General features: G+C 48.0%; 1 protein-coding gene across 2 annotated transcripts; it reads left to right on the top strand.

Moving 5' to 3' along the window:
* Positions 1–27,995: 27,995 nt before the first annotated feature.
* Positions 27,996–45,707, top strand: sncga (synuclein, gamma a). 2 transcript variants are annotated; one of them, XM_078428457.1, is made up of 6 exons: positions 27,996–28,223; positions 28,656–28,969; positions 33,899–33,940; positions 34,036–34,163; positions 41,722–41,817; positions 45,244–45,707. In XM_078428457.1, exons 2-6 carry the CDS (start codon positions 28,849–28,851, stop codon positions 45,253–45,255), a joined length of 399 nt encoding a protein of 132 aa, XP_078284583.1. In that variant the 5' UTR covers positions 27,996–28,223; positions 28,656–28,848; the 3' UTR covers positions 45,256–45,707. The 2 variants fall into 2 exon arrangements, with proteins under 2 accessions (XP_078284583.1, XP_078284582.1); XM_078428456.1 differs by having other exon boundaries at positions 28,599–28,969.
* Positions 45,708–69,909: the final 24,202 nt, after the last annotated feature.

Here is a 69,909-nt window from a genome sequence, read left to right as displayed (position 1 = left end):
AGAGAGAGCTAGGTAGAGCTCTTAATGATAGCGGAGTCAGGGGGTATGGGGAGAGGGCAGGAACGGGGTACTGATTGTGGAATGATCAGCCATGACCACATTGAATGGCGGTGCTGGCTCGAAGGGCTGAATGGCCTACTCCTGCATCTATGTAAGAAAATAACTGCAGATGCTGGTACAAATCAAAGGTATTAATTCACAAAATGCTGGAGTAACTCAGCAGGTCAGGCAGCATCTCAGGAGAGAAGGAATGGGTGACATTTCGGGTCGAGACCCTTCTTCAGACTCCTGCATCTATTGTCTATTGTCTAAATTCATCCAGTGAATCGGCCTCCACTGCCTTCTATGGCAGAGAATTCCACAAATTCACAACTCTCTGGGTGAAAAGGTTTTTTCTCGCCTCAGTTTTAAATGGCATCCCCTTTATTCTTAGACTGTGGCCCCTGTGACAATAACGTTTCTTCAGTTTATTCATTCATCACTCATTCATTCCTTCATCCATCTTACAGCTGCCAGTTGCTGGCCAGATGTAACCAAGCTTCTTCTCCCTAACCCATATGTTGAAAGACTGGAGCGACTAGGCTTGTATACACTGGAATTTAGAAGGATGAGAGGAGATCTTATTGAAACGTATAAGATTATTAAGGGGTTGGACACGTTAGAGGCAGGAAACATGTTCCCAATGTTGGGGGAGTCCAGAACAAGGGGCCACAGTTTAAGAATAAGGGGTAGGCCATTTAGAACGGAGATGAGAAAAAACATTTTCAGTCAGAGAGTTGTGAATCTGTGGAGTTCTCTGCCTCAGAGGGCAGTGGAGGCCAATTCTCTGAATGCATTCAAGAGAGAGCTGGATAGAGCTCTTAAGGATAGCGGAGTCAAGGGGGTATGGGGAGAAGGCAGGAATGGGGTACTGATTGAGACTGATCAGCCATGATCACATTGAATGGCGGTGCTGGCTCGAAGGGCCGAATGGCCTCCTCCTGCACCTATTGTCTATTGTCTATTGTTTCCACACTGCCCACTCTCCACCCACTGTGCACAGTGCCACCTCTGATTTTTTTAGATTTAGAGATACAGCGCAGAAACAGGCCCTTCGGCCCACCGGGTCCGTGCCGCCCAGCGATCCCCGCACATTAACACTATCCTACACCCACTAGGGACAATTTTTACATTTTCCCAGCCAATTAACCTACATACCTGTACGTCTTTGGAGTGTGGGAGGAAACCGAAGATCTCGGAGAAAACCCACGCAGGTCACGGGGAGAACGTACAAACTCCGTACAGACGGCGCCCGTAGTCAGGATCGAACCTGAGTCTCCGGCGCTGCATTCGCCGTAAGGCAGCAACTCTACCGCTGCGCCAACGTGGCGCCTCTGCTTACCTGTGTCTTCACAGTTGGCTCCCGTGTGCCCAGGGCAGCACCTCCACTCCAGGGCAGTGACGATCATCTGCTTCACCTTGTACATGGGTTTCAGGGTCAGCTGGTACCTGCAGGGAGAGGCCGCCCGCTGTTATTCAGCAGCCCGGTGGTGGGTACAACCTCGACACTGGGCACGTGGTGCTGGCACTGGGCTCGGCCTCACCATGGGAAGGATTGCGTGAGTTTTGTTTAGAGATACAGAGCAGAACCATCGGCCCACCGTCCACACCGACCAGCGACCACCCCTCACACCAACACAGTCCTGTACACCAGGGACAATTTACAATTATACCGAAGCCAATTAACCTACAAACCTGTACGCTGTTGGTGTGTGGGTGGAAACCGGAGCACCCAGAGAAAACCCACACAGGTCACATGAAAACATGCAAACTCCGTACAGACAGCACCCACAGTCAGGATCGAGCCCGGCTCACTGGCGCTGTGAGGCAGCAACTCTACCGCTGGGCCACCGTGCTGCAAAGTCCCATGCAATTCCCATCCTGGTCCAACAGCTCCCTTTCCTCCCGGCTTCGTACTTACGCAGAGTGCTGGCAGCCGCCCATTCCATTGCCACAGGGCTCCACGGGCCTCTGGACCAAACGCTCCACTCCGCACGAAATCACAGAGGAGGACAACCTGGTCTTCACAAACGCACACCAGTTCCTGAAAGGCAGTGAGAGAACGGAGCGTCCACAGTTCAACTCTGCTGTTTAGTTTGGAGATACAACGTTGAGACTGGTCCGAGCCGACCCGTTCACTAGTTCTATCCCACACACTCGGGACAATTCACAGAAGCCAATTAACCTACAAACCTGCACGTCTTTGGAACGTGGGAGGAAACCGGAGCACCCGGAGGAAACCCACGCAGTCACACAGAGAACGTACAAACTCCGTTCAGACAGCACACGGAGTCAGGATCAAATCTGGGTCTCTGGCGCTGTAAGGCAGCAACTCTACCGCTGCACCACCGTGCCACCCCTAATGTCTCCTGACATCCTGATGCCCCTGAAGGAGGTAACACTGATGTCCTTTACTGGGTCTGACCTGGACAAGATTCCCAACTCAAAACAATTGGTGAGCCGCAGGAGAACAAGAGGGAGTTGATTGGCGTGTGATGGAGAACGTTCCGCAGGGAAACGAGCAGGCGAAGGGGATTAATGTGAGTGCTTGCATCACCTCGATGGTCTGGACGGCCTCCTCCTTTGTCATAAGAAACCAGAAAATATAACGCAAGGGCCCGGAGAATGTTAAAGATGACTCCATCTAAGCCATGCTGCCTCGGCAAGGCCAGCAGCATAACCAAGGACCAGTCTCACTCCCCTCTTCTCCCATCTCCCATCAGGCAAGAGGTACAGAAGTGTGAAAACGCACACCTCCAGATTCAGGGACAGTTTCTTCCCAGCTGTTATCAGGCAACTGAACCGTCCTCTCATCAGCTAGAGAGTGGAACTGACTGCCCATCTACCTAATTCGAGACCTTTGAACTACCTTAAATCGGACTTTATTGGACTTTATCTTGCACTAAACGTTATCCCCATTATCCTGTATCTGGACACTGTGGACGGCTCGATTGTAATCATGTTTAGTCTTTTTACTGATTGGATAGCGCGCAACAAAATAGTTTTTCACTGTACACGTGACAATGATGAACTAAGCAAAGCACACTTAAACTGGCATAGTTAAGGTCGCAGAAGCTGAAGAATTGTTCTGCATTCTCCGGTAATTGAAAAGGAATCATATTTCAAGGATCAGGAAAGCAGAGACAGACTGCTAATGAGTGTTCCTTTTATTTATAGAACCTTGTTTATCGGCTGTAGAGGTATTGTCATTACAGTCTGGTTGCCAACATTTAGATTTTTTTTTAGATTTAGAGATACAGCGCGGAAACAGGCCCTTCGGCCCAGCGAGTCCGCGCCGCCCAGCGATCCCCGCACACTAACACTATCCTACACACACTAGGGACAATTTTTACATTTACCCAGTCAATTAACCTACAAACCTGTACGTCTTTGGAGTGTGGGAGGAAACCGAAGATCTCGGAGAAAACCCACGCAGGTCACGGGGAGAATGTACAAACTCCGTACAGACGGCGCACGTAGTCAGGATCGAACCTGAGTCTCCGGCGCTGCATTCGCTGTAAGGCAGCAACTCTAACGCTGTGCTACTGTGCCGCGGTACGGCAAGGGCAGGTAAAGAGCAGGTCACAGTGGGACTTTAGACTGCAGATTTTAGACTTCAGAGATACAACGTGGGAACAGGCCCATTGAGACCAATGCCGACCCGTACACTAACACTATCCGACACATTTGGGACAATTTACAATTTGCCGTCACGGAGAGAACGTACAAACTCCGTACAGGCAACACCCGTAGTCAGGATCGAACCCGGGTCTCTGGTACTGTGTGGCAACAGCTCTACCGCTGCGCCACCGTGCCGCCCAACGTGTTCAGCCCCACTGGGGGAGTAGTCTTTCTCAGAGGCGGCCACTGGATGTGATCAGTAAGGCCTTGGGTCAGCTGGGCAGATGTGGACAGGCGATCTCTGCAGAGTTCTGCTCGCAATCTGCGCCCCTCTCTCCCCACCCCACCCCACCCCACCCAGCAACATCCAGCCCTAGAGTGGATGCTCCCTGCTTACTTTAGTTTAGAGATACAGCGTGGACACAGGCCCTTCGGCCCACCGAGTCTGTGCTGACCGACGATCACCCCTCACACTAGCACTGTGCAGCACACGAGGGACAATTTACACAAACCAATTAATAAAAGCCTGCACGTCTTTGGAATGTGGGAGGAAACCGGAGCATCTGGAGAAAACCCACGCGGTCACGGGGAGAACGTACAAACTCCACACAGGCAGCTCCCGTAGTCAGGATTGAACCCGGGTCTCTGGCGCTTTAAGGAAGAAACACCCACACTGCACCACCAGGCCGCTGCAACGTCCAAATGAAGTTAACTCCCTACTTCCTGACTCCCTACTCCCTCACACACCCCACCCCACACCCCACCCACCCTCCCACGCTCCCCCCACCCACCCTCCCACGCTCCCCCCACCCACCCTCCCGCTCCCCACCCACACCCCACCCACCCTTCCACTCACCCCCTCTCCCTCCCACTCTCCCTCCCTCCCGCTCTCCCCCCCTCCCTCCCACTCTCCCCCCTCCCACTCTCCCTCCCTCCCACTCTCCCTCCCACTGGGATGGGGAGGTGCTGGGATGGGGCGTTGCTGGGATGGGGGGGTGGTGCTGGGATGGGGGGGTGCTGGGATGGGGGGTGCTGGGATGGGGGGGTGCTGGGATGGGGGGTGCTGGGATGGGGTGGTGCTGGGATGGGGCGGTGCTGGGATGGGGCGGTGCTGGGATGGGGGGGTGCTGGGATGGGGGGGTGCTGGGATGGGGGGCGGTGCTGGGATGGGGGGGTGGTGCTGGGATGGGGGGGTGCTGGGATGGGGGGGGTGCTGGGATGGGGGGGTGGTGCTGGGATGGGGGGGTGCTGGGATGGGGGGGTGCTGGGATGGGGAGGTGCTGGGATGGGGCGTTGCTGGGATGGGGGGGTGGTGCTGGGATGGGGGGGTGCTGGGATGGGGCGGTGCTGGGATGGGGGGGTGGTGCTGGGATGGGGCGGTGCTGGGATGGGGCGGTGCTGGGATGGGGGGGTGGTGCTGGGATGGGGAGGAGCTGGGATGGGGTGGTGGTGGGATGGGGGGGTGCAGGGTGTGAGGTTTGTTCATCAGAGTGAGGGGGTGGGTCAGGTGGTTTAGAGCTGCGGGTGGGGGTCGTGTGTGTGTGTTTGTGGGGGGGGAGTGGGAGCTTAGCCTAAGCTGTAATTGAGACAGTGCAGCGTAGGTTCACGAGATTGATCCCCAGGGTGGCGGGACAGTCATATGAGGAAAGATTGAAAAGTCTAGGCTCGTATTCACTGGAGTTTAGAAGGATGAGAGGGGATCTTATAGAGACATATAAAATGATAAAAGGACTGGACAAACTAGATGCAGGAAAAATGTTCCCAATGTTGGGGGAGTCCAGAACCAGGGGCTACAGTCTTAGAATAAAGGGGCGGCCATTTAAAACTGAGGTGAGAAGGAACTTTTTCACCCAGAGAGTTGTGAATTTGTGGAATTCTCTGCCATAGAGGGCAGTGGAGGCCAAATCACTGGATGGATTTAAGAGAGAGTTAGATAGAGCTCTAGGGGCTAGTGGAATCAAGGGATATGGGGAGAAGGCAGGCACGGGTTGCTGATTGTGGACGATCAGCCGGGATCACAATGAATGGCGGTGCTGGCTCGAAGGGCCGAATGGCCTCCTGCTGCACCTATTTTCTATGTTTCTATGTGTCTATCATCTCCTTCCAGTCACTGCGTCTCTTTGCACGCACACTTTGATCTGCCCTTGTTTGCCAAACGCCTGTCCTTGCAGTAAACCCTCCCTGGCCTTCTGCTTCACCTCTGGGCTGCACGTGAACAGAGCTTTGCTGTGTGTTTGTTTCATGCCTTCTCCTTCCCCTGACGGCTTTTAGCTTAGTTGCTTCTGTTTGATAGTTCAGCTTAGTTTATTGTCATGCGTTTTTGTTGCGTGCCGACCAGTTAGCAGAAAGACAGTGCATGATTACACCCGAGCCATTTACAGTGAAAAGCTACGGGATGAAGGGAATTAGCGTTTAGAGCAAGAGAAAGCCAGTAAAGTCCGATCAAAGATAGTCCGAGGGTCTCCAACGAGGTGGACGGTGCCTCGGGGAATGGGGGCCGCGTTGAGGAAGACGTTACACTTGCCTGTTGGGTGGAGTTCTGAAAGGTCCACGTGCACTGGTGGGGAACGTGGGTCTGCGGGAGGAATGGGAGGCGGTGGTACGGATGGAGGAGAGAGGCTGTGTGGTTGCCCGCACTGTCCCGTAGCCCCAGCCTTCCACCCGGGTCTCCGCGCCTTCTCCCATCATCCCGGCCACCAGCCCGTCAGGCTCCTCCTGCCCCTCTGCCAATCCTGCCTCGTTGCTCCACACACCCTGGTCTCCGGTGTCGGCAGACGCCAGGTATTCCTTCGGCCAAACCGGAGCCAGAGACAAGGAAACAACGATGAAGTGGAGAATCATTTTCCTCTCCGTTGAAGCCCCTGTCCTGCTCCGGAGCAATGGGTTCCTGCGAATCCCCCCCCACCCCCCCCCCCCCCCCAAACCCCACACCCCCACAGCACTGAACGAACGGTAGCTGCAGAGAGACTCAGACCCCACCAGCCCTGTGTCCCTGCAAGACTCTGGCAGCTGGAACAAAGAGCATCTGACCCAGTCCACTAGCCCCAAAGGAAACGGCTTGTTGCTGGTCGCACATCCACAGCAAGGTCAACAATCTCAGCGCAGGAAGAGGAAGTCTCCACTAACAAATGAGTTGTGGGCAAAATAACAATTATTGTCCCACTCTGCTCTACGTGGGGATGGGCGGGAAGCGAGCTCACAATCCGGTCCACTGCGCTTCACCCAAGCAAGGTCCAAGTGTATTACTAGATATTGTTTGACTCCCAAGAATTTTTTTAAAAAGTGAACTGTTTTTAGACTGTGCTGACTTTGTTGTTCATTGTCCCAACAGGTGCTTCCTTCATTGTTCCTGAGTTTACTGGTAGACTGGCTATCCCCAAGGGAGTGTTACAGGGCAGCTGGTGGGGCAGTGGGGAGAAGAGGCAGGTTGTGGGGCAGTGGGAGGAGGGGGGCAGGTTGTGTGGATGAGGTTCTGGGGCAGGTGACGGGGTTGTGGTGCGGACAGAGGCTGTGGGGCGAGTGGTGATTGGGGGCCGGTGTGGACTCAGTATAGAGTCACCGAGTCTGGGTGGTCACGGTGGCACAGCGGTAGAGTTGCTGCCTTACATCGAATGCAGCGCCGGAGACCCGGGTTCGATTCCGACTACGGGTGCCGTCTGTACGGAGTTTGTACGTTCTCCCCGTGACCTGTGTGGGTTTTCTCTGAGAACTTCGGTTTCCTCCCACAGTCCAAAGACGTGCAGGTTTGTAGGTTAATTGGCTGGGTGAATGTAAAAAAATTGTCCCTAGTGAGTGTAGGATAGTGTTAGTGTGCGGGGATCGCTGGTCGGCGCGGACCCGGTGGGCCGAAAGGGCCTGTTTCCGCGCTGTATCTCCAAGCTAAATTAAACTAAACTAAAGTTGTGAGCTGTGGGCAAATTGTGGGCAGGCTGTGGGCGATGGGGTGGTCAGGGGGCAAGGGCAGGTGGGGCACTGTGGGCGATGGGGTGGTCAGGGGGCAAGGGCAGGTGGGGCACTGTGGGTAATGGGGCAGGGGGGAAGGGGTTGGGCACTGTGGGCTAAAGGGGCAGGGGGGAAGGGGAGGTGGGGCACTGTGGGCTATAGGACAGGGGGAAGGGAATGTGGGGGCACTGTGGGTTATGGGACAGGGGGAAGGGGAGGTGGGGCACTGTGGGCTATAGGACAAGGGGAAAGGGGCAGGGAGGGGCATTGGGGCAGGCGGGGGAGAAGGAGGCAGGTTGTGGGTGATGGGGCAGGGTGTGGATCTGTTGGGCACAGAGGGCATTGGAACAACAGGGAGAAGGGACAAGCTTCCTCCTCGCACAACATCAAGTACCCATCACAACCTTGTGGCAGAGGTCACCCGTGTCCTTGGCAGCCCAGAGCTGGCGTGCAGGTGCTCCAGTTTGTTGAGGCCGTGCCTTTGCCTGTATCTGTGACCAGAGGCCACGAGGGGAGCAGTGATGCGCTCTGTTGATGGGCGAGTCTACAGGTCTTCACCCTTCAGGCGCCGAGCTTCACGTTGGAAGTTGTGCGCGTGAGGTTGACAGGATACAGCAAGGAATCAGGCCCTTCGGCCCACCGAGTCCATGCCAGCCAGCCATCACCCGTTCACACTGATCCTATGTTATTCCCCTCTCTCATCCACCCACCTACACATTCGGGGGCAATTTACAGAGGCCAATTAACCCACACATCTGTATATCTGTGGGATGTGGGAGGAAACCGGAGCACCCGGAGGAAACCCACGCGGTCACAGGGAGCAAGTGCAAATTCCCAGGATTGAACCCGTGTCTCTGGCGCTGTGAGGCAGCAGCTCTACCCGCTGCACAACTGTGCCGGCCTTTGTGTCGGGAGAATTACCCGTGGAAGCTCACAGCTCTCCTGGGACCAGGGCCTAACCTACTTTATTTTAGACCCTGCACTTGGTGTCCCAGGAAATCAGTGCTGATCCTCGCTAATCCCCAGGGATAATCCGGTAAAGTCTCTGGCTGAGTTATCCACCCAGCTGCCAAATCATTCCCAAGTTGATCACCTCTCCTCACCGCTTCCCCATCCCACCCCTGCCACTCGAGTGCCTGGGAAACCTTCAAGCACCAATCTCTCTTGTTCCCTCCCTGGATCGTCCACAAGATACATCGCCGAGATGCCAAAGATTACGTGAAGCAATGAGGATAAGAGAGTTTCAATTTAGTTTACAGATACAGTGCGGAAACAGGGCCTTCGGCCCACCAAGTCCGCACCGACCAGCGATCCCCGCACATTAACACACTATCCTACACACACCAGGGACAATTTACATTCATACCAAGCCAATTAACCTACAAACCTGCACGTCTTTGGAGTGTGGGAGGAAACCAAAGATCTCGGATAAAACCCACACGGTCACGGGGAGAACGTACAAACTCCGTACAGACGGCGCCCGTAGTCGGGATCGAACCCGGGCAAGCATTGTAAGGCAGCAACTCTACCGCTGCGCCACCGTGATGCCCTGTGAGGTGTAAAAATAAAGAACCGCAGATGCTGGTTTATACCAAAGATAGACACAGTTTCTGGGGTGACTCAGAGGGTCAGGCAGTATCTCTGGAGACATCAGGTAGTAATGAGCCTTTCCCTGTGGGAAGTACCCTGGAGAGAGTGGATGTCAGAATCAGAATCAGAATCAGAATAGCCTTTATTGTCATCCAACGAAATTCCATTACCCACAGTCCAACAATAAGAGCAATAAAAATAAGCAATAACACACACAATCATAAACCAACACAAAACAAAAAAACAAAGAAACATCCATCACAGTGAGTCCCCTCCAGTCACCTCCCCACTGTGATGGAAGGCCAGAATGTCTTTCTCTTCCCCTGCCGTCTTCTCCCACGGTCAGGCTGTTGAAGTTGCCACGTCGGGGCGGTCGGGGCTCCCGACATTGAAGACCCCGCCGGGCGGAAAAAAATCCCGCGGCCTATTGCAGGCCGCGCCGGACGGTGAAAGGTCCGCGGCGGGCCGACGCAAGCCCCGCGATTCGGGGCGGGCGAAGACGCTGCTGTTGCTGGTGCTCCCGATGTCGGCCCCCATCCAGGGGCCTGCGAGCTTCCGACGTCCTCGCGGCCCACGGCCGGAGCCTCCGAAGGCGAGTCGCAGCCACTCCTGTAGCGCCACCACAGCCTCCGAAGGCAGCCAGCTCCGCCGATGGTAAGTCCGGTCCGCGGGCTCTGCGAACCAGAGCCCAGGTGGTCCCAGCTGGAGGCCGCCAGCTCCAGGTGTTTGGCCGATGGTAGGCCGCAGCGGGAACGGAGACACCACCCAGAAAGGAGAGGGTGTTACCATTAGTGGGAGAATCTAGGACCAGAGGACACAGCCTCAGAGTAAAAGGACGTACCTTTAGGAAGGAGTTGAGGAGGAATTTCTTTACCCAGACGGTGGTGAATCTGTGGAACTCATTGCCACAGAAGGCGGTGGAGGCCGTCAATGGATATCTTTAAGGCGGAGATTGACGGATACTTGATTAGTGCGGGTGTCAGGGGTTATGGGGAGAAGGCAGGAGAATGGGGTTGAGAGGGAAAGATTGATCAGCCAAGATTGAAAGGCTGTGTAGACTCGATGGGCTGAATGGCCTATGGCTGCTCCTATGACATGAACCTATGAGCAAGTAGAGAGGTAAATGTATCATTAATAGGACCGGGGTAAAGGGGAGGAGATGTGGCACTAGTTACTGGCCTACATGCGTGTGCCTGTACAGTGGAACTGCTGCCTCACAGCGCCAGCGACCCAGGTTCGATCCTGACTACGGGTGCTGTCTGTACGGAGTTTAAACGTTCTCCCTGTGTCCTGTGTGGGTTTTCTCCAACATGTCCGGTTTCCTCCCACGCTCCAAAGACGTACAGGTTGGGTTAATTGGCTTGGTAAAATTGTAAATTGTCCCTGCAACAGTCTGTTCGAACTCCTTCCATCGGGCAGACGGTGCCTTCTACGCCCGCACCTCCAGACTCAGGAACAGCTTCATCCCCAGGGCCATAGCTGCTATGAAACGGTCCTGCTGAGCCGGATGGCCACAACGCACAGTGATCAACTTGCACTTTACCCTGTCTAAAACTGTTACCATTGTTTCGTTTCGTTGGGTTGCTGTTGTCGAAATTACTTAAATTATTGCATCGTATAGGAGGCGCATTCCCAATCTCGTTGTACCCCTGGGTACAATGACAATAAAGATATATTGTATTGTATTGTATATTGTAGTGTGTGTAGGATTGTGCTAGAGTGCGGGGATCGCTGGTCGGCGCGGACTCGGTTGGCCGAAGTGCCTGTTTCCACTCTGTACCTCTAAACTAAATCAGTTCTGGCTGGAGGGGAAAGATACTGAATAAATCATGGATCCTCTCCCTAACAGGCCAGCGAACCTGTCGCCAATGGAAACCGGACGTGACAAGAATATCAATCGTGAAACTCGAGCTGAACCTATTTTTTGCCGATTCCAGTGGAGAGGATTTCTGAGGATTTTCTTTTAGGTCTCACCACCGTTTGGCTCAAACGTTTCCAAGTCTGTGGAGACACAGTGGACCATGATTAAAGATTTACTGCTGCAGTTTAATGAAGAGGTTTAAAACGAGAACACGGCAGGATAGAGACAGAGAGATGATTTTGGAACAAAGAAATGAAGGGGATTAAGGTTGGGGGGGGTTGTGAGCGGAGAGCTGGTAAATCTATCCGACGGAGGGCTGGGTTTCTGATCTGAGGCAGTGAGCAGGTCAGCGCAGCCCAGACCATCACACAAACCAACCCCCCTTCCATCGACTCCATCTGCACCTCACGCTGCCTTGGCAAGGCCAGCAGCATCATCAAGGACCAGTCGCACCCCACCCACTCACTCTTCTCCCCTCTCCCATCGGGCAAAAGGTGCAGAAGTGTGAAAAAGGCACACCTCCTGATTCAGGGTAATATTCTTCGCAGCTGTTATCAGGCAACTGAACCGTCTTACCATCAACTAGAGAGCAGTCATGAGCTACTTTTAACCTCATTGGAGACCCTCGGACTATCTTTGATCGGACTTTACTGGACTTTATGTCGCACTAAACGTTATTCACGTTATTCCCTTTATTGTGTATCTGTACACTGTGGACGGCTCATTTGTGATCATGTATTGTATTGTCTTTCCGCTGACTGGTTAGCACGCAACAAAACCTTTTTCACTGCACCTTGTTACAACGTGACAATAAACAAAACTCAAACTCAAGAGGTACAGAAGTGTTTAAAACGCACACCTCCGGATTCAGAAACGGGTTCTTCCCAGCTGTTATCAGGCAACTGAACCATCCTACTGTGCGTACTGCCTGCCAGTGGGGACAGTCACATCGAGTGCGATCCACTGCATTGCTTTGAGCCTTTACACCAGGGGGCAAGAATTGTGCGCACTTGCACAAGAGGATAGGAGCTGTGAGCCTTTACACCAGGGGGCAAGAGCAGTTACCAGGGGTCTGACCACCTCCTTCATCTTTGGTCTCAATGGTTCTCATTTGACGTTTCAATTCCATGTCCTTCCTCATATTGTTGTCAAATCCCTTGGTGACTCTGGACTGCCTCGCCTCTGGCATTTCCTCCCACACTAACACTGCTCCCGGCCCTTTCCTTCCCCTCGGCAGGGGCTGAGCCCTCAGTGCCGGCACCTTGAGGCCGACAACTCTCTCTCTCTGCAGCTCAGTGCACCAGGGAGTAGCGCAGGCTCCGACTGACAGCAGTGGCAGAGCAGAGCAGAGCAGAGCAGAGCAGAGCAGAGGGTGCTGGAGTAACATGTACATCATGGAGGTCATCAGTGGTCAGCCCTGTTAATGTCAGTTTTATTCCTTAGTTTCAGTTTAGTTTAGTCTGGTCTAGTTTAGTCTAGTTTAGTTTAGTTTAGTTTAGTCTGGTTTAGTCTAGTTTAGTTTAATCTAGTTTAGTCTAGTTTAGTCTAGTCTAGTTTAGTTTCGTTTAGTCTAGTTTAATCTAGTTTAGTCTAGTTTAGTCTAGTTTAATCTAGTTTAGTCTAGTTTAGTCTTGTCTAGTTTAGTCTAGTTTAGTCTAGTTTAGTATAGTTTAATCTAGTTTAGTCTAGTTTAGTCTAGTCTAATTTAGTCCAGTTTAGTGTAGTTTAGTCTAGTTTAGTCTAGCTTAATCTAGGTTAGTCTAGTTTAGTCTAGTTTAGTCTAGTTTAGTTTAGTTGAATCTAGTTTCGTCTAGTTTAGTTTAGTCTAATTTAGTCCAGTTTGGTGTAGTTTGGTGTAGTGTAGTTTAGTCTAGTTTAGTCTAGTTTAGCCTAGTTTAGTGTAGTTTAGTTTAGAGATACAGCCCATCAACCCACTGAGTCCGCTCCGACCAGCAATCCCCTCCACCACCACTATCCTACACGCACTCGGGACAATTTACAATTTTTAGTGAAGCCAATTAACCTGCAAACCTGTACGTCTTTGGAACTTGGGAGGAAACCAGAGAAAACACATGCAGTCACGGGGAGAATATACAAACTCCGGACAGACAGCACCCACAGTCGGGATGGAACCTGGATCTCTGGCGCTGTGAGGCAGCAGGTCTGCCGCTGTGCCGCTGTGCCACCGTGCTGCCCCGGTGCATAATAATTTACATTTTAGAGAATCATAGACTTGGCATGGAAAGTAGGCCTTCAGCTCACCATCTCCACACTGACCATCAAGCACCTGTTCACCCAAACCGTGAGCTCCTTCCAGTTATTTCTCCCCACATTCCCATCGACTACCTCTCCCATTCCCCGCCTATAGACTGACAATTTATAGCAGCCAATTTAGTTTTAGTTTTTTTTAAGGTACAGAGTAGAAATAGGCCTTCAGCGAGTCCACGCTGACCATTGATTACGCGTACACTACACACCAATTCACCTACAAACCTGCACGCCTTTGGGATATGGGTGGAGGCAGGAGCACCCGAAGGAAACCCACACAGTTTCAGGGAGAACATGCAAACTCCGTACAGACAGCACCTGTGGTCAGGATTTAAACTGGGTCTCTGGCGCTGTGAGGCAGCAAGTCTACCGCCAGGCCACTGTGCAGCCCTCTGTTAACGGACACATCTTTGGGATGTGGGGGGGGGGGGGGGGGGAACCCACAAAGTCACAGTGAGATCACGCAAACTCCACACTGACAGCACCGGAGATCAGGATCAACCCTGGGTCTCAAAATGCTGAAACCGAAGATATACACAGCATTTTTGTGTCTCTCTCGGTGTTACATTGCAGTAAACCAGAGCTAGGATGTGAAACTCCCAGCTAACTGATGTTTCCTGAGCTTCTGTTTTTACTTCTGACCCTGAGTCACTGTCCACACTCGTATGTCATGTGCGTCCACTTCAGGGACACTGACACAGGGCACAGGGTGCTGGAGTAACTTAGCGGGTCAGGCAGCATCTCCGGAGAACATGGATAGGTGACGTTTTTGTTCAGGGCACCTTCTTCAAACATTGTAATAGGGGGAAGAAAGCTGGAAGAGAGGAGGGGCTGGACAAGGTAATAAGCTGATACAGGTAAGGGAGGGAGATGGGGGAGGGGGGGGGGGCTGATAGGTAGAAAGTGGCAAAGGCCAGAGAGAGGAAATGACAGAAAAAGAAAAGTTAAAACTGTACCGGCAACTTTTGAAATTTTATCAGCGCCAGAACCATGGCGTCTTGTTGTGAATTGCCCAGGTGAAGCCTGCTGTGTGATTTTACCAGATTGTATGCAAGACTTTCACTGTCCCTGGGTACATGCGACAATAAAGAATCATTGTCAGAAGGTGCGAGACAAAAGGACTGAAGAATTGCAAATTGTGAAGCTGGAGGAGGGGATGCAGGTGGAAGTGGTGGGGGTGGGGGGTGAAATAGGCATGAGTCTAGGTGGGGCACAGGGGAGAGGGGGAAGGTGGAGGGGAGAGGGGTTAGGGGGAAAAAGGGATAGTGGAAGGTTTTTGGAGTTACATAAAATTGGAGAATTTAGTGTTTGTACCATTGGGTTGGAAGCTCCAGCTTTGTTTGTCCGCAGTTTAATGCTGCAACACTAGAGGGGGCTGGAGGCCAGGGAAGTGGGAGTGGGTTTCTTGATCTTCCAAGTGCAGATAGATACAAAGTGCTGGAGTAACTCAGCAGGTCGGGCAGCATCTCTGGAGAGAAGGAATGGGTGACGTTTCGGGTCGAGACCCTTCTTCAGACACAGTTTAAACATTCTTCCCTTCCTTTCATCAATCTCTCCACCAATAATTCTGGAGGAGGCCAACTATGCACATGGACCCCACCCCCACCCCCACCCCCTCTCATTTCTCCCACTCCTCTATCTCTGTTGGATTTGACCAAGTCACCTCCAATGCATTGACTCATAATGTCACACAGCGTGGAAACAGGCCCTTAGGGCCAACTTGCCCACGCTGACCAACATGCCCCATCTACACCAGTCCCACTCGCCCGCGTTTGGCCCACATCCTCCCAAACCTGCCCTATCCATGTGCCATGTCTGAAGAAGGGTCTCGACCCGAAACGTCACCCATTCCTTCTCTCCAGAGATGCTGCCTGTCCCGCTGAGTTGCTCCAGCATTTTGTACCTACCTTCGATTTAAACCAGCATCTGAAGTTCTTTCCTACACACTATCCTTGCACCTGTGTGATTGTCGTACCTTCCCACAGCACTATCCCAAGCGAGTTCAGTGTCTGGGGTTTAGGCGCCATTTTGTACCCTTCAAATTCCAATTTTTTTTTTAGTGTGAAGGTCTTAACTTGGCCATAAAGGCCCGTTGTCGTGGCGACGGCACTGGGTCGCAGTTGCAGGAGTCAGTCTGGCCTGGCGATGTCTCGGGAGGGGGGAAGGAGCGGGGTGTGGTAGGGGAGGGAGGGGGGGGGGAGGGGGGGGGAGGTGGGGGAGGGGGAGGGAGCAGCGTTAGGGTTGCTAAGACATTGGCCCGACCCTGTGTGATTGTACTTTCCACTGAACTGTCATGTTAGTCCCAATCCAGAACCTCCTCTATCCGTGTTCTGAAGAGATGCTGCCTGACCTGCTGAGTTACTCCGGCACTTTGTGTCTTCTTTTGTAAACTAGCATCTGCGGTTTCTTGTTTCTACTGGACAACTACTTAGTTTAGAGATACAGCATGGAAACAGGATCTGTGGACTGCCGAGCGCACGCCAGCCATCGATCACACTAGGTCCACGTTATCCCACTTTCTCATCCACTCCCTGTACACTCAGGGCAATTTACAATTAACCTACAAACCTGCACGACTTTGGGATATGGGAGGAAACTGGAGGGAACCCACAAAGTCACAGGGAGAACGTGCCAACTCCACACAGACAGCGCCCGAGGTCGGGATGGAACCCGGGTCTCCAGCGCTGTGAGGCAGCGGCTCTACCCGCCGCTCCACTGTGCCGCCGAGATGTAAGAGAGACTCTGGTCTGTCTCTGGTCGGTATCTTGGACTGCGATCATCTGTTTGTGAACCAAATGGCTGCAGTCACACAGTGGGCCTTGTAAACCAGCTTCCCTGTCCATACACTCCCATCAACAGCCTCACAAGGTGAGCAAGGAGGTTAATCACCTCCTACAGCCCAGGATGGGCTGTGGGTGAAAACTCATTTACGGGTTGGCTGGAAGAGCATGATTGTCAGTCATACAAGAGGTCGTGGGGTGGCTGAGATCGCCGGCCATTGACTGCGGTAGGTGTTTAGTTTAGTTTAGATTAGTTTATTATTGTCACGTGCGCTGAGGTACAGTGAAATGTTTTCGTTTTCTTGCTATCCAGTCAAGGAAAAGACCATGCGCGAACACAATCAGATAGCCACAAAATCCTGGAGTAACTCAGCGGGTCAGGCAGCATCTCTGGAGAAAAGGAATAGGTGACCTTTCGGGTCAGAACCATTCTTCAGAGCACAGATAAAGGATAAAGGGTACAACATCCAATTAAAGATAGTTCAAAGGTCTCGAATGGGATAGATGGGTGGTCAGGACCACACTAGTAGAACCGTTCAGTTTCCTGATAACAGCTGGGAAGAAACTGTCCCCGAATCTGGTAGTGCACATTTTCAAACTTCTGTGCCTCTTGCCTGATGGGAGAGGGGAGAAGAGGGAGTGACCGGGGTGAGATGATGATGCTGCTGGCCTTGCCAAGGCAGCGTGAGGTGTAGATGGAGTCAATAGAAGGGAGGTTGGTTTGTGTGATGGTCTGGTCCACAACTCTCTGCAATTTCTTGCGGTCTTGGATGGAGCTGTTCCCAAACCATGCTGTGGTGCATCCCAATAAAATGCTTTCTACGGTACAGGGGTAGAAGTTGGTGGGAATTGCTAGGGATATACCGAACTACCTAATGCCTTCGAAGGAAGTAGAGGCGTTGGTGTGCTTTCTTGGCCATTGCTTCACCAGGATGCATCGGTTCTCTGGCAGTCTCCCATTGTGAATTATTGAGATGTAATGGGGAGACCGGTGCTCTTCCGTGCTGGTTAAATCAATGCCTTGCAAATGGGGTTATAAATATTTATAGTTTATTGGTTTCCTGTCAAAGAGAGAGAGAGAGAGAGAGGAGAGAAAGAGAGAGAGAGAGAGAGAGAGAGAGAGAGAGAGAGAGAGAGAGAGAGAGAGAGAGAGAGAGAGAGAGAGAGAGAGAGAGAGAAGAGAGAGAGAGAGAGAGAGAGAGAAAGAAAGAGAGAAAGAGAGAGAGAAAGAAAGAGAGAAAGAGAGAGAGAAAGAAAGAGAGAAAGAGAGAGAGAAAGAAAGAGAGAAAGAGAGAGAGAAAGAGAGAAAGGGAGAGAGAGAGAGAGAGGAGAGAGAGAGAGAGAGAGAGAGAGAGAGAGAGAGAGAGAGAGAGAGAGAGAGAGAGAGAGAGAGAGAGAGAGAAAGAGAAAGAGAGAGAGAGAGAGAGAGAGAGAGAGAGAGAGAGAGAGAGAGAGAGAGAGAGAGAGAGAGAGAGAGAGAGAGAGAGAGAGAGAGAGAGAGAGAGAGAGAGAGAGAGAGAGAGAGAGAGAGAGAGAAAGAGAAAACCTAACAAACCTACACTTGCCAGGCTTTGCCCCACCCCCAACTATTCCACCATTGTCCACTCTACCACATTCAGAAGAAGGGTCCCTACCCATTTTCTGTCCATTCCACACATGCCTGCCTCTGAAATGGCCAGTTACAAATGCCGCACCCTGTGAGTGTGACCAGGTGCATTGCTCCTTGTTTTGGTTTATGCCATCTATATAGTTGAGGGGAGCACAATTACACAATCATCCAAAACGTCACCTGTCCTTGTTCTCCAGAGATGCTGCCTGAACCGCTGAGTTACCGTGGAAACCACTGAGGGCCTGTTTCCGTGTTGTATCTCTAAAACAAATATAGGGCCAGTTGTTTAGTGACACTGATATGTGGGCAACATAGAGAAGGATTCAATCAACCAGAGGTTGTGAGTTCAAGCCCACCCAGGTCCCAGGTAAGCTGCAGCTGGTAACCATACCCTACACATTAGTGCCCCTGTAAAAGCAAGGAACTGCAGATGCTGGTTTACCAAACAAAAGACAGATGATAAACGGACAGCAGCAGTAGAGTTGCTGCCTCACAGCGCCATAGACCCGGGTTCGATCCTGACTACAGGTGCTGTCTGTACGGAGTTTGTACGTTCTCCCTGTGACCACGTGGGTTTTCTCCAGGTTCACCGGTTACCTCCCACACTCCAAAGACGTACAGGCTTGTAGGTTAATTGGCTTGGTAAAATTGTCGAGACCCATCTTCAAACTATTCCCTTTCTTCAGAGATGCTGTCCGACCCACTGAGTTCCTCCAGCTTTTTCTGTCCATCTCTGTTTTTAACCAGCGTCTGCAGTTCCTTCCCACACATTGATACAGACTGAGACCCAGGACAGGATGGCCCTGCGGAGAGTAGTGCGTTCGGCCGAACGCACCATGGGAACTACACTCGCCCCCATGCAGGACCTACACATCAGGAGGTGCAGATCCAGAGCAAGCAAGATCATGAGGGACCCCTACCACCCCAGTAACAGACTGTTCCAGATGCTACGGTCAGGCAAACGCCTCCGCTGTCACGCTGTGAAAACGGAGAGGATGAGACGGAGTTTCTTCCCACAGGCCATCAGGACTGTCAACTTTTATAACTCCAGGGACCAAATGTTGTCTACACTATATTAACTTTATTAACTTTATTTATATGCTGTAACTGTAATTCTTTTTTGTGCACAATCCGCAGGCATTGCCAGTATCATTTCACTGCACATCGTGTATGTGTATGTGACAAATAAACTAAACTTGAACTTGAAACTTGAAAAGACAGCTTGAGCAGACTCATCCACCTCCAAAAAACAAATCACACGCAGAATAAATGACAACGTTTGACATCGAGCGCCACTTGTGGCAGCGTGGGAGGATCGCTCGCTCCATGGTGTTGGCACAGGTCAAGGCAGGATAGTCCTGGCTGATGTAGTGCCGGCTGGTGTGGGTGATGAGCAGGGAGACTGCAGGGATAGTTAGGGTGTGGGATGGGGGGGTGGGGATGGAGTGAACAGGGCAAGGAGTTTAGGCGACAAGTCTGTCAGGGAAGAGGAGGCTTCTTTGGATTTTTAGACTTCAGAGATAAAGCATGGAGCCAGGCCCTTCGGCCCACCGAGTCCGTGCCGACCAGCGATTCCCTTACACTAACTCTATCCAACACACACTAAGGACAGTTTACAATTTTACCAAGCCAATTAACCTACAAACCTGTGCGTCTTTGGAGTGTGGGAGGAAACCAGAGACTTGGGCAGGTTGTGTGAGTGGGCGGATGCATGGCAGATGCAGTTTAATGTGGATAAGTGTAAGGTTATCCACTTTGGTGGTAAGAATAGGAAGGCAGATTATTATCTGAATGGTGTCAAGTTAGGAAAAGGGGACGTACAACGAGATCTGGGTGTCCTAGTGCATCAGTCACTGAAAGGAAGCATGTAGGTACAGCAGGCAGTGAAGAAAGCCAATGGAATGTTGGTTTTCATAACAAGAGGAGTTGAGTATAGGAGCAAAGAGGTCCTTCTGCAGTTGTACAGGGCCCTAGTGAAACCGCACCTGGAGTACTGTGTGCAGTTTTGGTCTCCAAATTTGAGGAAGGATATTCTTGCTATTGAGGGCATGCAGCGTAGGTTTACTAGGTTAATTCCCGGATTGGCGGGACTGTCATATGTTGAAAGACTGGAGCGACTAGGCTTGTATACACTGGAATTTAGAAGTATGAGAGGGGTTCTTATTGAAACATATAAGATTATTAAGGGGTTGGACACGTTAGAGGCAGGAAACATGTTCCCAATGTTGGGGGATTCCAGAACCAGGGGCCACAGTTTAAGAATAAGGGGTTGGCCATTTAGAACGGAGATGGGGAAAACCTTTTTCAGTCAGAGAGTTGTAAATCTGTGGAATTCTCTGCCTCAGAAGGCAGTGGAGGCCAATTCTCTGAATGCATTCAAGAGAGAGCTAGATAGAGCTCTTAAGGATTGCGGAGTCAGGGGGTATGGGGAGAAGGCAGGAATGGGGTACTGATTGAGAATGATCAGCCATGATCATATTGAATGGTGGTGCTGGTTCGAAGGGCCGAATGGCCTACTCCTGCACCTATGGTCTATTATCTATTGTCTATCCCCACACAAGTGATGGGGAGAATGAACAAACTCCGTACAGACAGAACCCATCGTCGTGGCTGTCCCTCGAGGTCGAGGATGATAGTCTACGTTCTGATGTCAGAACGAAGACGCCTGTGCGTGTGTATGTTTACCGTGCACTTGATGTTGCAGTCCAAGAAGCACACGGTCCTTCACAAACCAATCAACTAATTCCAATGGCAAGGAAACCAAGACGATTGGAGCTGATAGATCTGTTGCAGCCTTCATTCGCCTTCACAGCCGTTGAGTTCAAGATAACTTCGTCCGCCTGGTCGGCCGTTGAGGTCTTGTAGGTTGGACCGTTCTTAGTCTGGACCTTCACCCTCGACCATACCGCCATGGGTGGCCCCACCAGAAGCTAGTGCTTCCCACAGCATCGCTCTCTGAATCATGGGGGCACACAGGCCTCTTCACCACAACAAGGTGAACTATCCGAAGAGGAGACTGCACCCATAGTTAGGATTGAACCCGGGTCTCTGGCGCTGTAAAGCAGCAACTCTACCGCTGTGCCACCGTGCTTCCCATTCACTACAATACCATTGAGACGTGGCTACCGTACCAAGTGGGGTTTTTTTAATGCATTTTACGACTTATGGACAAAATCGACTTAAGGTCTGCGAAGAAGAGGACCATTTGTTACTCATGGATGGACTGAGTGCATCATCTATTGCAAGGGCTGCCTCCTGTAGGCACGAGAGCTTCACTGAATCTGCAGTAATCTTCCTCCTTTAAAAAAAAATTGGCCCTGTTTCAAAGATCTGCACTGTACAAAGGGAATCTGGATGCTCACGATACCTGAGTAACGAAAGTGTGAAATGGCATTTGAATGGGCTTTCAATGATCGCAGTGTGGAGAAACTGAAGATTCATTGATACTTTGATTAGCCCACACACATTGCTGCACTGGTAACTGACAGCTGCTGCTATTTATTGGGGTTTCTTTAAAAGGAGAACCATTAAATGGCCAGGAGATGCTGAGCCAGCACTTTCCAAGTTTGGAGAATCAATACCAGACTTGATAAATCACGTGAACACAGGCACAGCGAACTCAGCAGAGAATTCGTTGCTCACTACAGCAGATCCTGGCCAATTCATCACAGAGATTGAGAACTTCCTTCCCTGTGTCCATGGCAACGCCAGAAGCTGGCCATTTGGCCCTTTTAGTTCGGCCACCCATTGAATGCAATCGTGGCAGATGATCCCAGCCTGTGATTCCCAACACCACTTCATTCCTGTGGAAACGAGGAACTGCGGATGCTGGTTTACACAAAAGGACATGAAGTCCTGGATTCAGCGGGTCAGGCAGCATCTCTGGAGACCATGGATATGTTCGATTTTTGTCACTTTGTCACATGAAATATGCGCTGGACTAAATCCAGCATCTCCTGCCTGAGGGAGCTGTGGGGAAGCCTTTGCCAAAACTGCAGTGACCAAAGGAGGTGACGCATGAACACCTCCATCTCAAGGGTCGTGTGGGATAGGCGACAAATGCTGGCCTGACCAACAGTGGAAACATTCTGAAAATTGAATTAAAATCCTCTGGTTGTAGGCCTGTCACTGGGTGCTCTGTTTCACAGCCTCTGTTCACTCTCATGTTGTGGGAGTTGTGGGAAGAAACATAGAAACAGAGAAAATAGGTGCAGGAGTAGGCCATTCGGCCCTTCGAGCCAGCACATGGCTGATCATCCAGAATCAGTACCCCGTTCTTGCTTTCCCCCCATATCCCTTGATTCTGTTAGCCCTGAGAGCTAAATTAATTCTCTCTTGAATATTGAGCTGTTCTTCCATTTTGTCTTAAACATGGGTAGCCCTTTGTTCTGTGCGAACTGAACTCTCCTCCAGTGAAGTTGCCCGTCTGCGCTAAGCTGAACCTGTCAGATCCAAGCTGCCCACAAACTCAACAACTTCATCACCTGAGATAGACACAAAATGCTGGAGTAACTCAGATTCAGGCAGCATCGCTGGAGTAACTCAGCAGGTCAGGCAGCATCTCGGGAGAGAAGGAATGGGTGACGTTTCGGGTCGAGACCCTTCTTCAGTCTGAGAAGGGTCTCGGTGCCGAGTTACTCCTGCCTTTTGTGTCTACCTTCGATTTTACCCAGCATCTGCAGTTTTTTTCCTGCACATCTCTGGAGAGAAGGAATATGTGACGTTTCAGGTCTTAACCTGAGTTATTCCATTTCTCCAGAGATGCTGCCTGACCCGCTGAGTTACTCCAGCATTTTGCGTCTATCTTACAGAATGCCGGAACACAATTGTAACAAGTCTGAGTGGCACGGTGTTGCAGCGGTAGAGTTGCTGCCTAACAGCGCCAGAGGCCCAGGTTTGATCCTGACCTCGGGTGCTGTCTGTGTTGAGTTTGCACGGTTTCCCTGTGACGGCGTGGGTTTTCTCCGGGTGCTCCGGTTTCCTCCCACACTCCAAAGACGTGGAGCTTTGTAGGTTATTTGGCTTCTGTAAGTTGTAAACTGTTCCTGGTGTGTAGGATAGGGTGTGGATTCAGTCGGCTGAAGGGCGTGATTCCACACTGTCAGGTCGAAAGTCTAAGGACTTACATTTATGCGCTCAAAACTGATATAAAAATGCTGCAAACTTCGAGCCCGCAGAGTAACTTGATTAAAGACAGGCATTAAATGCTGGAGTAACTCAGCGGGTCAGGCAGCATCTCTGGAGAAAAGGAATGGGTGACATTTGGGGTCGAGACGCTTCTTCTGATTGAAAATATTCTTCTCTCCAGAGACGCTGCCTGACCCGCTGAGTTACTCCAGCATTTTGTGTCTATCTTCGGTGTAAACCAGCATCTGCAGCTCCTTCCTGCACGTTGATTGACTGTTCGCTTTGTCTGGCGGGTTATTTCTTGCTTCTTGCGAATAAAAAGTGGAGATTTAATGTCGCCCATGTGTAGCGTTGTTATTCCGACAGTCGCTGGTGCGGCTGTCAGTGTCTGCGAGGTGGGACCATGACTATCTCAGCCAGGTTAATCTGGAGGACAACCTTGCACCCACACATGCCAGACCACCCTGAGGGGAAGGGGAGCTGTGAGCTACCTGGTTCTCCAGAGTGACGCTGCATTTATGATTCATGTTCTTAGTATCCTGCAGCTACTAATCCCTTTCGCTTGCAAGTGTTGCCATTGATTTACTATCATGTTCTGTTCAGTAGCTGTCAAGTCAGCCAGCAGGGCCATGCCATGTTTATGGGGGGAGGGGGGAGGGGGAGGGGGAGGGGGAGGGGATGGGGGAGGGGGAGGGGTGGGGGGAGGAGGGAGGAGGAAGGGGGAAGGGGGAGGGGGTAGGGGGGATGGGGGAGGGGAGGGGGGAGGAGGGAGGGGGGAGGGCTTCCAATGGACGTGTTAGAGTCTGTAGACGTTCTACGTTTCTGTCCCATGCATCCGGACAAAACGCAGGAGGTGTCAGGACTTTGAGAGCGATCAGCTCTGGTCTGGGGCTATAAAGCTAGCATTTAGAAACATAGAAACATAGAAAATAGGTGCAGGAATAGGTCGTTCGGCCCTTCGAGCCTGCACCGCCATTCAATATGATGATGGCTGGTCATCCAAAATCCTGCTTTCTCCCCATATCCCTTGATTCCATTAGCCCTAACAGTTAAAATTAACTCTCTCTTGAAAACATCCAGTGAATTGGCCTCCACTGCCTTCTGTGGCAGAGAATTCCACTGATTCCACAGATATTTCTTTCGGATAAATTGACATTGGTTTATTACTGTCACGGGTATGCAGTGAAAAGGTTTTGTTTAACAATAGACAATAGACAATAGGTTCAGGAGGAGGCCATTCGGCCCTTCGAGCCAGCACCACCATTCAACGTGATCATGGCTGATCATTCTCAATCAGTACCCCGTTCCTGCCTTCTCCCCATACCCCCTGACTCCGCTATCCTTAAGAGCTCTATCTAGCCTAGTCGCTCCAGTCTTTCAACATGTGACAGTCCCGCCATTCCGGGAATTAACCAAGTAAACCTACGCTGCACGCCCTCAATAGCAAGAATATCCTTCCTCAAATTTGGAGACCAAAACTGCACACAGTACTCCATGTGCGGTCTCACTAGGGCCCTGTACAACTGCAGAAGGACCTCTTTGCTCCTATACTCAACTCCTCTTGTTATGAAGGCCAACATTCCATTGGCTTTCTTCACTGCCTGCTGTACCTGCATGCTTCATTTCAGTGACTGATGCACTAGGACACCCAGATCTCGTTGTACGTCCCCTTTTCCTAACTTGACATCATTCAGATAATACTCTGCCTTGCTATTCTTACCATCAAAGTGGATAACCTCACACTTATCCACATTAAACTGCATCTGCCATTCATCCGCCCACTCACCCAACCTGTCCAAGTCACCCTGCAACCTCATAGCATCTTCCTCACAGTTCACACTACCACCCAGCTTTGTATCATCTGCAAATTTGCTAATGGTATTTTTAATCCCTTCATCCAATTCATTAATGTATATTGTAAATAGCTGCGGTCCCAGCACCGAGCCTTGCGGTACCCCACTAGTTACTGCCTGCCATTCTGAAAGGGACCCATTTATTCCCACTCTTTGCTTTCTGTCTGTCAACCAATTTTCTATCCATGTCAGTACCCTATCTCCAATACCATGTGCTCTAATTTTGCCCACTAATCTCCTATTAGGCTCAAAGGCTTTCTGAAAGACGAGGTACACCACATCCACCGGCTCTCCCCAGTCAATTTTCCTAGTTACATCCTCAAAGAATTCCAGAAGATTAGTCAAGCATGATTTCCCCTTCGTAAATCCATGCTGACTCGGAACAATCCTGTTACTACTATCCAAATGCTCCGCAATTTCGTCTTTTATAATTGACTCCAGCATCTTCCCCACCACTGATGTCAGACTAACTGGTCTATAATTTCCCGTTTTCTCTCTCCCTCCTTTCTTAAAAAGTGCACTATCCGATCAAATCAGATAATACTATATGCAGTTTGGGGTGGTGCAGCGGTAGAGTTGCTGCCTTACAGCGCCAGAGACTCCGGTTCGATCCTGAATACGGGTGGTCTTGGTACAAAGTTTGTACGTTCTCCCTGTGACCACGTGGGTTTTCTCCAGGTGCTCCGGTTTCCTCCCACACTCCAAAGGCGTACAGGTTTGTAGCTTAATTGGCTTCGGTAAAAATTGTACATTATCCGCTGTGTGTGTAGGACAGCCAGCGATGTTCCATGACGTCTCACCAACATTGGCCCTGCTCTCAGCTCCACTTCTCCCAGGATGACACGGGTGGCTGAAGGTCCCAGGAGGCTACTGCTCTTGCCCGGTGGATCGTGGCTTCAGGAGGGGCCCGCCTAGCCGTTCCCTGCTGGCCCTCCCGAAGACCAGAGGGCGGGAGGGAGGATGGAGCCGGGGATGGCGAGGAGCGAGGCCGGCGGGAGACGAGAGGGAACAATGACTGGGGGGGGGGGGGGGGGGGGTTGCCCAGTCGTTTTCATTTCAGTCTTGTAGAATTGATGTGAATTTATGGTTTTAGAGTTTAGGGATACAGCATGGAAACAGGCCATTTGGCCCAGCAAGTCCATGCCAACCTTCAATCACCCATGAACACCAGTTCTATGCTATCCCACTGCTACACATTAGGGGCATTTTTCTTTGATACAGAAGCCAATTAACCTACAAACCCACATGTCTTTGGCATTAGTCCAGAGATACAGCGTTGAAACAGCCCCTTCGGCCCATCGAGTCGGCGCCGACCAACGATCACCCCTACACTAGTTCTATCCCACACACTGGGGACAATTTACAGAAGCCAATTAACCTACAAACCTGCATGTCTTTGAGATGTGGGAGGAAACCGGAGCACCCGTAGCAAACCCACGCGGTCAGGGGGAGAACGTACAAACTCCGTACAGACAGCACCCGTAGTCAGGATTGAACCCGGGTCTCTGGCGCTGTAAGACAGCAACTCTACCGCTGAGCCACCTTATACCTGGTCTGTGTGGGAGCCATGGATGTGGGATGTCTTTGTGAATCTACGTGTCCGTGACGCTGCGGCGAGTAAGATTATCATTGTACCTGTACCTCACCGTGCGTGCATGTGACAATGAACTTGACTGGTCCCAAACATGGGGTGTAGAGAGAGGCTAAACCTCCATTGGGGCATGTAAAGAGTCAGAATGACTCCTCTCTGCACAATATGTTCTCCCATCATCATTCAACACCCAGGAAGCTGCTTCCATGCTCCAGAGACATGCTTCTTTATCAATCTGCACTATGTTTGGACTCTCTTGTATCTGCCACATCCGCTGCATGTTATGTGCAGAATTATGTGCAGGCATCAGCTTCTTGATTAGGAAGAGCATCAAAGGTCACAGGGGGAAGGCAGGAGAATGGGGTTGAGGGGGACGTACAAAAGTAACACCTCCATTGCCAAAGTGCTTGTTGGGATACTTGGCACAAAAGAGCTATAAATCTGTTAAAAACTTGCCAACTTGCTTACTTTTCTGTATATATATATATATACATATATATAGTGCGGATATATATATACATATACATATATATATATATACATCCACACTGTTTGATTATTGGCAATATCATTTATTCTGACCCGTCACACAAACCAACCTCCGTTCCATTGACTCATTTACACCTCACGCCTTAACTCTCATCTCAGCAAGGCCAGCGTAATACACGATCATGGACGAGCTGCATCCCACTCTTCCCCCCTCTCCCAGCACACCTCCAGATTCAGGGACAGTTTTTTCCCAGTTGTGATCAGGCAACTGAACCATCCTACCACCGACTTGATGCCAGTGCTAAACTACCATCTACCTCACCTGAGACGCTCGGACTATCTTTGCTCAGACTTTACTGGCTTAGTCTTGCACTAAACGTTATTCACGTTATTCCTTTTGTCGTGTATCTGTACACTGTGGACTCCAGCATTTTGTGCCCAATGTGGATAGCTTGATTAGTTTAGTTTAGTTTAGAGATACCGGGGGGCAGAGTTGGGGAATATGCATTGGGTTTTGGTCATGGCTTTCCATCTCCAACCCTCCCTGCCGATAGATACAGTGTGGCGTGGGTAGAGTGGATGTGGAGAGGATGTTTCCACTAGTGGGAGAGTCTAGGACCAGAGGGCACAGCCTCAGAACCAAAGGACGTTCCTTTAGAATGGAGATGAGGAGGAATTTCTTTAGTCAGAGGACGGTGAATCTGTGGAATTCATTGCCACAGAAGGCTGTGGAGGAAAATCAATGGGTATTTGTAAGGCAGAGATTGATAGAATCTTGATTAGTGAGGGTGTCAGAGGTTATGGGGAGAAGGCAGGAGAATGGGGTTAAGAGGGAGAGATAGATCAGCCGTGATTGAATGGCAGTGGATTGGATGGGCCGAATGGCCTGATTCTGCGTCTATCACTAATGACCTTATGTTGATGGAGCACGATGAGAAGGGGGGTGCAAAAGTAACGGAGGGGGTTGCAATGATCGAGCCGGGTCAGACCCAACCCGACCCGGGTGCTGATGTTGCAGAATAAAGCCACACAGAGTGAAAACCTCCACCTGCAATCTCAGTTCAGGGAGTCAAAGGCTTTATTACTGTGATGGGATTACAACAAGAAACAATATTCTTAAACCGGCCACCCTCAATCTGTCGGTGGACACAAAACGCTGGAGTGTCTCAGCGGCTCAGGCAGCATCTTTGGAGAAAAGGAATAGGTGCCTTCAGTCTGCAGGAGGGTCTCGGACCCGAAACGTCACCCATTCCTTCTCCCCCGCCTGTCCCGCTGAGTTACTCCAGCATGGTGTGTCTATCCTCGGTGTAAACCAGCGTCTGCAGTCGCATCCTCTCCCTGTAGCTGAGTCACCGTCTCCATCTTGTTTTAGCACAGAATCCTTAATCTGATCGACCAGCTTCTCAACTCAGTTATATAAGAAGATAACTGCAGATACTGGTACAAATCGAAGGTATTTATTCACAAAATGCTGGAGTAACTCAGCGGGTCGGGCAGCATCTCGGGAGAGAAGGAATGGGTGGCAAGGTTAGACCGGCAAGGTGCATCTTAAACCTGTGGTCTAATGTTGGTGTGGGTGGGGGTGGGGTGGGGGTAGGGGTGGGGGTAGGGGTGGGGGTGGGGGTGGGGTGGGGTGGGGGTGGGGTGGGGTGGGGGTGGGGTGGGGGTGGGAGGTGGAGGTGGGGGTGGGGATGGGGGGGGGATGGGGGGGATTAGAAGCCCCCATCCCTCGCAGAGAGCGAGAGGAGCGGCGGCAGACCAGGTCTATTTGTTGGTGGGCTGCGGCGCTTCCAACCTCCTGTGTTCTTCCTTCCTGGAAACGGTCCAGCGGAGACATCCAGTCCTATCGCTCTCCCTCCCCCGATCGATGTCATTAATATTGCAGCGGCCACGCCATAAATACCGGGTGCGAGGCGGCGGAGTCACATTGCTCGCTGCTGAAAGCGCGTCGGTGGTGTCGGACATTCGCTGGGAGACCTTCACGGGGAAAGGCGCTCGGAGCTCACACTCTCACTACTCGCACTACTCGTACTCGCACCTCCCAACACTCGCACCTCCCAACACTCGCACCTCCAGACATGGACGCCCTGAAAAAAGGCTTCTCGTTCGCCAAGGAAGGAGTGGTGGCGGCGGCGGAGAAAACCAAGCAGGGCGTGCAAGATGCAGCGGAGAGGACGAAAGAAGGGGTCATGTATGTAGGTGAGGACTTGCATTTAAGCAGGGGTTGGGGGGGGGGAGGGGAGGGGAGGGGAGGGGAGGGGGGAGGGGGGAGGGGGGGAGGGGTGGGGAGAGGGGGATAGGAGAGGGGGGTAGGGGGGGATAGGAGAGGGGGGTAGGGGGGGATAGCAGGAGGGGCAGGAAGACGGGGGGATTGGAGGGGGGATAGGGGGGATAGGAGGGGAAGGGGGTATTCGGGGGATAGGAGGGGAGGGGGATGGGGGGATTGGAGGGGAGGGTGCATTTCCAGAGGAAGGGGAATGGGGGGGAGATGAGGCAAATCCTTTCTCTTGCGCCCCCCCCCCCCCCTTGGGAAGTGACTTTGCGGGTACCAGCGGGTCTAACCGGACCCACCGCCCGCTCCCCATTCATTACAATATTAGGGCTGTTTCCTTCCCATCTGCTGTGAACCAATCTGTTGCCCCCTCGGGTTTAATTTCACTCCCCCCCCAATCATCACCCTCCCCCCAATCCCCCCAAAGATGACCCTCAGTGGCCAGACCCCGGAATACCCCCCCCCCCACCCCCGTGTCCCGGCCGTGGGGCAGCGCTGTATTGGTGCAGTGGGCGGGTGGAGCCGCGCCTCGCTCGCCTCAGGAGTGACCTTGGAGGCTGCGAGCGCCGCTCCGGCCCCGGGCTTGTCCTGAGAAACCATCCACCTCCACAATCCCCTCGGAAGATCTACCTGCCGGGGGTCCCGGGGCTGGAGGGGATGGTGGGGGGTGGGGGGTAACAATCCCTGGGCGGCGCCTCCAGTTGTCAGAAGCCCACTGCCAATATTCACCGAGACGATGAAGGGACCTTTATCGTCTTCACCAGAGATGCTGCCTCTGAACCGCAGAGTCATTCCAGCACCTTGTAGCAAAGAACAGCGGCCGCGGTGCCCTTGGGCTGAACACGGGGGGGAACTCAGCGGGCCAGGCAGCATCTGTGGAGGGGGATGGACCTCTGTTGGGGACCCCAGTCTGCAGAAGGGTCCCGACCCCAAAGCCCACCTGTCCATTTCCCTCCACACAGGGTGTAGGATAGTGTTAATGTACGGGGATCGTTGGGCGGCACTGACTTGGTGGGCCGAAAAGGCCTGTTTCCTGCTGTATATATATGATATGATATGATATGACTACGGGCGCTGTTTGTACCTTCTCCCCGTGACCCGCGTGGCTTTTCTCCGGGTGCTCCCGTCTCCTCCCACACTCCAAACACGTACAGGTTTACAGGTTAATTGGCTTTTGCTTTTTTTTTTAAATGCCCCCAATGTGTGTGGGGAAAGTGTTAATGCGCTGGTCGACACAGACTCGGTGGGCCGAAGGGCCAGTTTCCACGGGGTATCTCTAAGCTAAAGATGTTGCCTGGCCCGCTGAGTTCCTCCAGCACTTTGCGTTTTGCTCTGGATGTCGGCATCTGCAGTTGCTTGTGCTGGATGTTCTTGGCCAAGCTCGGAGCGCCGGCACTTGGATCAGCGTGGCATTGATTGGGGAATGCAAGGACATTATCTTTGGCGCTCGCTTGGGCAGACACCGGCACCGACCCCGACCCCACCCTCCCCTGGTCATCGTTTGGGCTGTACCCCTCCTCCCCCCCCCCCCCCCCCCTCCCCATCTCACATCCTGCAGCGAGCGCTCACAAATGCGCATCAGCTCCAAGCTTGGTCGCCATCCGCCCGCATCGCTCCCTCCACCTCAACACTGGCTACGAGACTCTGTACTCCTGTCTCAATCCTTCAGTCTGAACAAGGGTCTCGGCCCCAGAAACGTCACCCATTCCTTCTCTCCAGAGATGCTGCCTGACCCGCTGAGTTACTCCAGCATTTTCGTGTCTATCTCCAGTGTAAACCAGCATCTGCAGTTCTTTCCTGCACGTGTTTGGGATCTCTGCCGGTGCCACACGATAGTCAATAATCAATAGTCAATAGTCAATAGTCAATTTTATTTGTCACATACACATAAACGTGCAGTGAAATTAAAGATTACCCGCAGTCCAACAATAAGACCAATAGAAATAAGCAATAAAAATAAGCAATAACACACACAATCACAAACCAACACAAAACAAAAAGAAACATCCATCCCAGTGAGTCTCCTCCAGTCACCTCCTCACTGTGATGGACGGCCACAATGTATTTTCTCTTCCCCTGCCGTCTTCTCCGGCGGTCAGGCTGTTGGAGTTGCCACGTCGGGGCGGTCGTGGTTCATCCGTCCCTCTCTCCGGCTTCAAACGGAATCACATTCCTGGCGATATTCCCGAAGCCCCCTCTCCCTCTCCCCCTCCCGACGGCCCCGTGGACACAGTCCCCGGGTTGAATTGGAGCTGCCCCCCGGTAGGAAGGGGGGCAAGCCGGGTTAGACAGAGAGACAGAGAGAGGGAGGGGGCAGAGAGAGAGAGGGGGAGGGAGAGAGAGAGAGAGAGGGGGGCAGAGAGAGGACGGGGGAGAGAAGGGGGGAATGGGATGAGGGGAGGGTGGGGATGGAGAGGGGAAGAACAAGCTGGATGTGAACCAGGAGCCGGAATGAGCCGCTGTTATCAGCGACCGATGGGATGGGTGTGATCAAACCCACCATTCAATCAATCTAGGACCAGAGGTCACAGCCTTAGAATTAAAGGACGTTCCTTTCGGAAGGAGATGAGGAGGAATTTCTTCAGTCAGAGTGTGGTGAATCTGTGGAATTCTTTGTCACAGAAGGCTGTGGAGGCCAAGGCAGTGGATATTTTTAAGGCAGAGATAGACAGATTCTTGATTAGTAGGCGGGTGTCGGGGGTTGTGGGGAGAAGGCAGGGGAAAGGGGTTGGGGGGGGAGATAGACCAGCCATGATTGAATGGTGGGGAGGACTTGATGGGCCGAATGGCCTAATTCTAAGGCTAGGACCTCCGGTCCTAGACTTTACCACTAGTGGAAACATCCTCTCCACATCCAACATTTATAGGATCAAGCAGCAAATCAAATCAGCAGCACTTCACATCAAAACACAGTAAAGAAATATTCGGCATCGTGTAATTCTATCTGGCCTCTGCACCTTGCTCACGTAAACCTGCTTTATTGCATCCCATTTTACTAAAAGTCCATTTGACTTAAAATCTGTCTTCTGCCCCTCTTCTGCATTCCAAAGTCCAATCAAGAATTGGGAATAATTAATTAATTAAGAAGTGACCCTTGATTGCCTGCAACCCGGCTGCTCAAACCAGCAGGATAGAGGCGTGTGGGATATCAGAACCACAGCCCATTCGGCCGTGTGGTTTGGAGTGCAGAGTCATCGGTTCAATGCTGCTTTTATTGTCACCTGTGTGGAGTGCAAACGCACAGAGAAAGTATTTTCTTTACAAACTGCTTGTGGAAGAGAGGTGACCACAAGGTGAAACACTGGTCGGGCCTCTGATACTGTGTCCAATTGCCCACTGCCGATGGACTGTGTGTGTGGCATAGCCGGCCGCTAATTCCTCCTCCAATGACTACCACAGCAGGGATTAGACTTTAGAGATACAGCATGAAAACAGGCCCTTCGGCCCACTGAGTCTGCGCCGACCAGCGATCACCTACCTGTACATTAACACTATCCTACACACACTCGGGACAATTTACAATTTACACGTCAATTGACCTCCTAACCCGCACCTCTTTGGAGTGTGGGAGGAAACCGGAGCACCCGGGGAAAACCCGCGGGGTCATAGGGAGAACGTGTAAAACTCAATGGTTCAATGGTGCGTTATTATCACGTGAATTTTCTTTTCTCATAGACCACACAGTCTTAAAGACAGCGCCCGTAGGTCAGGGTCAAGCAGAGGTCTCTGCTGTTGTAAGACAGCAGCTCTACCGCTGCGCCACTGTGCTGATGTGAGGAATGTACTGTTAAAGCTGAGGGTACACCTTAGAGAAGGCTGGAGTTTGCCTGGTCCAGTGGTTCAAAGGGTAGCTCACCAACCATCAAGACACCCATCAGAAAAGCGACTGGATGTTGGGGTATCGTGAAGGCGCTGGAGGCAATAACCCGGTTCCTTACCGGTCCACTCCTCGTGTCCGCAGTTGCCAGCGGCTCCCTCATCCTCGACTCCAGTCTGTGGAGAGAGATGATCACAGGATCGAGCGGAACATTGGCTGGGCTTCGGATAACTTGTTCCAAGTGCCCACTGTGAGTTTGACTACGCGGGGGTCGAACTCCTGGTAAAATGACCGCACAAACACGACAAGTAGGTTAAATAATAACACTAGAATATTTGCAGGTCCAATCACAACATTTTAAAAATCCTTTGGACAGATATGGATAGGATAGGTTTAGCGGGATATGGGCCAAACGCAGGCAGGTTGGACTAGTGTTGATGGGACATGTTGGTCGGCTTGGGAAAGTTGGGCCAAAGGGCCTGTCTCCACGCCGTGTGACCCCGTGACTCTACAAGAGTATTTCAAGATATTCAAGATAAAACCGTGTGGGTTTTCTCCGGGTGCTCCGGTTTCCTCCCACACTCCAAAGACGTGCAGGTTTGTAGGTTAATTGGCTTCGTTACAAATTGTAAACGATCCCTGGTGTGTTGGATGATGTTGGTGTACAGTAAGATCGCTTGTTGGCGCGGACTCGATGGGCCGATCCATGTTGTGTCTCTGAAGCTAAACTAAAGCGTGGTGAGCTCTCACTATCGTCTCTGTCTCTGAAGTAGCTGAGCCGCTCTAGCATAACTTCTATTTATTCACAAAATGCTGGAGTAACTCAGCAGGTCAGGCAGCATCTCAGGAGAGAAGGAATGGGTCAGTCTGAAGAAGGGTCTCGACCCGAAAGGTCGCCCATTCCTTCTCTCCCGAGATGCTGCCTGACCTGCTGAGTTACTCCAGCATTTTGTGAATAAATACCTTCGATTTGTACCAGCATCTGCAGTTATTTTCTTATACGAGCATAACTTCTATATTCTTTGTTTCCTCAAAACAGGCACCAAAACAAGGGAGGGTGTTGTACAAAGCGTGAACACAGGTAATCGATAACGCGGTAACGAGCACCAAATGCCCTCCTCCCCCCGGCTCTCTTGGGGCCTGTGTTTTGAGACGTGTTTCTTGTTTGGTTGGCAGTGGCTGAGAAGACCAAGGAGCAAGCCAACATGGTTGGAGGGGCGGTGGTGGCCGGGGTCAACACGGTAGCCAACAAGACGGTGGAAGGAGCGGAGAATGTGGCAATGGCTTCTGGGGTGGTGAAACTGGTGAGCCCCCTCTTTCAAAACCCAGATCCAAACCTATTGCTCTTAATCCCAGGCTTGGCTGAGACTCATAGAGTCATGCAGCGTGGAAAAAGGCCCTTCAGCCCAACTTGCCCACACCAACCAACATGCCCCATCTACACTTGTCCCACCTGCCTGCGTTTGGCCCACATCCTTCTAAAATAGAGTCATGGTAATTTTGTGTCTCACACATTGATGATCCCTTTTTTTTAATTGCAAAAGCAGCCAAAACCATAACAAATAATTCTTGTGGTGGAGGCACCATGAATGATCTGGGATATAATGTTCACTGCTAGTTAGCCCATGCAATTGATGGTTGGGATAGTCATGAAGTGCTGGAGTAACTCAGTGGGACAGGCAGCATCTCTGGAGAAAAGGAGTGGGTGATGTTTCAGGTTGGAACCCTGCCTCCTTCCTACACATTGATCACATCCACACAACTCACGACGTTAGGAGCAGGAGGTGTTCCACTTGGTTTGGACTTCTCTCGAATTGCAACTTTGATTACATCGCAGCTTTTCAGACACAATTACACAGATACTGGAGTCCCACAGAGGTCAGGGTCAGGTAGGAGCAATCAATCCCCTCCCTGGACATTTGCCAACCCAACATTTTAATAATTTCATGGGTCCTTTATTGCTGGAAGACCTTTTATTAATTTCTAGACCATTCATCAATTCTCAAAGCATCGTGGGATTTTAACGCCTGGTTTTTAGGCAATTTGGCCCAGTCATATAAAGACTAAAGACTAAAAAACTAAAAGACTAAAGACTAAAGACTAAAGATTAAAGCAGCTGTCCCCAATAATCACATTGATACGCGTACAACTGCAACCGTGTAACGAGCAGAGACACTATAAACCAACATTACTAGAACAATATTAAAATACTATAACAACATCTAAAGGACATTTGGACAGGGACAGTTTAGGAAGGGTTTAGAGGCATATGGGCCAAACATGGGCAGATGGGACTAGTGTAGATGTTGTATCTTGTTCGGAATGGCTAAGTTGGGCCGAAGGGCCTGTTCTCATGCTGCCTGACTATGACATGGTACTCTGAAGCACCCTTGTGCTATATTGTGGAGTTAAGGATCTCCCTATAAGGTCACTGAGTTCACAGTTTCAGGGATACTGTTGTGAATAGTTTGTGGGCGCAGCAGTAGAGTTTCTGCCTTACAACGCCAGAGACTCGGTTTGTTCTCTGAGTGCTTTTCTCTGTTTCCTCTCACACTCCAAAGCCGTACGGGTTTGTAGGTTAATTGGTTGCAGCAAGTTGTTCAATTGTCCCTAGTGCACATTCTGCATCTTGCAATGAGCTGGTGAGATTATTGGCAGAAGGCTCTTCGATCTCATTGAAACAAAGAAAAAAAACACAACTGGTCATTCTCAATCCTGCTGCCCACTTTACACGGCCTTATTAGACAAAGTGCCACCTCTTCACCGAGGTGCCCACCTTAAATCTAATTCCCTGAGTGGCAATGAAAGTCCATTTACTCGTGCTGTTGGAGAATCATTGCAGTAGAGTTTCCGCAGTGCAAACAGTGTGGGAGGCAAGTCTGGGTCACATCCACACAACTCACGTGAGGAGCAGGAGGTGTTCCACTTAGTTTAGTTTAGAGATGCAGCGCAGAAACAGGCCCTTCGGCCCATCAAGTCCGCGCCGACCAGCGATCCCCATACACTAGCACTATCCCATACACTTCTTCTTTCGTGTCCATCATCCATGTTTCAAATGTTACATGGCTGTCATCGCCCTCGAAAAGGGCGCAAGCTTCCGGGGACAATCAGCGGGAGCCATCACTTGTACAATAGATGGTGGTGGTAGCAGAATTAGCTCAGGACACTTCCAGTTTCCTGCCCCAATGGGGCCATCCTACACACTAGGGACAATTTACAATCTATACCAAAGCCCATCTACCTACAAACCTGTACATTTTTGGCGTGTGGGGAGGAAACTGGAGCACCCGGAGAAAACCCACGCGGTCAAGGGGGAGAACGAGCACACTCAGTACAGACAGCACCCGTAGTCAGGATCGAACCTGGGTCTGTGGCGCTGTGAGGCAGCAACTCTACCGCTGCGCCACCGTGCCACTCTGGTTGAACTCTGACCATATCAGAGGGACCCATACCAGGCTGAAAATGACCAGGGAGAAAGGGATGGATACAAATTGCTGGAGTAACTCAGCGGGCCAGGCAGCGTCTCTGTAGAGAAGGAATGGGTGACGTTTTGGGTCGAGACCCTTCTTCAGAAAGTGATATTGGTCTTAGGCAACAATGAATCAGGTGCCCATTTCACATTCCAACCACTGACATGAATGGAGCAGAAGCCTGGCTCTTCACAGCAGAGCCAGCTGGATCCATCTCTCTCATGAAAAGGAAACGCAGATGCTGGTTTATACCAATGATAGACACAAAGTGCTGGAGTAACTCAACGGGTCAGGCAGCATCTCTGGGAAAAAATGGGTAGGTGACACTTCAGGTCGGGACCCTTCAGAAGAGTTAGTCTGAAGAAGGGTCCTGACCCGAAATGTCATGTATCCATTTTCTCCAGCGATGCTGACTGACCCACTGAGTTACTCCAGCACTTTGTGTCTATCTTTGGATCTTTCACTGGTTCTGCGGCCCAAGCCCATTCTTATCCCTAAGAGAGAGCAGCTGTGTGTAAATCTGCAGGGTTTGGAGAAGGGTGGCACAGTGGCTTAGCTGGTAGAGTTGCTGCCTCGCAGCGCCAGAGACCCAGGTTCAATCCTGGCCTTGTAAGTTTTCCCCGGGTGCTCCAGTTTCCTCCCACATCCCGAAGATATGTTTATAGGTTAATTGGCCTCTGTATAATTGCCCCTCGTGTGCAGAACTAGGGTGATCAATGGTCCAACGCGGACAAGGTGGGCCGAAGGGCCTGTTTCCATGCTGTATCTCTGAACTAAGGGGTTGGGAATCATCTGGTGAGGCTGGAGACGAGTGTGGACTCTGCTCCAGACGTGAGATGGTTAAGGGAACAAATGAGAAGGGCATTTCTGCCAAAGCTTAATAGGTCAGAGCAGAGGAACATAATAAGCAGAGGAATGGAGGAAGAAATGTGGCCAACTTTATACACATAGAGTTGCCAGGCATTGGCATCTCCAACAACAAACAGGAAGGCAGCAGAAGGCAATGTCACTTTTTAAAAAGGGCATTGATGAAAACGAAAAAATGTGGGGAGGACGCAATGAAATTGGGCGAGCTGGTAGAGCTGCTGCCTCAAAGCGCCACAGACCCGGGTTCAATCCTGACGTCGAGTGCTATGTGTGTGTGTGTGTGTGTGTGTGTGGAGTTTGCACATTCTCCCAGTGACCCTGTGGGGTTCCTCCAGGTGCTCCGGTTTCCTCCCACATCACAAAGACTTGTGGGTTTTTTTTAGGTTAATTGGCATTTGCAAACTGCCCCTGCCTTGAAGAAAGTGGATGCCAAAGTCGGATCAGGTAGCACTGGTGATGAATGGGGTTGGCGTGGACTCGGTGGGCTAAAGATCCTGTTTGCGTGGTGTACCATTCAATCAAATTAATCAAAGTGGGTCTTGCTTTGAGACATTAGATCCACAATGAGCCACACGCTGTGAAGTTTAGTTAAGTTACAAAGAACCAGCGGTTGGAGTTGCTGCCTTACACCAGGGACCCGGGTTCAATCCTGACGATAGGTGCTGTCTGTGCCGAGTTTACACATTCTCCCAGTGACCACGTGGGTTTTCTCCGGGTGCCCTGGTTTCCTCCCACATTTTAAAGACATACAGGTTCAGGATTCAGGATATCTTTATTTGTCTCGTCCAAAAAAAGTTGTTTTTTTGGACGAGATTTCGTCACCCACAGTCCAACAATAAGAGCAATCAAATAAGCAAATTGCACAACCCCAACCAACACAAAACACACAAAAAAAAAAGAAACATCCATCACACAGTGAGGTTAATTGGCTTCTGTAAATTGTCCCGTGTGTGTGTAGGATAGAACCAGTGATCAGCACGGACAAGGTGGGCCAAATGGCCTGTTTCCACTCTGTATCTCTAAACTAAAGACTATTTAGTTTAGAGATACAGACTCTGGTCCCCGGCCCTCTTGACATGTGGCAGTGTGGTCTGTTGCATTTGGTGAAAGACTGGCAGAGTAAGCTGAGTTACTCCAGCATTTTGTGTCGAGCTTAGAGTAATGTCAGCTCTGGTCCCAGGCAGTGGTGTTTTTTCCCTGTGCAGATGTTTCCTGGCGGTGTGTTGTGTGGGGCAGCAGGTCCAGCTGCTGTCTAAGGCACCCGGCTGCCTCCTCTCCTCCAGCCGCCCTTGACGCTGCATTATTTAACACGCCTCCCATTCTGCTGCATGGCTCAGGGAGGAGTGCACTGCAATGCAGACGCAGTGGTGCTGTGGGAGGAGTGGCACCAGTCGTCCCACCCCCCCTCCCCTCCCCCCCGATTAACCCCTTCAGTGCTGGCAAGAGGTGTCAGGTTTGCAGCTTCCCTCAGGGCATCTTGCGACCAGCAATCTGCTGCCCCAACATCAGCAGCTGGGACAGTGAACCCTAACTGGTGCATTCACTTCTTGAAACAGTGCAGGCTGCAAGCTGAACTCCAGTGTTTAGTGTAAGAAGATAACTGCAGATGCTGGTACAAATCGAAGGCATTTATTCACAAAATGCTGGAGTAACTCAGCAGGTCAGGCAGCATCTCGGGAGAGAAGGAATGGGTGACGTTTCATCAGTCTGAAGAAGGGTCTCGACCCGAAACGTCACCCATTCCTACTCTCCCGAGATGCTGCCTGTCCCGCTGAGTTACTCCAGCATTTTGTGAATAAATACCTGCAGTGTTTAGTGCCGGCTCTCGACTCTGGGCTTTGAATTCGTTTTAATTCCGAGCTATCAGCAAATCGACGCAAAATGCTGGAGCATTGAGCAGCAGTTCAATAAAAATGATTTCAACTCAGCCTAGTCATAGAATTATACAGCGTGGAAACAGGCCATTCGGCCCAACTTGCCCACACTGGCCAACATGTCCCATCTACACTAGTCCCACCTGCCTGCATTTGGCCCATATCCCTCCAAACCTGTTCTATCCATGTACCTGTGCGTAGGAAGACATTGCAGATGCTGGTTTAAAGCATAGATAAACACCTAAAACTGGAGTAACTCAGAGGGTCAGGCAGCATCTCTGGAGAAAAGGAACAGGTGACGTTAGGGTCTTGACCCGCTGAGTTACTCCAGCCTTTTGTGCCTATCTTCTATTAATGTACCTGTCTGACTGTTTCTTAAACATTGCGATAGTCCCTGCCTCCTCTGGCAGCTCGTTCCATACACCCACCACCTTTTGTGTGAAAAAGGTACCCCTCAGATTCCTATTAAATCTTTTCCCCTTCACATTAAACCCATGTCCCCAGCTTTGATCTGGATGTAAACTTATCCAGTTGAGACATCTGTCTGGTGAATGGTGTGTCTCCTTCATCACAGCACTAGTGCATCTATTGACCATCTATAACACTCTAAGATGCCCCTGGTTTTCAGCAGACACGGTTTCTTCAACATTGATTCTATAGACAGGTACTTGGATAGGAAAAGCATAGTGGGTTGTCAATGGGTCGGACAGCATCTCTGGAGAAAAGGAATAGGTGACGTTTCAGGTCAAGACCCTTCTTCAGACTCGACCCTGAAACGTCACCTATTCCTTTTTTCCAGAGTTGCTGTCTGACCCGCTGAGCTACTCCAGTATTCTGTGTCTATCTTTGATTTAAACCAGGATCTGCGGTTCCTTCCTACACATTGAGGGATAAGTGCCTGATGCAGGCAAATGGGATCGGCATCCATTTTATCGTCTTCACGAACAGAATGGAAGAGGTTGTTCTAAGGGTGCATTTCTGCGTTATATGATTATTATCACACAGATGAAAGACTGAGAGGCTCTGAACGAGTTTTTTCCACTTGCGAAATCATGCCACGTTTCTTGACAAATTTCCCCCCCCCCCCCCCAAAACGCTGACATTTTGCACCAGAATTATAGGTAGGAATATTGGGGAAACTTCTTCAAACCTGGTGATGCTATAGAATGCCTAGGAAGGAACTGCAGATGCTGGTTTATACAGAAGACAGACACAAAAAGCTGGTGTAACTCAGCGGGTCAGGCAGCATCTCTGGAGAAAAGGAATAGGTGACGTTTTGAGTTGGAACCGAATAATTAGAATAATTCTTCAGGCTTTAGAATAATGGATATAGATAGGGCAGTGAAGGCATTAGGGAGGAATTACGAATTACAGAGAAAGAGAGTAGGACGGAACTGCAGATGCTGGTTTACACTGAAGATAGACACAAAATGCTGGAGTAACTTAACCCAGTCTGAAGAAGGGTCTTGAGTCGAAACGTCACCCATTCCTTCTCTCCAGACATGCTGCTTGTTAGTCCAGCATTTTGCATCTATTTACTGAAAGAGTATCTAATTAGGAGAGAGAGTGACATAAAAGAAAAAGGAACATAAGAATGAAAACATTAAAAAGCTCAAGAGAAGGTTTTAGTGGTTGCAGAAATGAGAAACCTATTATTGCCTCTGATCCTGAAAGTCTTTTGTTCCGCAAGATCATAAATCTCATAATTGAAATGGTGTTTGTGTCATTATGTTCCAGTGAATGGCGTCTGAAAAGGTGTGTGGTGGGAGGGTTCTCTCTTGATAATGAACAACATTTTATCTGTCACTGAGCAGATATTAACTGGTTATCACCAGCTCTTTGCTCCAGTGAATACAACACTCATTTGTGGTGCAGATTAATTTGTGAAAATATTCAGGGACACAGACATGCTGAGATCTTCTACTTATGTGGGGCGCATGGCAAGTGAGCCGTGCCGATTTGTTATATCTGATCTCATGTCATATCTGATATGAAGACAGACACAAAAAGCTGGAGTAACTCAGCGGGTCAGGCAGGGTTCTCTGTTTGGGTTGCCAACTGTCCCGTATTAGCCGGGACATCCCGTATATTGGGCTAAATTGGTTTGTCCCATAAGGGACTGCCCTTGTCCCATGTTAGGCCCGCGGGTCACTGTGGGCCCGGACAGTATAGGCCCCGAGGCCCGGGCGCCGCCTAATGGAGGTTGCATAGCAACCCGCCTCCCGGCCCGGGCGGCTGCCATTGGTGGAGCGGGAGCATGTCGCCACTGGCTGGGTGAGGTCTCGTGGGGCACTGGGCGGTGACGTCACCTTTTGTCCCTTATTTGGGAGTGAGAAAGTTGGCAATCCTCGTCTCTGGAGAAAAGGAATAGGCAACGTTTCAGGTCGAGACTCTTCCTCAGGAGTCCAGTGAAGGCAAGAGAATGGGGTTGAGTTGGAACGACAGACCAGTCATGATTGAACGGTGGAGTAAACCTGGACAAATGGCTTAATTCTCCTCCTGGATTTTATAAACCTATGAGAACGTATAAACTTTATAAAGAGCATAGTGGAGAGGCATGGATCTCATCATCTTGGAAAGACCCCTGCTGAGGGATTTTCTTCCTCTACACACCAAGGGCTGACCAAATATCTCTGTTTTTTTTGTTCTAGGATGAACATGGCAGAGAAGTCCCAGCTGACCAGGTGACTGGGCAAGTACGGTCCTTTGAGGAACCCCTGGTGGAAGCTACAGAGGCAACTGAAGAGGTAAGGGTTGGCCCATGAGGACCTCTTCTCTACCCATCTCTTCCTTCATCCCGAAACATTCCCTTCCCTCTCAGTTCAACCATAATTCTTTAAAGCTCAACTCTTTCTCTTTGGCCATAACCAGTCTGATAATTCAGCTCATTGATAGAGGGCACGGTATGATACTGATTAATCCATATGGACACTTGATATTATATTTTTATGTCAGGAGGGTGTGACAAGGTTTAGGAGCTTTGACAATAGCATAATCCATATAAGTGAAACTGAATGAATCATTTAACATTGCTAAACTCTAGAAAGAGCAAATTATTCTGCTAAAACATGATATTAGTGGTCCTAAGAAACCGAGGGTTATAGAAAAACATGTTCTAAAATTAATTACTCAACGGGGGAAAGAGGGTTAGGGGCTAGAGGTTCAGACTCGTGATAACAACATTTTTTTCCTGCAGGATTTTCAAAAATAATAGTTGTATGTTCATTTTTGTTACTGCTCGCTAATAGTACTAAAGGCTGCATGTTACATTGTTTAGTAGAATAATGTTGCACAACTATCAATAGGAGTCATTCTTGTCAATTTCCATAGCTCCTGTGGTGAAACTGATCACTGTGAGCAGGTTACTTGAAACAGCTTTTTTCCTCCGGACTGTTTGTGCCAAGACAGCTTTCTTTCTGCTTGTCAATTTCCAAAGGAACTTTTAACTGGTTCTCTAGTTGCCAATCAAAATTACACTATAACCAATTTGGTTATACAAATATTAGAATACAAATAGCATTCCCTGATTCATAGATCACATTATATCTAATTAATTTAGTTCAGTTTATTATTGACATGTGTAACAATGTGTAACATAGGTACAGTGAAAAGCTTTTTGTTGCATGTTACCCACTCAGTGACAAGACTGTAATAAAGATTGTAATATGATTACAATCAAGCCATCCACATTGGCCATGGATAAAGGGAATAATGTTTAGTGCAAGATAAAGTCCGGTAAAGTCCAAAAAAAGATATTTCGAAGGACTCCAAACAGGTAAATGGTATGTATATGTTTATGCTCATGTATATGTGACGATAATGTTTCATTTCATTAATTAATTAATTAATTAATTGCTTGATTAATTAATTCGGTCATTCATTCATTCATTCATTCATTCATTCATTCATTCATTCATTCATTCATTCATTTATTCAGTCATTCATTCATTTATTCATGTAATAACATTAAGTAATTAAGTAATGACAGGGGGTGTTATCAGTAGTTAACTGACAGTACTTTGGAATTTGCTGAACTGTTGAACCAGCCTTCATGCAACAATGTACCTGTGGTAGAGTCCAGATTGCCACCCATGTTGTGGGCCAAGGTTTAGTCTGGCCAAGCTGCCTTGGTGAAGCTGTGGACCAGAGCTTTCTGGTGCTGCTCGGATAGCTGCCGAGGATGGTCCCAGCTCCCTTTTACAAGCAACCCAGTCCTCTCTGCGATCCCGATACGACCTTATTTGATAGAAGCAGGTGAACGGAGATGGCTGCAGAACTGGACTTCAAAGAGGCTGGATCTCTGCTGAGGTTCCTGGTTAATTGCTAATCCAGTGCCATGTTTCGTCCAACCCGTTGATGGTGGGTGTGTCTCCCTGCCCCCTTTGCAGGCTGTGTACCTCATGTTTTGTAGGTGAATCGCACCACCAGCCTTTGGCTGCCATCAAGTGGGTACAAGGTGGCACTGTGGCACAACGGGCTAGTTGCTGCCTTACAGTGCCAGAGACCCGAGTATGATCTGTGGTGGACGGGTGCTGTCTGTGCGGAGTTTGTACGTTCTCCCTGTAACTGCATAGGTTTTCTCCGGGTGCTCCGGTTTCCTCCCACACTACAAAGACGTACAGGTTTGTAAGTTAATTAGCTTCAGTAAAATTATACATCGTCACTAGTGTGTAGGGTAGTGCTAGTATGCGGGGTGCTCTCTGGTCGGCGCGGACTCAGTGGGCCGAAGGGCCTGTTTCCCCGCTGTATCCACTAATCTAAACTAAACTAAGTACGGATGACATCTGCCTGAGCAGATGAAATACATTTAAATGAAAGCAGGTTAGAGTTTGTAAAATATGAACGTAACCTTGATTGAAACGGCACAGCTAGTAGAGTGACTACCCACAATGCCAGAGACCTGGGTTCAACTCTGACCTTGGGTGCTGTCTGTGTGGCGTTTGCACGTTTTCCCTTTGACCGCAAGGGGTTTCCTCCGGATGCTCCGGTTTCCTCCCATATCCCAAAGAAATGCGGGTTTGCTGGTTAATTGGCCCTCTGTAAATTACCCCTAGTGTTCGGGGAGTGGATGAGAAAGTGGGATAACATAGAACTAGTGTGAACGGGTGATTGATGGTCGGCGTGGACTTGGTGGGCCGAAGGGCCTGTTTCCACGCTGTATCTTGACACTAAACTGAAACTGCTTTCAGAATTATTTATTGAATGTTGGAGATATGTAGGTTAATTGGCTGGGTAAATGTAAAAATTGTCCCTAGTGGGTGTAGGATAGTGTTAATGTGCGGGAATCGCTGGGCGGCATGGACTTGGTGGGCCGAAAAGGTCTGTTTCCGGCTGTATATATATGATATGATATGATATGATACATTGATAATAAACCGGATAACATATTATCATTCTGCCTTCCTTCCTTTTATTTTTCTATTGAATTATTTCCAACCAAATCTTTTTGATGAATAGGATGGTGACTTTATCTTTAACTTAAGGGCAGTTTTCGCACATGTGCAAGCAAGCCTGTCTCTGAACAATGTAGGAAGGAACTGCAGGTGCAGGTTTAAACTGCAGATAGACACAAAATGCTGGAGTAACTCAGCGGGACAGGCAGCATCTCTGGAAATAAGGAATAGGTGACATTTTGGGTCGAGTCTGAAGAAGGGTCTTGACCCTTAATGTCACCTATTCCTTTTCTCCAGAGATGCTGCCTGACCCGCTGAGTTACTCCAGCTTTTTGTGTCTACCACAATGTACAAATGCAGGAATACAAAGGGTACAATATTTAGTGCAAGGTAGAGTCCGATTAAAGATAGTTCAAAGGTCTCCAATGAGGTAGACGGGAAGTCAGGACCGCACTCTAGCTGATGGGAGGACATTTGAGTTGCCTGATAACAGCCGGGACGAAACTGTCCCTGAATCTGGAGGTGTGTGTTCTCACACTTCTGTTCCTCTTTCCTGATGGGAGAGGGGAGAAGAGGGAATGACCGGGGTGAGACTGGTCCTTGATTATGCTGGCGGTCTTGCCGAGGCAGCGTGAAGTATTGGATTTCTGCCCTCGGCTTTTAATTTAGACATTAAATGGTGTTTGAGCTTACAGACAGACCTGTTGTGGTGTGTGTTCCAGTAACTGTGACTCAGGCTGGCTGGTACTAATGAGTTATTTCTTTTCCTGTTCCCTGCAGACTGGAAAATGAGCAGCTGCTGGTTTATTGGAAGATTCTGGGTGTGCCCGCCCCTTGCCCTACACCTCCACGCCAGTGTTGCCACAAAGAATCAAGGACCAGAGGGTTCACCATGTGTTGTAGCTGAAGATATAGTCGTAAAACTGCTCCAAGTCGTTGCATTTGCAATCACGCCTTCACCCTCATCCTGTAAGTCTCCCCCAGTGGCCCGTGTGGCAGTGGCTCGCTCCTCCATTGCTGGCCGCTGGATCCTGCGCCACGATCTCCTTGTAGCTACCTGTCTCTCCAACCACGGCCCTTCATCGAAACACGCCCAAGCCTGCTTCTCGTCACCCGGTTACACCAACGTTGCAACTCGTGATGGTGCTGTGCATGTTCTCCTCCCCTGCTTCCTGCATCGCATTTAACTGTCACGAGCACTTGGGAGATTTTATAATAAAATCAAGATTAACATGAACTTGCAATCATTGATCCTCCTTATTGTCCTGTGAATGTCAACTCTATGCCAGGTGGCACGGCGGTAGAGTTTCTGCCTCACAGCGCCAGAGGCCCAGGTTCGATCCCCACCAGGGGTGCTGGCGGTACGGAGTTTGTACGTTCTCCCTGTGATTTTCTCCTGGATCTCCAGTTTCCTCCCACACTCCAAAGAAGTACAGGTTTGTAGGTTATTTGGCTTGGTAAAATTGTCCCCAGTGTGTGTAGGATAGTGTTAGTGTGCGGGGATCGCTGGTCGGCGTGGACTCGGTGGGCTGAAGGGCCTGTTTCCACGCTGAATCTCTAAAACTAAAACTAAAAACAATAAGAGGCTCTGAATTCATCTGTTAATAATGCTCGCGCAAATTTATTTTGTTTCATGAACAATTCAGAGCAATGAACATAGAATAGTACAGCACAGGAAGAGGCCCTTCGGCCCACAATGTCTGTGCCCAACATGCGGCCAAGAACAATGGTATCTGCCTGCAGAGCTATTCCCAAACCAGATTGTGATGTTCCTGGACAAGATGCTTTCTACAGCCCCAGAGTAGAAGCACTGAAGGATCCTCCGAGAGACTCTAAAATTCCTCAGCTGTCTGAGGTGGTAAAGGCGCTGCCTTGCCTTACCCACCAGTGAGGCAATGTGTGTTGACCATGTCAGATCCTCTGTGATGTGGACTCCCAGCTATTTAAAGCTGCTCACCCTATCCACAGTAGACCCATTTAACTCCAGTGGCGTGTACATCCTCGGATGTTGAGCCCTTCTAAAGTCTACAATCAGCTCCTCAGTTTTTGTGACATTCAAGAGGATGCTGTTGTCCTGACACCAGAGTGCCAGATCAGCCACCTCCTCCCGGTAGGCCTTCTCATTGTTATCAGAGATCAGGCCCACCACCACAGTGTCATCAGCAAACTTGATGATGGAGTTGGAGCTGAACCTGGCCACACAGTCATGTGTGTACAGGGAGTACAGTAGGGGGCTAAGGACGCAGCCCTGGGGGGATCCTGTGTTCAGGGTGAGGGGGTTAGAAGTATGTCTCCCCATCTTGACCACTTGGGGCCTGGCGGAACAAGACTGGAATATTGTTTTTCTTTCTGTTCAGGGATGCTATGGACATATCCCTCAACATTGTCCTATCCACACGCTCAATACAGATAGGGTTCAGGATGAAGTGGACAACTCTGGATGCCCAAAGAGAGACACAAGATGCTGGAGTGACTCAGCGGAAGGAATGGGTGACCTTTCAGGTCGAGACCCTCTCGACCCAAAACGTCACCGATTCGTTTTCTCCAGAGATGCAGCCTGTCCCGCTGAGTTACTCCAGCATCTTGTGTCTGTCTCTCTTTGGTGTAAACCAGCATCTGCAGTTCCTCCCTGCAGACTCATATCCAGCAAGAATCAAGTAACAATTTGGAATGACACTTTCCCAAAACAATTGCTGTATCTCCATCTACAGAGAAGAGCCCAAATTAAGTTAGTCGTTTGTATTATTGTATTGAGAGATGTATTTATTTCATCCAAGAGACAGGGAGTAAACATACAACATAAGACAGAAACTGCACTTGACAGTACATAGAACATAATGCAGTATAGCACAGGAAGTACTTTGGCCCACAATGTCTGAGCTGAACATGATGCCAAGTTAAATTGATCTCCTCTGCTTATTTGTGATCAATATCCCCCCATTCCCTATAAATTCATGTGCCTATCTAAAATCTACACTCATCATCAGGAACCAGTGTGTGGGGGGGGGGGGGGGGGGGGGAGGGGGAGGGGGGCAAGAGCTGTGAACTGACAATAAGAACAGAAAGTGCTGGGAATACACAAGGGGTTAAGCAACGTCCATGGGGCAAGTAGCAGAGCGAACCTTTGAACAGAACCAAGATGTTAGGAAATAGACAGGGGAGGAGTGAATTAGTATGAGTGCTAGGCCTCCACGTCATGGTGGGCCCGGAATTCTGAGGTGGGGGGAGCAGGGGAACAAAGGTAAGGCCTCTACTGAGGATCAACCATTCAATAGCATAGATGCGACGGGTATTATAAAAATGCAAACAAATTAGCAAACAGAATGACAGTAAGTGACTTAAAAATGGAAAGATCAACGTGTGAATGTTTACAGCTGAGCAGTAGGTTCATTTAAAGAAGTATTTTATTCATTTAAAGGGACAAATTTGTTTCCAAACATGACAGTTCCGGATAAACTGTAACGACAAACATTGTTTCATTACATGCCCGGAATATTTACATTTTTCATTACTTCAGCCCCTTTCGTTTTCAAAACGGCTGCACCCTGGTCAACAACTGAAAAGAAAAAAGTTCATTTGATGAAATCAGTGCACTTGTTTTGCTGTCCACTATCACTATTGAACTTGAGCTGGAGCTGCCTGCCTCAGCCTAGATTAGGGGTGCCAACCTCCTCACTCCCAAGGTGACGTCACCGCCCCGCGCCCCGCGCCCCACGTACCCTCGCCATCAGCCAGCGTCCACTTGCTCTCCTCCAACAATGGCGGCCGCCCGGGCCGGGATGTGGGTTGCTGTGCAACCTCGGTTAGGCGGCACCCGGACCTACACTGTCCGGGACTACAGCGGCCCCTGGGCTGCAGAAACTGGGCCTACAGTGTCCAGGTCTACAGTGTCCAGGCCTACAGCGTCTGGGCCAACAGTGTCCTGGCCTACAGTGTCCAGGTCTACAGTGTCCAGGCCTACAGTGTCCAGGCCTACAGTGTCCAGGCCTACAGTGTCCAGGCCTACAGTGTCCAGGCCTACAGTGTCCAGGCCTACAGTGTCCGGGCCTACAGTGTCCGGGCCTACAGTGTCCGGGCCTACAGTGTCCGGGCCTACAGCGTCTGGGCCAACAGTGCCCAGGCCTACAGTGTCCAGGCCTGCAGTGTCCAGGCCTACAGTGTCCAGGCCTACAGTGTCCAGGCCTACAGCGTCTGGGCCTACAGCATCTGGGCCAACAGCGCCCCCCGGACTTAATACAGGACAAGGGCAGTTCCGTACGGGACAAACCAACTTAGCCTAAAATACGGGATGTCCCGGCTAATACGGGACAGTTGGCAACCCCAGACTCGCATGGCTGCATTACATTGCTCCAAACCAAGATATCCTATCAACCACAGTTCCAGTTTAGGGGATTTCAGGGATGGTCTGAAGAAGGGTCTCAACCCGAAATGTCACCTAATCTTTTCCACCAGAGATGCTGCCTGGCCCGCTAAGTTACTCCAGCTTATTGTGTTTAGGTAGGGGATTTTAAATCCCAGGGTCGACATATCTGAGAACCCCTGGACTGTCTGAGTCCCTGGGGTGGGCTGTCTCAGTCTTCATCTCCCTGGGCAGGGGGAAAGCCCTCGGGTGGTGTTACAACAAAGTGCCAGTTGCCACTCACTGAGGACTCTACATAATTGGGGAGATGTAGAAGATGTAGAGTATGGAAACAGGCTCTTTGGCCCAAGTTGTCCATATCAACCGAGATGCCCATCAACACCAGTCCATTCACCCACTTTAGGCCCACATCCCTCTAAACCTTTCCTAGGGTCACAGAGTCATAGTTTATTTTGGTTTAGAGATACAGCACGGAAACAAACCCTTCGGCCCACAGAGTCCGCACCCACCAGCGATCCCCGCACATTAACGCTATCCTACATACTCTAGGGACAATTTTACATTTATACCCAGCCAATTAACCTACAAACCTGTGTGTCTTTGGAGTGTGGGAGTAAACCGAAGATCTCGGAGGAATGCCACGTGGTCACGGGGAGAACCTACAAACTCCGTACAGACAGCGCCCATAGTCGGGATCAAACATGGGTCTACTGTAAGGCAGCAACTCTACTGCTGCATCACCATGCCACCCTAGAGTCTTTTGAGGATGTAACTAGGAAAATTGACAGGGGAGAGCCGGTGGATGTGGTGTACCTTGATTTTCAGAAAGCCTTCGACAAGGTCCCACATAGGAGATTAGTGGGCAAAATTAGGGCACATGGTATTGGAAGTAGGGTACCGACATAGATAGAAAGTTGATTGGCAGACAGAAAGCAAAGACTGGGGATAAATGGGTCCCTTTCAGAATGGCAGGCAGTGACTAGTGGGGTACCGCAAGGCTCGGTGCTGGGACCGCAGCTACATACAATATACATTAATGACTTGGATGAAGGGATTAAAAGTACCATTAGCAAATTTGCAGATGATACAAAGCTGGGTGGCAGTGTGAACTGTGAGGAAGATGCTATGAGGTTGCAGGGTGACTTGGACAGGTTGTGTGAGTGGGCGGATGCATGGCAGATGCAGTTTAATGTGGATAGGTGTAAGGTTATCCACTTTGGTGGTAAGAATAGGAAGGCAGATTATTATCTGAATGGTGTCAAGTTAGGAAAAGGGGACGTACAACGAGATCTGGGTGTCCTAGTGCATCAGTCACTGAAAGGAAGCATGCAGGTACAGCAGGCAGTGAAGAAAGCCAATGGAATGTTGGCCTTCATAACAAGAGGAGTTGAGTATAGGAGCAAAGAGGTCCTTCCTGCAGTTGTACAGGGCCCTAGTGAGACCGCACCTGGAGTACCGTGTGCAGTTTTCGTCTCCAAATTCGAGGAAGGATATTCTTGCTATTGAGGGCGTGCAGCTTAGGTTTTGGTCCAAGTAATACAATATCTATCTTGTCGTCATTGAGTTTAAGAAAGTTAGCATTCATCCATTTTTAATGGAAAATAGGCAGGAGGTCAAAGAACTGAAGGCATTTGCATTGGGTTTGACAGAGACGTATAACTGAGTGTCATCGGCATAACTTAGAAAATTCACATTGTCCTGTCTGATAACTCCTCCTGGGGGCGGCATATGTAAGGAAAAGTGTAACGGGCCAAGGCAGCTACCTTGTGCTACATCGAAGAGCACATCATGTAGCCGTGGTACATAGTTCCCAAGGCTAACAATGCACTTCCTTCCACTTATATATGACTGGAACCAACTTAGTACGTGACCTGTCGAGCCGACCCAGTTTTCTAGGCGAGGTGGTGCAGCGGTAGAGTTGCTGCCTTACAGCGAATGCAGCGCCGGAGACTCAGGTTCGATCCTGACTACGGGCGCTGTCTGTACGGAGTTTGTACGTTCTCCCCGTGACCTGCGTGGGTTTTCTCTGAGATCTTCGGTTTCCTCCCACCCTCCAAAGACGTACAGGTATGTAGGTTAATTGGCTTGGTAAATGTAAAAAATTGTCCCTAGTGGGTGTAGGATAGTGTTAGTGTGCGGGGATCGCTGGGCGGCGCGGACCTGGTGGGCCGAAGGGCCTGTTTCTGCGCTGTATCTCTAAATCTAAACCTAAAAATCTAAAATCTAAATCTAAATAAAAATCTATAAGAATACTGTAGACACAAAATGCTGGAGTAACTCAGCGGGTCAGGCAGCATCTCAGGAGAGAAGGAATGGGTGACGTTTCGGGTTCAAAACTTTTATCGTTTCGTCAACAGAATCTCCCTGGGTGAGAGGAACGAATGTACTGACAAGCTCAGAAAATAGGAGTTCTGCTGCTGGATATAAAAAGCACCTTTTACATGTCGACTCCAGGGGGCGCCTAAACAACTTTAAAAACACATCAAAAAATACACAGTAATGGTCAGAAACAGTAAAATCAGACGCCAGGATGTTATCAATTTTTAACCCTTGGGATATCACCAGGTCCAGTGTATTTCCATGTTTGTGAGTGGCCTCGTTTACATGTTTAGTAAAGTCGAGGGTAAGCTCAGAAACTCTGTCACATTGAGGTCTGTCCTGTTGTTTACATGAATGTTGAATTCTTCATTTAAAATCACTCTGTCGTATCTCATTATTGCCAATGAGGTCAATTCAGAGAATTCATATGGAATAAGGATAGTTGACTGGGTGGCCTGTACATAGAAAGATAGGAAATAGGTGCAGGAGGAGGCCATTTGGCCCTTCGAGCCAGCACCGCCATTCATTGTGATCATGGCTGATCATCCACAATCAGTAACCCATGACTGCCTTCTCACCATATCCCTTGATTCCACTAGCCGCTAGAGCTCTATCTAACTCTCTTTTAAATTCATCCAGTGAATTTGCCTCCACTGCCCTCTGTGGCAGAGAATTCCACAAATTCACAACTATCTGGGTGATAAAGTTTCTTCTCACCTCAGTTTTAAACGGCCTCCCCTTTATTCTCAGAGTGTGTCCCCTGGTTCTGGACTCCCCCAACATTGGGAACATTTTTCCTGCATCTAGCTTGTCTAGTCCTTTTATGATTTTATACCTCTCTATAAGATCCCCTCTCATCCTTCTAAAAGAGTGTGCAGTGTACTTACTGTACAGTGTTAGAGTGAGCACAGTTTCATCTGTTTTAAGGTTAACAGCAAGATATTCAAAAGAGCAGTATCTCCCAAGGTCAACCTCTGTGCACATAAAATCTTTTGTAAAAATTACATCTACACCCCTATCCCTTCCACTTTTCCTGACAGATTGGAGAAAATTATAGTTAGGTGGGCAAACTTCATTAAGTGTTGGCACTCCATCAATGTACAGCCATGTATCCACCAAAAACATAACAACAGACCCATTTTATTTTGTGCATGCATATGATTTCAGATTGTGCAGAAGAAGTTCTCATAGTTGATTTTTTTAACTGGCACTAGATTTAAACTGCCCACAGTGTGCAGAGATCTATTTAAAACTCGACCAAGTGGACCCGTTGGACTCAAACCTCTCCTGCATTGGTGCAGCACCCTCTCCTCCCCCCTTCCCCTCTCCCCCCCACCCCTCCCCCCTCCCCCTTCCCCTCCCTCCCTTCCCCTCCCCCCCACTCCACCCCCCTCAACCCACCTTATCCTCCCTCCTCCCCCCTCCACCCCCTCCCTCCTTCCCTCCCTCCCTAGGAGAGAGATTTAAACTTTAAAATGTGAAGAACTTTAAAAATATAACAACGATTTCAATGAAACTTCTTCCATTAGCACCAAAGGGACGATGGTGAGTAAGGTGGGCCTAAAATTGTCGCGCTATCGTGTACCGTTTTGGCTGTAGTTCAGGAACAAACAAACAAACAAACAAACAAACGTTTTAGTATATAGATGGATCTCGGTGTAATCGTCACGGCGATAGTGAGCAGTTGTCTAGAGGGTTTATGTAAAATTGAGGAAGAGTTTTTATCTGAAAAATGAATGGGCTGGGCAGAGATTTTCTGCCGGAGCAGAGGGGGAGGGAATGTTTGTGGGAGATGGACTGTGGCCGTAGGTATGTCCAGATCATCTCCAGCGTGAGGGGACAAATTAATTAGTCAGCCACGTGGGGTCGTATGCATCGCGTGTAACAGGTTATTAGACAACTTTCGTGAACCAAGGCTGTTGGGTGCATGCCGTCTTTCATAAAAAGCGCTGGATTTCCCCAGAAAAGATTTAAATTGTCGACAAAATGAAAGCTGCTTGAGCGTGAAGGAGTCAAGACGGATGAAGTCGTGCCGACGGTTGGAAATAAAAAGGTCCAGAGAGGGTAGGAAGAAAGAGCAGATACTGGTTTACACCGAAGATAGACACAAAATGCCGGAGTAAATCAGTCGCTGAAAGGAAGCATGCAGGTACAGCAGGCAGTGAAGAAAGCCAATGGAATGTTGGCCTTCATAACAAGAGGAGTTGAGAATAGGAGCAAAGAGGTCCTTCTGCAGTTGTACAGGGCCCTGGTGAGACTGCACCTGGAGTACTGTGTGCAGTTTTGGTCTCCAAATTTGAGGAAGGATATTCTTGCTATTGAGGGCGTGCAGCGTAGGTTTACTAGGTTAATTCCCGGAATGGCGGGACTGTCATATGTTGAAAGACTGGAGCGACTAGGCTTGTATACACTGGAATTTAGAAGGATGAGAGGGGATCTTATCGAAACATATAAGATTATTATTATTTTTTAATTTTTTTTATTTTATTTAAGTTTTAACAGAACTCATACATGTTACATTTCATAGTAAGCAATAATAACTACATTATAAATTCGATTATACACGTATTGTTCTGTATTATCTCCCCTCCCACACCCCCCCTTCCCCCCCACCCCCCAGTTAAAAAGAAGGAAAAAGAAAAAGAAAAAGAAAAAGAAAGAGAGGAAGAAAGAAACCTGGAGTCCAGAAGGAGACACTTCCGGGTAATTTCTTATTAAATTCTTATTAAAGGTATCAAAACAATCCTGAATTTAAATATTTCCAATTCTTAATCCTAGCTTTAAAATGAATGGGTTCCACACCTTCAAGAAGAAGTCATATCCATTTCTCAGATTATACGTTGCTTTTTCTAATGGGATACAACTACGCATTTCTGCATACCATCTTTCAAATCTTATTTCATTTTGATCTTTCCAAGTGACCGCTACACATTTTTTTGCTACTGCTATTGCTATTTTGAGAAATCTTTCCTGATGTTTATCTAAAATTAGCTTTGGTAATATTCCTTTTGTATCTCCCAATAAAAACAACCTTGAATCCAATGGTATGATCTTATTCATCAATTGTTCCAATTTTTTTTTTACATCTTTCCAAAAAGGAGTTACCTTCTGACATGCCCATGTAGAGTGTAAAAAAGTACCCACGTCTTGGTTGCATCTAAAACAAATTTCAGATGAGTTTGGTTTTAAATTGTTTAATTTTTTCGGGGTTAAATATAGTTGATGTAAAAACTTATATTGTACTAAACTATATCTCACATTAATAGTATTTTTCATACTATCTAAACACAGTCTTTCCCAACTTGGTTCATCAATGATAATATTAAGATCTGTTTCCCATCTTTGTCTTGATTTTTGAATTCCTATCTTTGGACTAGATTTTTGTAATAATTTATACATTGATGATATAATTTTTTTTATTCCCTTGCCCTGAATCAAGGATTCAATTCCTTTAATCTGAAATAGAGACATTGAATTACCTAACTTTTCCCTTAAAAAAGATTGTAATTGATAATAGAAAAAAATACTATTCCCTGGAATTTGATATTTATTTCTCAATTGAGAAAATGTCAAAAAGTTATTTCCTTCATAGCAATCTCCTATATTTTTAATACCCTTCTGTTCCCAGACTTGTAGTATTTGAATATTCCAAGCAAACGGCAATAATCTATTTTTTACTAATGGAGTTTTAGCTGTTAAAAAAAATCTTTACTGTTTTCAACAATGTATTAATTAAATGTTTTAGCAAAGGTGACTCTTTATCCTTAACTAATAGCTTCGCTTCCCATTTATATATAAATTCTTCTGGACATAACTCTTTTATTTTATCCATTTCAATTTTAACCCATGCTGTTTTTCCACCCTCTTGATAAAAGGATGAAATAAAACTCATTTGTGCTGCCAGATAATAATTTTTAAAATTTGGTAATTGCAATCCACCTAATTCAAATTTCCATGTTAATTTTTCCAGAGACATTCTTGCCATTTTAGAAAATTCCTCACAATTTTGTTCAATTCTTGAAAAAGATTATTTGACAAAGGTATAGGCAGTGTTGAAAATAAATACTGTATCCTCGGAAAAATATTCATCTTAATACAGTTCACTCTCCCTATCAATGTAATTGGAAGATTCATCATTTCTTCAGGTCCTCATCTATTTTTTTTATTAGTGGTTTATAATTTAATTTATACAAATTATTTAACTTATTATCTACTTTAACTCCTAAGTACTTAATGCCTTCTTTTTGCCATTTAAACTGACTTTCTCTTTTACATTGATCATAATTGCCTTCAAAAAGAGGCATTATTTCAGTTTTATCTTTATTAATTTTATATCCTGATACTTTCCCGTATTCTTCCAATCTGAAATATAATTTTCTTAAGGATTCCAATGGTCTAGTAAGACAAATTAAGACATCATCTGCAAATAAAGTAATTTTGTGATCTTCCTGATTAACTTTAAATCCTTTAATGTCTGAATCTGATCTTATTAGTTCTGCCAGAGGTTCAATAGCCAGTACAAATAGAACTGGTGACAAGGGACATCCCTGTCTGCTAGATCTTTCCAAATTAAATGGTTGAGAAGATTGGCCATTTGTCACCACTTTGGCTTTAGGTTGTTTATAAAGAGCTTTTACCCAGTTAATGAAACCATTCCCCAATCCATACTTCTCTAATACTTTAAATAAAAAATCCCATTCTAACCTGTCAAACGCCTTTTCAGCATCTAAAGCAACTGCTACGCTTAATTCCTTTCTGTTCTGTGCTAAATGTAAAATACTTATAAATCTTGCTACATTATCAGATATTCTCCTTTTTTTGACAAATCCAGATTGATCCTCTTTAACCAACTTAGGTAAAAATTTTGCCAGTCTCTTTGCCAAAAGCTTGGCAACTATTTTATAATCTGCATTCAACAGTGATATTGGTCTATACGTCTATACGACGATGCTTTTGAAGGGTCTTTCCCTTTTTTTTGAATTACAGTTATAATTGCCATTGAAAAGGATTCCGGTAATGTAGAAGTTTTTTCCGCTTGTTGTATCACTTCCATAAATACTGGTAACAACAAATCTTTAAATTTTTTATAGAACTCTGGCGGGAAGCCATCTTCCCCTGGTGATTTATTACTTGGTAAAGAATGTAGTACTTCCTCCACTTCTCTCAAAGTAAAGGAGGCATTTAGTCCCATCTGCTCCTCATTAGAAATTGTTGGTAATTGTATCTTAGATAAGAAATTATTTATCTTAATTTCATCCTTTTCAGATTCAGAATGATACAGGTTAGTGTAAAATTGCTTAAATACCTCATTAATTTCTCTAGGTTTATAAGTAATAGTATTTTGATCTGTTCTAATTGAATTTATTGTTCTTAATATTTGTTCTTCTTTCAGTTGCCATGCCAATACCTTATTCGCTCTTTCTCCTAATTCATAATACCTTTGTTTAGTTCGTAATATTAATTTTTCTGTTCTATAAGTATGTAAAGTATTGTACTGACATTTTTTATTTCCAAGTTGTATTTTTTTTGTATCTGAAGAAGCATTCTGTAAGTCTTTTTCTAATATGGTGATTTCTTTTTCTAATCTTTCAGATTCCTTCCTATAATCTTTCTTTATCTTAGATGAGTAGCTTATAATTTGGCCTCTCAAGTATGCCTTCATTGCATCCCATATAATGAATTTATCATTAACTGAATTTAAATTTGTTTCCAAAAATAATCGAATTTGTCCTCGAATAAAATTGCAAAAGTCTTGCCTTTTCAATAGTAAAGGGTTGAGTCTCCATCTATATACTGACTGTTCTTTATCTGGCATCTTAATTTTCATTAATAATGGTGAATGATCCGATAGCAATCTAGCCTTGTAATCTATTTGTATTATTCTTCCCCTTAATTGAGCTGAAATCAAAAATAGATCTATTCTAGAATATGTCTCATGTCTATTGGAATAGAAGGAGTAGTCTTTTTCCCTAGGATGGCTTTTCCTCCAAATATCTATTAAATTTAAATTTTCCATTAAGTTCAATGTTATCTTCGCTGCTCTTGTCCTTGTCATTGTTCTTGATGATCTATCCATTTCTGGATCTAAACAAAAGTTAAAATCTCCCCCTACCAATATATTTTCATGTGCTTCCGCTAGATTTAGAAAAGTATCCTGCACAAACTTCTCATCATCTGTATTTGGTGCATATATATTCATTAAAGTCCACAATTCTGAGAAAATTTGACAATGTACGATTATAAATCTACCTACTGGGTCACTTACAATATTTTGTATCTTAATTGGTAGCGTTTTCTTAAATAGGATAGCAACCCCTCTTGCTTTTGAATTAAAAGAATATGCTACCATACTTCCTACCCAGTCTCTCTTTAACTTTTGATGTTCTTTTTCCGTTAGATGTGTTTCTTGTAAGAAAGCTATATCCACTTCCAATTTTTTCATCTGTGTTAAAATTCTCTTCCTTTTTATCGGTCCATTTAACCCATTCACATTATAACTTAGAAAATTTAATTTATTATCCATTCATTCTTTTTTTTTCTTTTTTTTCCCCTTCTTCCTTACCTTGATACCTCTTCCAATATTTACATTGTGCCATATTTCAGTGTACTCCCTTCCATCATCCAGGTACAAAAACAGAAAAGAAAAAAGAAAGATAGAAAAGTAAACCCTCCCTCTAATGTTGTTAATAGATAGATTAACAACATTACCCCCTCTATTATACGAGGTGTGGTCCATACCACACTTGTGCCCATGATTATGGTAGAGCATGCATATTCTCCAACCCCCCGATATTTCAAGTATCAAGGAATTTAGAAGGATGAGAGGGGATCTTATTGAAACATATAACATTATTAAGGGGTTGGACAGGTTAGAGGCAGGAAACATGTTCCCAATGTTGGGGGAGTCCAGAACAAGGGGCCACAGTTTAAGAATAAGGGGTAGGCCATTTAGAACGGAGATGAGGATAAACTTTTTCAGTCAGAGAGTTGTGAATCTGTGGAATTCTCTGCCTCAGAAGGCAGTGGAGGCCAATTCTATAAATGCATTCAAGAGAGAGCTAGATAGAGCTCTTAAGGATAGCGGAGTCATGGGGTATGGGGAGAAGGCAGGAACGGGTACTGATTGAGAATGATCAGCCATGATCACATTAAATGGCGGTGCTGGCTCGAAGGGCCGAATGGCCTCCTCCTGCACCTATTGTCTATTGTCTATTGTCTATTGTAATTCTGCGGGACAGGCAGCATCTCTGGAGAGAAGGAATGGGTGACGTTTCGGGTCGAGACCCTTCTTCAGACTGAGCGTCAGGGGAGAGGGAGGGACACGAGAGACAAGGAATGGTAAGGTGTGAAAATGAGAGATCAAAGGAGAGATCAAATGAGAGATCGATGATGAAGGAAAATGTAGAATAGATCAGTGTTAGCTCGGGGAAGTTGACAACGAGGCATACAAAGTAAAATTTAATCCGGAGACAGTCAAACTCGTTGGAGAACTAGGGTGGGGAAGAGAGAGAGAGAGAGAGAGAGAGAGAGAGAGAGAGAGAGAGAGAGAGAGAGAGAGAGAGGAGAGAGGAGAGAGGAGAGAGGAGAGAGAGAGAGAGAGAGAGAGAGAGAGAGAGAGAGAGAGAGAGAGAGAGAGAGAGAGAGAGAGAGATATTTCTTAGAGTTAGAGTAGTCAATATTCATACCACTGGTAGACACAAAATGCTGGAGTAACTCAGCAGGACAGCCCAAATCCCTCTAAACCTTTCCTATCCATGCACCCATCCAAATGTCTTTTAAATGTCCATTATAGTACCCGACACAACTACCTCCTCCGGCAGCTCATTCCATATACCCAGCTACCTCTGTCTGGAAATATTGCCCCTCGGGTTCCTATTAAATCTTTCCCTTCTCGCCTTAAATATAAAGGTGTGTCCTCTGGTTTTTGATTCCTCTACTCTGGTTAAAAGACAATGCATTCACCCTATCTATTCCCCTCATGATCTTACACACCTCTATAAGATCACCCCTCAGCCTCCTGTGCTCCAAGGAGTAGCGTCCTAGCCTGAAGGTTCCGGCTACAATGAACAAAGAAGGAATAATGGCCTCAGTCTGCATCAATATGGAGTGGGTAGACACAAAATTCTGGAGTAACTCAGCAGGTCAGGTAGCATCTCTGAAGAAAAAGAATGGGTGACATTTTGGGTCGAGACCATTCTTCATACCACTGGGGTGTAAGTTGCCCAAGCAAAATATGAGGTGTCGTTCCTCCAGTTTGCTTTGGGCCTCACTCTGACAGTGGAGGAGGCCCAGGACAGAAAGGTCAGTGTGGGAATGGGAGGGTGAGTAGAAGACCAGCAGGGGGAGTCCAAGAGGAGAGAGGGGGGGGATGGGAGAAAGGGAAACAGACACAATGTCAAGACTTTCACCAAAACAAGCACCGCCATTGAGGGGAGGAGAGGTTTGCCCGTACCCTGGTCAACGACCTTCTCCACCTGTCCTTTTGGGGCTGCTGCTTCTTTCTTCCCTGGTTTCGCTGGAAGGAGAAACCGACACTCAGCAATTTAGGCAGTCACCGCCCCCCCCCCCCCCCCCCCCCCAGCCAGACCCTCCACCCTCGTCACTTACATTCATAACTCTTCGCTACGAGCAGCCCTCATAATCCACACCCTTCTCCAACCCACCCTTCACACTGATATCTAATCGACAGCACGTTCTCTTCTATAACACTCCAATACGCCCCGACCCTCCTCTAACACTCTCTAATACAGCCCAAGCCCTTCTCCCTGTCACATTCCAGTCACGCCCCACAGCCTCCCCTTTAACACACTCCAATATACACCACACCCTTCTCTCTAACCGGTTCTTCTAAACTCTAAAGAATACAGACGAAGGATCTCAACCCGAAACCTCACCTATTCCTTTTCTCCAGCCTGTCCCCGCTGAGTTACTCCAGCTTTTTGTGCCTATCTTCGGTTTAAATCAGCATCTGCAGTTCCCTCCCACACAAGACTTCGATCCCTCTGTACTTCACTCATTTGCTGTCTTTCTCCATTTAGATGGTAGTATGCCTTTAGATTCCTCTTTGAATGAGTCCACACTTTCTTACATTAAACAACTTTCTTACATGAAACAACATCAGTCTGAAAAAGGGTTTCGACCCAAAACGCCACCCATTCCTTCTCTCCTGAGATGCTGCCTGTCCCGCTGAGTTACTCCAGCTTTCTGTGATACCTTAAACTACGTTTGCCTCATTTTTGCCAGCTCACTCAACACATCAATATTCTAATGCAAAGTCAAATATCCCCACTGCAAGATTCCCTCCCTCCCTCCCTATTTTCATTCTTAACGCACCAATATATTGGTGTAATATATGTTTCGGTTACTTGATTTATAGATAAATAACAAATTGTTTGTATTGTCCCTTGAACAGAATACCATGTACCTTTCAACATTGGATTTGATTAAACATCTTTGCAGAAATTAGCAGTGGCATAGTACCATATTACCATAAAAACACTATAAGAGTTCAAACTTAAAAAGATGCAATAATCAGTAAGCTTTTAATTCTTCTTAAGTTTTCTGTATCAACCCATTGTTTAAAAAAAAGCAAAAGAGTCATAGAGTGATCCAGTGTGGAAACAGGCCCTTTGGCCCAACTCGCCCACACTGGCCAACAATGTCCCAGCTACACTTGTCCTACTTGCCTGCACTTGGTCCATATCCCTCCAAACCTGTCCTATCCATGTACCTGTTTCTTAAACGATGGGACAGTCCCAGCCTCAACTACCTCCTCTGGCAGCTTGTTCCATACACCCACCATCCTTTGTGTGAAAATGTTACCCCTCAGATTCCTATTAAATCTTTTCCCCTTCACCTTGAACCTATGTCCTCTGGTCCTCGATTCCCCTACACTGGGCAAAAGACTGCATCTACCTGATCTATTCCTCTCATGATTTTGTATACCTCTATAAGATCTCCCCTCATTCTCCTGCGCTCCATGGAATAGAGACCCAGCCTACTCAACCTCTCCCGTTAGCTCACAGCCTCTAGTCCTGGCAACATCCTCGTAATCTTTTCTGAACCCTTTCAAGCTTGACAATATCTTTCCTATAACATGGTGCCCAGAACTGAACACAATATTCTAAATGTGGTCTCACCAATGTCTTATACAACTGCAAAGTGACCTCCCAACCTCTATACTTAATACTCTGACTGATGAAGGCCAAAGTGCCAAAAGCCTTTTTTGACTACCTTATCTACCTGTGACTCGACCTTCAAAGAACCATGCACCTGTACTCCTAGATCCCTCTGCTCTACAACACTACCCAGAGGCCTACCATTTACTGTGCAGATCCTGCCTTTGTTCGATGTCCCAAAATGCCAACCTCACACTTCTCTTTATTAAATTCCATCAATCATTCCTCTACCCACCTGGCCAATTGATCCAGATCCTGCTGCAATCGTTCACAACCAACTTCACTATCTGCAAAACCACTAACTTTGTATCATCAGCAAACTTGCTAATCTTGCCCCCGTATGTTCTCATCCAAATCATTCATGTAGATGACAAACAGTAATGGGCCCAGCACCGAACCCTGAGGCACACCACTAGACACAGGCCTCCAGTCTGAGAAGCAACCTTCAACCATTATCCTCACCATTACCATCTCCTGTGATTCCACACAGATGTGTGCTTTGATTCCTGAGGGGTTCCACTCTCTCTTCAGTTACCCTTTTCCCCCTTATGTATTTATAAAATCTTTTGGAATTGTCCTTAATGCTACCCCCCCCCCCCCCCCCCCCCCCCGCAGAGCTATCTCCTGGCCCCTTTTTGCCCTTCTGAACTCCTTTTTTAGTTTATTCCTTAGCTCCCGAAACTCCTCCAGGGATGCATTTGATCCCGGCTGCCTTTACCTGTCCCATGCATCCTTCCTGTTTTTGGCTAATCTCAATTTCGCTCGTCAGCCAAGATCCTTACGTTTGCCTGCTTTGCCCGTCACTCTAACGAAACGTACATATCCTGAGCTTTCTTCAGTACACTTTTAAAAACATCCCACTTGGCCGATGTTTCTTTCCCCTCTAATAACCTGCTGCAGTCAACTTGAGCGAGACCTTCTCCCATATCCTCTCCGTCCCTATCCATAACTATCTTAAACCTAATCAAACTGTGGTCACCGGTCCCAAAAGGCTCCTCCACAAACACTTCATTAACTTGCCCTTCCCAATTTCCCAATATTAGATCCAGCGTTGCCCTCTCACATGTCGGGGCCTCCACATACTGCTTAAGAAAACTCTCCTGAACACATTTGAGGAATTGCACCCCATCTAAACCCTTCAGGCTAGGATTTTCCCAGTCTATATTGGGAAAGTTAAAAGTTACAACTTTATTTGACCAGCAGCTGTCTGCAATCGCCCGGCACATTTGTTCTTCTAACTCCTGTTGACTATTCGGGGGTCTGTAATACACCTCCAATAAAGTGATCACCCCTTTCTTGTTCCCCAGCTCCATCCTTTATAGCCTCACCGGACAAACAATCCATAATGTCACCTCTGAACACAGCTGTGTCATCCTCCTTATCCAACATTGCAACCCCCCTCCTCTTTTTCCCCTCACCCCTGCCTCTCCTGAAGTTCCTGTTCTTACTTTACATCAAGATCAGGCGTAAGGGTTCGCAGGTGAGTAAATTCAAAGTACAGAACAGCCAAACTCTCGTGCCTCTGCAGATTATTTACCCTTTGCCTCAGTTTTCCCACCGGCACCGGATAGCATACGGGTGACGTTCCCCATTTCTGCAACACCAGGATGTCGTTGAGGAAAGCAAACAGAAGCGATGGTCACAGCCACAGAAGGAACCGAGTTAGCTGCACTGGGATTGTGTGCTGCACTTTAAAGCAACTGCATGCTCCACCCATGGGCGTCCGTGATGTGTTTGGATTTGTGCGTGTTGGCTGGGAGCCAAATGGTTGGTAACGAGAGTTGCTTGCACACACAGAGGAGGATCTAAAATTGATGACAAGATATTTAAACAAATTGTTCCCTCGGGCTACCGAGGCAGCAAAACAAAGGACGCACATTCTGGAGACACGAGGAACTGCAGGTGTTGGAATCATCAGCAAAACACAAAGTGCTGGAGGAACACAGCAGCCCAGGCAACATTCAGACTGAAGAAGTCACCCATTGTTTTATTCACAAAATGCTGGAGTAACTCAGCAGGTCAGGCAGCATCTCGGGAGAGAAGGAATGGGTGACGTTTCGGGTCGAGACCCTTCTTCAGAAGGGTCTCGACCCGAAACGTCACCCATTCCTTCTCTCCCCAGATGCTGCCTGACCTGCTGAGTTACTCCAGCATTTTGTGAATAAATCGATTTGTACCAGCATCTGCAGTTATTTTCTTATACACCCATCATTTTTCTCCAGCGATGCCGCCTGACCCGCTGAGTTACTCCAGCACTTTGTGTCTGTCTTTGGCATAAACCAGCATCTGCAGTTCTTTGTTTCAACCACCTGTGGAGGGAGTGGGTAGGTGACATTTGGGTGGGGACCCTTTTTCAGACTGATTGGAATGGAGTGGAGGGAGGGGAGGGGAGGGGAGGAAACTGGAAAAGAGAGGTGGGAGCGAGACAAAGCCTGCCAAGTTATAAGCGGATACAGGTGAGGGAGGTGTGGATTGGCACATGGGTGGAGTGAGTGCCAAAGGCGAGGGATGAAAAGCAGGCAAATCTTAGCTTGTCCAAGTGTTTAATCAAAAAGGGAGGAAAACGTGAGAAAATGCTGGTGTTTAATTAATAAAAGGTGGCAGTAAGTCTCACTTCTTGAGCTGCAGCAACTGTTCACTGTAGCTATTCCCCCAGCCCTGTTGGATCAGACGTTCCAGGTTTATGGAGTCACAGGCCCTTTGGCCCAACTTGCCCATGCCGACCAAGATACCCCACCGTCATCAGTCCCACCTGCTCACATTTGGCCCAAATCCCTCTAAACCTTTCCTATCCATGCACCCATCCAAATGTCTTTTAAATGTCCATTATAGTACCCGACACAACTACCTCCTCCGGCAGCTCATTCCATATACCCAGCTACCTCTGTCTGGAAATATTGCCCCTCGGGTTCCTATTAAATCTTTCCCTTCTCGCCTTAAATATAAAGGTGTGTCCTCTGGTTTTTGATTCCTCTACTCTGGTTAAAAGACAATGCATTCACCCTATCTATTCCCCTCATGATCTTACACACCTCTATAAGATCACCCCTCAGCCTCCTGCGCTCCAAGGAGTAGCGTCCTAGCCTGAAGGTTCCGGCTACAATGAACAAAGAAGGAATAATGGCCTCAGTCTGCATCAATATGGAGTGGGTAGACACAAAATTCTGGAGTAACTCAGCAGGTCAGGTAGCATCTCTGGAGAGAAGGAATGGGTGACGTTTTGGGTCGAGACCGAAGAAGGGTCTCGACCTGAAATGTCATCCATTCCTTCTCTCCAAAGATAATGTCTGTCCCGTTGAGTTACTCCAGCATTTCATGTCTACCTTCGATTAAAACCAGCATCTGCAGTTTTCTTTCCTACTCAATATGGAGTGGACTTGGATGGAAACTTGGTCAGAATAAGCCATTGTTGCTGCTGGCAATAGACATCAGAGGCACTGTGGAAAAACTTTGCCAATGCATCTTGCAATAAACCCCTTGAATGAGTTGCAATCAAACTGCTCACTATTCTCCAGTCAAACCTCCGTCCTCGTCCTACGGATGTAGTTTGTGAGCACACAGACCAACATTACTGAATCCCCCTTCTCCGGATGAAGACACAAGGAACTGCAGAAGCTGGTTTACACAAAAGGACACAAAGTGCTGGAGTAACAGCGTGCCAGGCAGCATCTCCGAAGAACATGGACAGGTGACATTTCAAGTCCAGACTTTTCATCAGAAGTGTCTGAATTGAAAACAGCCTGAAGAAGCAGGGTCCCAACCCGCAACATCACTGATCCATGTTCTCTAGAGATGCTGCCTGACCCGCTGAGTTACTCCAGCACTCTGTGTCCTTTTCTCTCACTCCAGGATCTTCTCCAGCCCAGGTGAGGTGTCCCTTGACACATTAGCCAGTTCCTCATTTGCAGCCAGTTTAAATGTCCAGTGGCCACCGGTGGTTGTGGACTCAATGATGGGTACTTAGATGAATCAGTAACTCAACACGTGTGAAAGAGGAAGATAAGGAATCAAGTGAGGACTGGATCAAGGAACATGAAGAGACTGACTGATATTTAGTTTAGTTTTGTGTGGAGATGCAGCATAGAAACATGCCATTCGGCCCACTGAGTCCGTGCTGACCGTGTTGACTCCTGTTCTATGTTATCCCACTTTCCCATCCGCTCCCTACACACTTGGGGCAATTTACCGAGGCCAACTGTGAAAGTGTTTGGGATGTGGGCGGAAGCTGGAGCACCCGGAGGAAACCCACACGGTCACAGGGAGATCCTGCAGACTCCACACAGACAGCACTCTTATTCAGCATCGAACCCGGGCCTCTGGCACTGTGAGGCGGCAACTCTACTGGCTGTGCCACCGTGCCGCCCCAAATGTGAATGTAAATTGACAGATGGAGGAGTCTGAGCAAGGAGAGTGGTGGAGAAATCGTGTTGAAGGTGAGGGTAGCCATCCTACAGTGACAGACAGGAGAAGGTCAACAATAAACAATCGCCCAAGGCTGGTAACATTGGAGTGAAACTCCATCATTCATTTGTTTTACTGCAGATTAATTGTTGGAGGCTGATCAATAAAGAGTTCAGGGGTACAGCGTGGAAACTGGCCCTTCGGCCCATCGAGTCCGCACCGACCATGATCACCCGCACACTAGTTCTATTCTACACACAAGGGACACTTTACAGAAGCTAATTAGCAGGTCTTTGTAATGTGGGAGGAAATCAGTGCCCCTGGAGAAACCCACGAGGTCACAGGGAGAACGTAGAAGCACAGTACAGGTACCATGCATAGAAAGGATCAAACACGGGTCTCTGGCAATGTAAGGCAGCAACTCTACCACTGTGGCTCTTTGCTGTCTTATTCTTATTTTTTAAATTATCTATTGAGCCCTGTTTATACAAACCTGTTGCGCTGCCTCAAGTAAGAATTTCATTGTTCTGTTTTGGTACATACGACAATAAAATACCCTGGACTCTGTTACGTAACACTGCCTGTCTCCGCCCTGCTCCTGCCCCTGCTCATCTTGTCTGAGTCACTCACGGAATGTGGGCTTCACAGGCTGAGCCAGTAATTAATTGCACTTAAGAAAGGTGGCATTCTTCAGAAGGAGCTGCATTGTTCAATGAGGTGTGGGCGTACCCCACATAATTGTTAGGCAGGGAGTTGCAGGGTTCGGACTCAGCGATGATGAAGGAACAGCAATGTTCGAGTGGGTTTACAAACGAGGAACATTTGAGGGCACTGGACCTGTACTCGCTGGAGTGCAGAAGGATGAGGGAGGACCTCATTGAAACCTACCGAATAGTGAAAGGCTTAGATAGAGTGGATGTGGAGAGGACGTTTCCACTAGTGGGAGAGTCTAGGACCAGAGGCCACAGCTTCAGAATTAAAGGACGTTCCTTCGGGAAGGGGATGTGGAGGAATTTCTTCAGTCAGAGGGTGGTGAATCTGTCAAATTCATTGCCACAATGTTGTGGCTGTGGAGGCCAAGTCAATGGATATTTTTTAGGCAGAGATAGACAGATTCTCGATTAGTACGGGTGTCAGGGGTTATGGGGAGAAGGCAGGAGAATGGGGTTAGAAGGGAGAGATAGATCAGCCATGATTGAATGGTGGAGTAGACTTGATGGGCCGAATGGCCCAACTCTACTATCGCTTATGAACTTATGAATATTTCCCAGTCAGGAGATTGCAGTGTGTGGTCATCTGTGTAGTTGACCATTTAGATCTCCTGACACCAGCAATGTCCACTTTATTGAGAGAAAAACAAATGATATCACAGTGCTCCAAATTCAAATGTATTAAATATACACAAGTTTGTGGAAATTCCAGTTTCAATTTATGGCCATGGGCGTTGTCTGGCAGCATGCAAATAATACCATGATGGCCTGATGCTAACAACACTGAGATTATCTCCTTTACCTTCTATGCAAAAACTTCAGGATTGGTGTTGTATGACTCTATGACTCTCCCCTCCAAAGACTTCTTGTGTTTGACTGTCTGAAGTTGATGTATTTTTGACTTGTGCAAGGGACAGATTAATCATGGCAACCTGCAGGTATAAATTGCCTTGCCTCAACGTTCATAAGCGATAGGAGCAGAATTAGGCCACTCGGCCCATCAGGTCCACTCTACCATTCAATCATGGCAGATCTACCTTTCCCTCTTAACCTCATTCTTCTGCCTTCTCCCCATAACCCCTGACACCCGTACTAATCAATAATCTATCTATTTCTGCTTTAGAAAATATCCATTGATGGCCTTAACAGCCAGTGGCAATGAACTCCACAGATTCGCCACCATCTGACTAAAGAAATTCCTCCACATCTCCTTCCTAAATGAACGTCCTTTAATTCTGAGGCTGTGACCTCTGGCCTGAGACACTCCCACCACCGGAAACATCCTCCCTACGTCCCCCTCATCCTTCTAAACGTCTCCATAAACGATGAAAATGTACCCTTCCTGCCCCAAACTTGGTGACTACTGGGCAGTGGTTTTTAAAACCTTCTACGCTCCAAAGAATAAAGACCCAACCTGTTCAACCTCTCTCTGTAGCTTAAGTGCTGAAACCCAGGCAACATTCTAGTAACCATATAACCCTCTCCATTTTGTCGACATCCTTCCTATAATTTGGCGACCAGAACTGCACACCATACTCCAGATTCGGCCTCACCAATGCCCTGTACAATTTCAACATTACATCCCAACTTCTATATTCGATGCTCTGATTTATAAAGGCAAGCATACCAAACGCCTTCTTCACCACCCTATCCACATGAGATTCCACCTTCAGGGAACAATGCACAGTTATTCCCAGATCCCTCTGTTCCACTGCATTCCTCAATTCCCTACCATTTACCCAGTACGTCCTATTTTGATTTGTCCTACCAAAATGCAGCACCTCACACTTATCAGCATTAAACTCCATCTGCCATCTTTCAGCCCACCCTTCCAAAAGGCCCAAGTCTCTCTGTAGACTTTGAAAATCTACTTCATTATTAACTACACCACCTATCTTAGTATCATCTGCATACTTACTAATCCAATTTGCCACACCATCATCCAGGTCATTAATGTAAATGACAAACAACAGTGGACCCAACACAGATCCTTGGGGTACTCCACTAGACACTGGCCTCCAACCTGACATACAGTTGTCAACCATTACCCTCTGGTATCTCCCATTCAGCCATTGTTGAATCCATCTTGCAACCTCACTATTAATACCCAACGATTTAACCTTCTTAATCAACCTTCCATGTGGAACCTTGTCAAATGCCTTACTGAAGTCCATATAGACAACATCCACAGCCTTGCCCTTATCAATTTCCCTGGTAACCTCTTCAAAAAATTCAAGAAGATTAGTCAAACATGACCTTCCAGGCACAAATCCATGTTGACTGTTTCTAATCAGGCCTTGTTTATCCATGTGATTATATATATTGTCCCTAAGTATCTTTTCCATTAATTTTCCCACCACAGATGTCAAACTAACAGGTCTATAATTGCTAGGTTTACTTTTAGAACCTTTTTTAAACAAAGGCACAACATGCGCAATGCACCAATCTTCCGGCACCATCCCCGTTTCTAATGACGTTTGAAATATTTCCGTCATATCCCCTGCTATTTCTGCACTAACTTCCCTCAATATCCTAAGGAATATCCTATCAGGACCTGGAGACTTATCCACTTTTATATTTTTCAAAAGTGTCCGTACCTCCTCTTCTTTGATCCTCATAATCCTCCAAAGATGTACAGGTATGTAGGTTAATTGGCTGGGTAAATGTAAAAATTGTCCATAGTGGGTGTAGGATAGTGTTAATGTACGGGCATCGCTGGGCGGCACGGACTTGGTGGGCCGAAAAGGCCTGTTTCCGGCTGTATATATATGATATGATATGATACTTGTTTCGCTTACGTCACATAATTCAATATCCTCCTCCTCGGTGAATACCGAAGAAAAGAAATTGTTTAATATCTCCCCCATTTCTTCCGGCTCAGCACATAGCTGTCCACTCTGACTCTCTAATGGACCAATTTTATCCCTCGCTATCCTTTTGCTATTGACATATCTGTAGAACCCCTTGGGGTTTACTTTTACATTACTTGCCAAAGCAACCTCATATCTTTTTTTCGCTTTTCTAATTTCCTTCTTAAGATTCCTTTTACATTCTTTATATTCCTCAAGAACCTCATTTACTCCCTGCCGTTTATATTTATTGTATATCTCCCTCTTTTTCCGAACCGTGTCTAATTTCCCTGGAAAACCACGGCTCTTTCAAATTATTATTCTTTCCTTTCCACCGAACAGGGACATAAAGACTCTGTACTCTCAAAATTTCACCTTTAAATATCCTCCATTTCTCTATTATATCCTTTTCATAAAACAAAATGTCCCATTTCACTCCTTTTAAATCCTTTCTCATCTCCTCAAAATTAGCCTTTCTCCAATCCAAAATCTCAACCCTTGGTCCAGATTTGACCTTCTCCATAATTATATTGAAACTAATGGCATTGTGATCACTAGACCCAAAGTGCTCCTCAACACATACCTCCGTCACCTGACCCATCTCATTTCCCAACAGGAGGTCCAACACT

Source organism: Rhinoraja longicauda, chromosome 35 (assembly GCF_053455715.1).
Source record: "Rhinoraja longicauda isolate Sanriku21f chromosome 35, sRhiLon1.1, whole genome shotgun sequence".
Lineage (NCBI taxonomy): Eukaryota > Metazoa > Chordata > Chondrichthyes > Rajiformes > Arhynchobatidae > Rhinoraja > Rhinoraja longicauda.
This window is presented reverse-complemented; position numbering and strand designations above follow the sequence as displayed.

What these genes read in the sequence shown, in the direction of transcription:
- sncga (XM_078428457.1), top strand. Translation starts at nt 28,849, where the DNA reads ATGGACGCCCTGAAAAAAGGCTTCTCGTTCGCCAAGGAAGGAGTGGTG. An exon ending in AGAAGGGGTCATGTATGTAG is followed by an intron (nt 28,970 to 33,898) that starts GTGAGGACTTGC and finishes TCCTCAAAACAG; the next exon opens with GCACCAAAACAAGGGAGGGT. An exon ending in TGTACAAAGCGTGAACACAG is followed by an intron (nt 33,941 to 34,035) that starts GTAATCGATAAC and finishes TTTGGTTGGCAG; the next exon opens with TGGCTGAGAAGACCAAGGAG.